This window comes from Musca autumnalis, unplaced genomic scaffold, assembly GCF_047663935.1.
Source record: "Musca autumnalis isolate F117 unplaced genomic scaffold, ASM4766393v1 scaffold_1, whole genome shotgun sequence".
NCBI classification, from domain to species: domain Eukaryota; kingdom Metazoa; phylum Arthropoda; class Insecta; order Diptera; family Muscidae; genus Musca; species Musca autumnalis.
Genome location: NW_027411644.1, coordinates 185,222,434 through 185,294,522, shown reverse-complemented (window position 1 = coordinate 185,294,522; position 72,089 = coordinate 185,222,434). Strand labels below are relative to the sequence as shown.

The window sequence follows — 72,089 nt, the reverse complement described above, 5'->3', positions numbered from 1 at the left end:
ATGCTTGCCGTTTTAGTTTATCTAGAACCTCTTCCGTTCCGGTACTCCTAGTCGGATATAACCAAACAAATTTGGAAAAAGCATCCACCACAACTAATATGTGGTTATATTTTTTCTTCGTAAGTTCCATAGGTCCCACGTGATCAATATGGTATGTTTTTAAAGGAAGATCCGCTTTATCGATAGGATTCAAATAGCCTTCTGATTTTCCTAATTTTCGTTCATTAACAAGACACTCTACACAATTTCGAACTACATTGTTAACTTTTTGAGAGATGTCAGGAATGTAAAATTCACGCTCGATTAACTCACGAGTCTTTTTTGCTGCGAAATGTCCTTCTCGATGTGCTATTTGAATTATTTCGTTTTCCATAGCTGCTGGAATAACTATGAGATCCCTGTTCGGATCTTTATATAGGAGATCATGTTTTATAAAATAGTCTTCATATATGTCTTTTTCAAGGACTTTCTTAATTGCTTTTACCCTATCATCGCTCATTTGTGCGTTCTTCAGTCGATATTTAACTGTATCCTCTACTATTAAACATGATACTCTGCTAAGGGCATCGACGTGTTTCATTTTATTACCTGGTCGGTGTTCGATTACGAAGTCAAATTCCTGCAAAAACATTGCCCATCTAGATACCCTTAGAGGAACATCTTGTTTTTTAATTGTCATAGCAAATGCATTACAATCCGTGACCAGCTTAAATTTCCTTCCTAATAGAAATACCCTCCATTTCTTTAAAGCCTCCACAATAGCAAGCACCTCTAGCTCGTACGAATGATATTTTTTTTCGGCTTCAGACGTTTTGCGACTCATGTACTCTATAGGATGTAGTTGTTGGTCATCAGAATTTTTTTGTAAGAGCATACCCCCATAACCGTACATACTCGCATCTGTGTGTACCTCAGTAAAAGCTTTTGGGTTAAACAAATTTAAAACAGGAAAATTCACTAACTTGGATTTCAACTGTTCAAATGCAAGCAACTCTGTCTCATTTAACTTAAAAGGTACATCCTTTTTCAATAGATCCGTTAACGGCTTAGCTACTAGCGCATAATTGCAGACAAATCTCCTAAAGTACGAAGTTAACCCTAAAAATCTCTCTAGTGATTTTCTGTCTCTTGGTAATGGAAAATTAGCTACTGCCGAAGTTTTCTCAACTGATGGTTTTATTGTGGAATTCTCAATTATATAGCCTAAAAAGTTTACACATTTACTCAAAATCTGACATTTTTCCCATTTTATCTTTAAATTATGGCTCTGTGCAACTTTAAGTACAATGCTCAATTTCTCTAAACCTTCTTCTTCTGTTAATGATGGTATGATGACATCGTCCATATACACAATTGCGATTCCTGCTTGAATCAGTTCCCTAAAGATGGAAAATATGAATCGTGAAAATATTGCCGGTGCATTGGAGATTCCAAATGGTACATATAAAAATTCATATTGACCATTGTGGGTAACAAACGATGTATATTTTCTCGAATTTTCCTCTACTGGTACATGAAAAAATCCGTTTTTTAAATCTAAGGTTGTATATATTTTAGCAGACTGTAGCTTGTGCAAGATATCATCAATGAGAGGCATAGGAAAGTTGTCTCGAATTATTTTTTCATTCAACCTACGGAAGTCGCAACATAGTCTTTTGCTACCATCCTTCTTGGGCACTAGAACAATAGGTGATGCATATTCAGAAAAACTTTGTTGAATTATTCCCTCATGCAACCATTTCTCTATTTGATCTTCTACAACACGTTGATCGACGTATGAAATTTTACGAGGTCTTTGAAAAACTGGCATTTCATCGGATAAAATTATCTTCATTTCAATGGGCGAAGGCTGAGATCTCTTTGGCTCATAAGAATTAATTATTTCGCTCACTTTATTCTTCATTTTCCCACTCAAATGTGTCAAATTAATATCTACCTCTTGAGACTTCACTGAAAAACATAGCGATTCGAATTCATCTCCAAATTCCGTCAAAACCCCATTATTCCCTTTCTCATACAATTTGTCTTTCTTCTTCAATGTTGCACCCTCTGACGTCATTACTAGATCAACATATTGTAGAATGTCATTACCCAGTGCTGCAGTATAAACAAAATTGTCAGCAACAAAAAATTGTATTCTAAGCTCAATATTGTCAACCATCACTTCCGCATAGAAATATCCCACCGTTACGAGTGTATAGTCACCTGCCGTAATAAACTTACGCTCTTCCTTTGTAAATTCTTCAATACCTAACTTCCCGAAAATATCTGAGCGAATGATTGAAATGTCGCTACCTGTATCGATAATCGCCGAAAAACTCATTTCGTTTATTTTTATTTCTTTAAAATTGCGGTTATGACTATGGGATTTAATTTTCTCAACGTCTTGAACACCTTGGATCATACACGAGTTTTCATTTTTGAATTTTGTTTCAAGTGGCTTCTGTTTCTTGCATAAATTTGCTTTGTGGTCTAAACCACCGCACTTGAAACATTTTATGCAGCTGGATTTGCAAGCATTTGCTAGATGGCCTACTTCATCACACTTGAAACATTTCCTCGGAATGCTGATGTCACTTGTAACATGTTCCTCCTTAGACTTTAGGCTAGGCTTAAAGGTTGATGCCTGATTTGCCGATCCCCTGATTTGTTCGTAAATTCGCATTTTCTCTTTTAGATCACTTATACTTTTAGCTTGGTACAGTATGCTTTTACCAAATTTAGAGTCCGGAATTCCCTCTATAAAATATTGTATAATGCTTTCATCATCGATGGAAATTGGTTTTCCTATTTCCAAAAGGGCATATAAATATTCGCGAAGACTCTCGCTACTTTTCTTTCTGCGGTTTTTCAAAAGCCTATGGACCTCAATGCTAGATAAAGTTATACCAAACTCTTCAGTCAATGCCTTTTTAAGTTGGACCCAATTCTTAATACCGGTCTGACAGCGGATAAACATTCTCGCGGCGCCTTTCAGAAGCTGTTTACCATAAATAAATTTCTGGAGATCATTCCAACCCATCGTTTCCGCATTTTCTTCAAATTCGTCTAGCCAATGACTTATATTAATACCATCTGTGCCGGTAAAAGATGAAAAAGAATCCTCAACATCTCTCAATGTAAACATACTTCTCTGAGGAACCTGAATAGGTAAATTAGCAGAAGCAGCATCGTCATAATCGGAGTCAGAATTACCAGCAGGAAGGTTGTAGTGTTCTATTACTCTTTTTTGCAAATCGGACTTTTGTCTCGTAGTGTCCAACCCTAATGTCTCTAATTTACTTTTCAAATCATTTACATTCATATCTAACACTTGTTTTAAATCCATTTTGTTTGTTTGTTAATCTTTGTCAAAAATGTTTAAAATTAAAATTGTATATGTAAGTATAAATATTACCCTTATCTTAAAAATCAAAAAATTCAATGCCTTTAAAACTATATATACATACGAACTGAAATTGTGCTTCTCAAAATTTTAGTTTAAAAATTTGGTTTTTGAATTTACTTTTTACAGTTTGGAAATCACTACAATAAACTTCAGATTTTAAAACTTTAGCGAATTTTTAAACCTAAAAGATTTGATCGTTATCTATTTTTTATATTTTAAATCTTTAAAAGCCTTGCAAAACTTGCTGTGCGCCCTCTATGATGAAACATTATAATTAAACACTTTAATTGTAGAGTTTAAGACTTTAGCGAAATGTAAAACTTAGAAGTTTGATCGTTAACTTTAAATTTCATATTTTAGAACTTAGAAAACTTGTTGAGAGCCCTCTATCATGAAAATTTATAATTAAAAACTTTAATTTAAAACTTTTAAAAGCTACACAAGTGCTAAAACTTTTTTTTAAAAGCTATTCAGTACAAAATGCTTTTTAATACAAGATAATTCACATCTAAAACTTTAAAAGCTATATACTGTTTGTATCAATAGATAAAAATATAAACTTATCTTATAATTCTCCAACTCGTCAAGTTATCTCGCTCTTGTTTCTTGGCACGCGGCTGTCTCCGTCTCTCGCTCGTTTCACCAAATGCTCATTCCTCTCATGGCAAATAAGGGTTGTTCTCACACACTTTGTTGTTATTTTGCGCTTGACAACAAGTATATTTTTTTGTAATTTTTATGTACGTGTTTATATGATCGTTAATTATCAACACTTGTTCTCGACTTAGTGGTCATTAGAACATTATGTATAGCGTCTTGTATTTCACCAAACATTAGTTTATTGAAGCTTTTTTAGTTATATAAAAGCTTTTGCTCGAAGCGTCTTTAGAAAAAGTCATCCAGCAACACTTTCAAAGCTTTAGTTTAAATTTTAACGACTCAAAGTTTAAAAGCTTTTTTACACACATACATGCACAATTAAATTTCACAATTCAGGTTATGTTAGATCTCTCGAATATTAGTTTTTCTTTCTTAAATTGTTTTTTTTCACACATGTAAGACTCTGTTTTTTCTAAGCAGTTTTTACATTTAGACACGTACAATCATTTTTTCTTTAAACATTTTCATACAGCTAAGTTCTTACTGCTGTTTTCTTCAACCACTCAGGTTTTTAACCACGCTGTTTCTCGCTAACACACAGATATTTAATGCATATTATTCTGGAATTTTCTCCATTCACAGTTTAGTTGCATTTTTGTACACTTCACTTTCACAATTCGTTTAGCTCCGGTTCGAGCCCCCAAAATGTAGGATTTTAACTAAAACACATTGAAACAATTTTGATGAATTGCTTAAATTAGGTTTTATTTAGTAGTAATCCTTAAAATTATTTTTGATCGGATGTTCCGTGATCTTAAAGCTAGTAAAATTGATGTTTTACACAGTTGGTGGTTGCTTAAAGACTAAAAGCTTTTTACAAACTATTTCACAATTCTTTTAGTATTTATGTTGGTCTCACTCTTCAATCATATAGATGTCCTTATTTTAGTACGTACATTGTTCTAATTTATACAGTATTGTATTTCTCATTGAATTTAATGCAGTGTTGTGTTTCTAGAAGGTAAGGCCACTACGGGTACTTCGCCTGTTATGCCCAGTTCCCACATATATATATATATATATATATATATATTTACGAGAATACGCCGCAATACCGAAAGTTCTACTCCAAAGAACACATGGACGATACCACAGACTACATCAAAAACATCACTTACTGACACAACATCTAATATTACATTTACATTTTTACTAATAATCTTAATTTACTTACAATTAGCCGTATTTTCCACTTAAAAAAATATATATAATATCAACAGATCAGCTTTTGGCGCCAAAATAACTAAATTGTTTAATTACGACTAAGTGCCATAAATAAACGGAATGAAAATAATGACATCTTTGACAGCTTGACATGTCGCCGTGGGCTTTTGCCAGATTGTAATTTTTTGGTTTCGAAGGTTTGAAAGTGTTGAGAATATAATTCCGTTATTATTTGATTTAAATCACTGACTTGAAAAAAACCTCTAATTGGCCCCATCGTATAATGAAGTGAGAGAAGGGAAGTCGTTCTACGTTGAGACGTCGCAGGCCATATTGCTTTGGATTTGCGTATGGAACCTGGCTCTAGGACACATATTACACAAGCCTTACTCACTTACTTAGCTGGCTCATTACAGAACATTTGTTCTATAAGCCGAACTAAGAACAAATCTTCAATTCTCGCTGTTTGTTGCTTCACTTTTGGAATACAGCGCCTTTACATCTCGTCATCCACTTGTTTGCTCCATCGAAGCCTTGGCTTGTCAATTCTGAGTGCACCGCCATATGACTCATATTTATATGCCTTTTTAGCGGGCTCATCATCCCCCATTCTTATGATATGGCCTAGCCAACGCAATCGTTGCATATCGATACGTTTATCTATACTGATGTCGTTGTATAGCAGATACAGCTCGTGGTTCAAACGACGTCGATATTCACCGTTAACGCAGATTGGTCCATACATCTTTCGAATAATTTTTCCCTCAAACACACCAAGCACTGCCTTGTCTGTTTGCGTAAGTACCCAGGCTTCTGAACCATACATCAGCGCGTGTAGTATCAGTGTAAAGCGTTATTTTTGTTTGACGAGATGTGGTTTTGTTCTTAAACTGCTTCTTTTTATTATACCCTACACCACTATGTGGGGAGGGTATTATAAGTTGGTTTTGGCCAAAAAGTTTGTATCGCATCGAAATAATGGTCGTAGACCCATACTTATATATACCAAAATGAATGTCTCGACGAGCTGAGTCGATCTGGCTGTGTGTCCGTCCGTCCGTCTGTCCGTCTGTGCATCTAAACCTTGTAATAACGCTACAGGTCGCAATTTTGATCGGATCGTCACGAAATTTTGGATGTTGATGGGTGTCCCTGGTTATGAAAGTAGAAGATCCCATCTTTACAATGATGTAAACTAGGTCGGCGTAAGTGACCAAATAACGGAGATATCGCAATAGTCGGTAATACATCCCATTTTTCCACTTTTTTGGAAATCACGCTACAGGTCGCATTTTTAAATGGATCGTCACGAAATTTTGGGTGTTATTGGGGGTCCCACAGAGGAAAAAACCTTTTGATTTTTGATAATGGTCGGATATTATTCAGGGGTTGGAATGTGACAAAAAAAAATATTTGGAAAAAAGACCAACGTTTTATTTCAAAGTTAATAACTCCCTTCTGTAGGAGGTATATCGAAAGCAAAACCTGGCAAGGAAAGTAGAAAATATCACCTTTACAACGATGTGAAGTAGGTTGTCATAGGTGGTCAAACAACAGCGATATCGCAATAGTCGGTAATGCATCCCTTTTTCCATTTTTGTGCAATCACACTACGAAATTTTGATTGGATCCTCACGAAATTTTGGGGGTTGATGGGGGTCTAACAGAGAAAGAAGCCTATTGGTGGTTGGCATACATCCCACTTTTCCATTTTTTATTTAGGTTGTACTGTCGATGCACTTAAATGCGTTTCAAAAAATTTACCTGTGTTAATGAAGACATTCAGAGCAAAGGCGCTAAGCTATCCCATTATAATATTTTGAATTTTATTAGTCAAAAGCTTATGAACAGGAGTAGTGTTGTAGGGTATCACATAGTTGGCCCCGACCCGACTATAGCCTTGGCTCATTTGTTTTGCTTTTCAAAATAGTCAGGCTTAATCCCATAGTATTTTATTAAAACAACTTTAATTTATTGGTGGGAAAAAATTGGCGATGTTTACCAAGGGGTAAGGCAGGGAATACTATAGTTTCAGATCTCGCCACAGATCTTTATCAGTTCCCTTATTTCTTGTTTTTCAACAAGATACTTTTTATACCCAAGTGTCAATTGCTAGCTCAAATAGATACGTGCGCAAAGAAACACTCTGATCGAGAATTTCTTTGGCACTACCTAAACTCTAGCAACTTCACTTGCAAACAAAACTAAATCTTTCCCACTGCTATGCGTTCGTCGATTCTCGACGAAAAAACACGTAACTAATTTGTTGGTATTGCATACTACAGCAATAAACAACATTTTGACGGTGCCCGGTGTCACAATTAGGAGGGTTGGCGTTTTTTGTTTGGGATGACGACTTCTATTTTGCTTTTCAAAATAGTCAGGCTTAATCCCATAGTCGTTGTTTAAATATTTTATTAAAACAACTTTAATTTATTAGTGGGAAAAAATTGGCGATGTTTACCAAGGGGTAAGGCAGGGAATACTATAGTTTCAGATCTGATGTTGTTTGTTGTGTTTAGGAACCAACTTCCACTGTTAGTCCGACCTCTATGGACGCATTGCGCGTCGACACCATCAAAGTTGTATTTTCGCCGTTTACCGCCAGACCCACTTTTGCTAATTCTCTTTCGACCTTCTTAAAGGTATCAGTTACTTCCTTTAGAGATCGTCCCATGATGTCAATGTCATCAGTATAACAAGTAACACATGGCTGTTGCTGAAAATTGTGCCATTTCTTTTGATTTTTGCATCTCGTATAACCTCTTCCAGCAGGATGTTGACATGTAACAGCATACTGTAATTTTCATGAAACACAAAAGGTGTAACCAACATTATTTGAAAATTAAACATTTGTACAAACAGGGTTTATTGATTATAGTGTATAATTTCCACGTGGGCAGATCTGGTTATCCGGGTATTTGACCCGAAAATCCAGGTTCAACACCGGTTCTACTGAACCGATTACAACAAAATGGGTAACGTATGAAAGCTTATGGAAATACCTATCACGTGGTGTAATTACTTTAACAGTTTTGTCTCTTACTCGGCTTATTTCTTCATATGTGTAATATGACGCATAGGTGACGATATCTCAAGAATGGTAGCTTTTTTCAAAAATCACAAAGACCATTCTTTTAGTTAATTTTTAAATCAACAACTTTTACTTTGGACGGTTTTAATGGTCTTATAGAAAAAAATCCATAATTGAAAGTATTGAGATGATGTCAGAAGACCTATGCCCTGATTTAAATAAACATCTAAAACGCACATATGGAAAACAATATGTTAACCAGACAAAAGGAAGTGGTTATTCGGAAGGCAATGCTAGACAAATGAAGCCCGGATGTAAAGCAGGTCGTCTCGATAATGCTCATATTTCCAAGAGAAAGAATGAACGGAAATATTCATAATATTAATATACACGACTTAAATACAACAATAAATATAATATTCCAGATTTAAATATCGTCTAATACAATTGAAATTATAAGTAATTGTATTGATGCTTGGAATAGACAGTTCACCTAATTGTGGTCCATTGAAATATCACCGTTAAGACTGGGAATTGAACCCAACACCTTCAGATTGCTAGTTTAAAGTTCACTTAACCGCGTATGCCAATAAGGCAGTACTAATTTGATTATAGTTTTTAACTTATACTAGTTTCTTTTAATGTATGCTCAATAAACTGTGGGTTACGTCTTTTGGCATTTCAGAAAAATGCAATACCAAAAGACGTAACCCACACAGCTTCTGAAATTCTGAAAAAAAATTTAATTTGTTTCCAAAAATATATTTCTTCTCTATCTTAAACATGATACTAAAAATTTTCGATGTTTTATAACACCGTTTTCATTTTATAACGTTCTTTGCTTCTTTGAAGGGTAATATAGTTGTATTCTTACATGACAATCCCTTGGTTTTTGATTGAGAAAATATTTTTACTACATCCCTAACAAATCCCTGAAGTTATATGAATGTAACATTTTTGATTAAATTTTTAAAGCATATTTAAAATTTTCATCAAAAATCGAAAATTACAAAAAAGTAGATTTTTTGAGTTGCTTGCGTTTAAGGCTGATTGCGTGGAAATGCATTGACCAAATGAAACCTTTTAAGCACGGAATGACAGATAACAGACAATACTATAACCAAATGCAAAAAAAAAAACACAAAAAATCCGAAAATACCCGAGTTTTACGTCAATTTTTGCAACCATTTTTGGTGGCGTTTAAACGGCCAGTGGCTTTAAGTGGGTTAATATGGCCGAATTATCATATTATTATTTTTTGTGTTGTACAGTGTAATCAACCCCCAGACGAAGCGGCTAAAGCTAAAAACTTGAAATTTTCGGAAAGACGAAGACGAAGCGGCTAAAGCTAAAAATTGAAATTTTCGGAAAGGTTCTCTCTTGGTCCGAAGGTATCAGATATGGCTGGGTTTTTGGAAATTCGAACTAAAACGGTACGAAAAGTACTAAAAGGTATCAAATGGTACCAAGCATCTAGAAATCTGAAATTTGAAATGAAAGTCACAGGAGGAACGTAGGATAGATGTACAAAATGGTTTTAAAAAATCGAACCGTAAGTGTACGAAAAGTATTAACATGTACTAAATTTGGTACCATTTGTTATTATGTGAACGGATAGAGCTAATAGCTTGAAATTTGGTATGAGAATGAAACTTGAGAAGTAGGGTTGCTATAAAGTGGTAGTTGTGGAAATGTGTACCCATGTACATATATGAAAAGCACTAAATAAATAAATTTGGTAAAATTTGGATTTAGGTGAATGAATAGAGCTGGAATCTTTAAATTTGGAATTATTTGTACTGTTAGAGTGTAGGGTACTTCAACCAGAGTGTTGGGTTGAATTGAGATTACTGTTGGAGTGCAGGATTAAGGTAGTTTTTTAAAATTCTTACTTACTGGTACTAAATTTGGTACAATTTGAATTTGGTTGGTCGGGTAGAGCTGGAATCCTGAAATTTGCAATTAAGATTATTTTTGGGTTATAGGATTTAGGTAGTTTTACAAATTCGTACTTATGGGTACGAAAAGTACTAAATGGTACTAAATTTGGTAAAATTTGTATTTGGGTGATCGGATAGAGATGGAATTTTGAAATTTGGAAATATGATTATAGTTGGGGTGTAGGATTGAGGCCGTTTTAGAAATTCGTTCTCATAGATACGAAAAGTACTAAATGGTGCCAAATTTTATAGAATTTGGATTCGGGTGGTCGGATAGAGCTGGAATCCTGAAATTTGGAATAAGGATTACTTTTGAAGTGTAGGATTGATATATGGAGGTAGTTTTGGAAATTCTTACTTATTTATGTGTGTGAAAAGCACTAAATGGTACTAAATTCGGTACAAATTGAATATGGTTGAACATATATAACTGGATTTCTGAAATTTGGAGTTAAGATTATCTAATAAGATTGTGATAGGTAGTTTTGGAAATTTGTACTTATGTGTACTAAATTGTACGGAATAAATGGAAATAAATTTGGAACCTTTTGGTATTTTCTAAAATATAGACTGGAATTCTGAATTTTGGGATTATGGTCATTGTTGATTATGGTGACTGTTGTAATAGAAGTACGAAAAGTAGTAAATGGTACTAAATTTTGTTTAGGAATAGAGCTATAAAAATTGGTATTGAGGTCAGTGTTGGTGTATAGGGTTGAGAAATTGATGTTATTTTGGATATACGTACTATGAAAATTACAAAATGGTTAAATACGAATTTGGTTCAAATTGTTATTGAGTTAAGTGGTTGAAATTCGCTGGTGAACGGATAAAACAACAAATCTGAAAATGCTGGTGGCTGTTGATGTATAGAAGTGAGATACGGCCGATTTTTTGGAAATTCGAACTAATGGGGTACAAACTTCACTTAAATGAAATTAAAAATCAATTAAAATAAGTATCAGTACAAACAATTTCAGTGTTAGGCATTTCCACTTTAAGTATTGTCGTAAGTACATTTTTAGAATTTTTTCTGTATTTAAGATTTTATTATAGTGTTAAAATCAGTATTCTCGCATTTGGGAGATAATTGGATGTCTTTGGACTTACATCATTTTCCTTGTACAGTTTTGTATTGTAGCTGGGACTTACGACATTTTCCTTCAGTTTATGGATTTTTTAAAATAAAATATTTGTACTTTACTCAAAAATTTTGAAAGGGTATTATAAGTTTCTTTTGGCCAATATTCATATAACATCTCGAAATATTCGCCGCAGACCACCCTTGTTATTTTCATATCTCGACGAGATGAAGCGATATAACTACGCGGTGCGAAATTTTAAGTTAGGTTTGTGTTTACGAAAGAGAAGAAGCTTGCATGATGATCAGATAATAATTAGCGGGTTTAATGAACCAAAACTTTTGGGCGAAAATTGGTAATTTTTTTGATATAATATAATGACTATATCTTTATTCCTGGAAGTTATATATGGAGAGAAATTCTTGGCCTTTCCATTGATGCCAAATCTTGCAGATAACATAGTTGCAGCCAAATATATACCGGGATCCACAGTTTTAATTGTTTGTAGTGTAACCATAATCACGCTAGAGGACGCATTTATAGTTCAAGATCGACAACGTTTCCCACGAAGGAAGATGCTAATAATTGTGGAAGATGACCGGGTAGTACTTGACGGGTGTTAAAAATAGCCAAGTTTAATTTTTGGTCCATATTTTTATTTATGCAAGACATATTTCGGTAAAGTAGCTTAAAAAATGTATGAAAAAGAACTTTTGACCTTTCCACTGGTGCAAATTAAAGTAGCGGTTAAATAACGGAATTTCCAAATATATATGTGGATAAGAACTCCAATTCAGTTATTTCGTTATTAAACCCTTCCACTGATCCGAAAAGTTCAGTTCAAACCATTGATCTCAGTTTGCCATGTGTTTAAAAGCGCACAGATCCGTCACCTTTGCATCATCGACCAGATCATATGGCTCGGGATTACGACGGACTTCTTTGCAAATGCCTATATAATCAGCGAAAATGTCAACCATTTTATTTTCCAAAGCACAAATGACGTATTGCATATGAGCACTATATATAGAATACTTAATGTTGTTAATAATGTTAAGTAAGACATACGATAAAAACAATAAAAAATTGGGATTCATTGGCATCAAAAAAAAAAGGAGTCACCCTTTCATAATCAGTGCGCTTATAAAGCAAAATAGCTGTCAAGTGTATATTTTCGTTGCAAAATAAATAATTAAATTTTAAAATGGAAATGATCAGATTTTAATGCAAAAGTTCGCTCCAATTGCTCCGCTAAATATCACCTTTTTGTACTCAAGTTTCTAAATTTTGTGGATTTACGACCTTTTCCGACTAGCGTAGATAATATAGACAAACGCAACATAATACCAATTTTTTGTCTTATACGGCGTGTTTTTACTTGTACTTTTATTCTGTAACAAAAACGAGGTTTTCATAAAAAGTGGACTTGATCAGGATAAAATTCTGAGTGTCTGTCCGTCTATTGTAATAACTCTAGCGTTCACAATAAACGCCAATCTAGGTATCACCGATTTTCAATATTTTGTGGAGTTTAGCTATATTTGTTGACCGAAGTATCTGTAATTTCAAATTTGGAATTCCCAGTGGTCAAAAAACTTCTCCACCAAAATTTGTCAATGGGAAATGTTGCCAATTCTTTTATATTCCATTTTCAAAAAAATTATTTTTTTCTTTTCGCGCTACATCAACGATTTTGTGTACATAGATTAAGAAAATTCCCTAGTACAAATCCGCTCGCGAGCTAATTTTTGGTTGTTACGGACAAAAGTTATCGCGGTTTTACTTCTGCTTTTAAGAATAAATTATTATGAAAACGCTAATTATTTTAATGAGCACAATTGTCACTAAAATGTTATCACGAAGCGACGTCAGTGAGTAGATTCCATAATATTTGTAAAATGTTACTCAGTATTCGCGGAATTTGCAAAAAAATTTACAAAAATTTAAATGTATCCCGCGTTTTAAAATGTGGATTTTCACGAGCAATGATTTATTAGGTCCGCGTAAAAATCTAAAATTTGCGATAAAGTACGAGTAAATCGAATGACAATTGTAAAAATTAGGACCGAAAAATATGATTTTTAGAAAATTGTTCTCACAAAATTTTCGTATTTGGATACAGGTTTCCGTGAAGCTGTGTAGGCTACATTCACGACACATATATCAAATAACTCAGAATCGCGAGTTCTACAATCCTATATAAGGCTTTTTGAAAAACCTGTTTGCGGAACGAAATTAGAAGAAAATTAAAAAAAAAACAAGAAAGCAAAGGCTATAGTCGGACAGGGCCGACCATACGATACCCTACACCACTACCCCGCGAGTTAGCTTTCAGGAAATCAAAGTTTCTTTTGGACAAATAAGCTCATTGTAAGAAATAAATTTTTGGAGTCTGCACTTATCACATTAAGTTCAAATAACAATATAATAATTGTTCCACAAACATCACAGAAGGGACAGGGCGTGCACCACGATTTATATTACAGCAACAGTATGGGGCCTACTGTTTATCGTCGAGTGCGAAAGGCATGTCTTAAAACACCACCTGTAGAGAAGTTGTACATGGTTGAAATACTCAGAAAATGTCGCCAACTTTACTGAGAGGTATTTTGCCATCGTTGGAAATTTGATGTTTGCTGGACGGGAATCGAACGCCCGACCTTCAGCGTGCAAGGCGGGTGTGCAAATAATTGTACCATGGTGGCATCAATAAGTAAGTTTAGAACGGACATTTAGTCTGGACCTAATATTTTGCATATTTTGACATTTTTGCTAAACCATATGCAAGACTTTGTATCCTAAATATCCCATCAAATTGGCTGAAAGTTTGTATTAAGTATTCGTTCATCACAATTGTCGACCTGAAATTTATCGGTATAGGTCCAGGTCTTCATATACATAGCTCCCAAAGAAGCATACCTCCCGATATCCGGTATTCTGAAGGTTGTGGCCTCAATATCAAACTGAAATGGCTGACATTTTGTATTCAGTTTTCGTTGGAGATAAAAAACTTTGTCGTTATATGGCCACGTCTTCATATAGCTCCCATAACCGGAACCTAGTCCCAGGTCACACTACAGTAATTTCACTGAAATTTTGATATGAAATTATGCGTCTCTAGATCGACGTCCATATTAGAGTAAAATCATAAAATTGCTGCAGTGGGGAATTCGATTTAAGAACACCTAATTTCATGAAATTTTTCAATGAAATTCACGCTAGTGTGGACCGGGACCTACCGATTTTCTGTACTTTGAAGGTTATGGTCTCAATATCCCTCCGAATTGGCTAAAATTTGGTATTAAGTCTTCATTGGGGGTATTAAACTTTCCATCTGAAATTTGTCGGTATAGGTCTAGGCGTTCATATAGCTCCCATACAACGAAAGCTCCCCATTTTCGACATTTTGAAGATTGTGGCTCTGGTTACAGATTTTTCTATTTTAGTGACTTGTCTGAAGTGAATTTCAAACAGAAAAATGTACACATAAACATTTTAGAAGATATTATTGAAATATATGTAGCATACGAAAATATGTGAAATACAGAAATTTTCCATACGCAAAAATAATATTTGCATATGCATAATTTATACATTTCGCATATGTGATATATTTCGATTAGAATTTAATTAGAAGCCAAAAATATGCAAATTTTACAAAAATAGGTGTTGCATAAAATTCCGCTGTTTGCATATCATTGCGCTGATATTAATCGGGGTGCTCTCATTGATATGAGAGAAGGCTCCCTTGTCCCTACTGCGGAACAATTATATACAGTACATTTTAAGAAATATTCTTAAATTTGAAAATTGGCGTTGTTTAGCAATTTCTGCAATTGGACAGGTAATATGATAAGGTTCCACGCAAATTGTAAGAACTGGGAATTTGTCTGTCATGATAGAGACAATTTGTAGCATGGGAGGAAGATGTGGTTCTCTTCACAAAACTCATTATATCTTAGGTAGTAGGTCCGTTACCAAGCACACATATTATTGCAATTTTCATCAGAGGAAAGATCGGTAGTTAATTTTTCATTTTCGACTTTGCCGGTATATGGCCTCCAGGGATTTAAATATGGACCAAAAATAAAATGTTTTTAGTTAGCAGACAAAAGTAATGGTCCATTGCACCCGCTAAATAATATCAGATCATCATCAAAAATTGTAGGCATCTTCTTCGACCTAAACCCCTACCTCGTGCAAAATTTCGTGACTATTGATCTATATTTGCGAAATGTGTGGCCCTGGAATAAAGATATTACCGGTATATTAAAAATTTTCACACAAAAGTTGTGGTCCATTTAACTCTTTAAACATCATCCGATCACCATCTCAAATTGCAAGCTTCTGGAGCGGCCTGGAGCGTGTTTACAATTTATAATGGACAGACGGACGGACGGACACACATCTCAAAATCGCTTTATCTCGTCGAGATATGAAGATTGGTATACCACATTGGGGGTCTCCGACGAATATTTCGCGATGTTACATGAATTTTTACCAAAACAAACTTATAATACCCTTTCCACATTGTGGTGTAGGGTATAAAAACAATGTCTGGCTTTAAAATGTCAGCATCATTTAATGGTAGAAGCAGATCAAATTTTGAAAAGTTATACATTGGTGAGGTTGTCCTTATTTAGTTGGCTTCTACTTTTACTTTGACAGGATTATCGTAAAAAAGTGTGATTTAATCACAAATCGAGGGCAAAAAAAAAGGAACGTTTGCTTCAACCCATTTTTAACATAAATATATCCACAGCTTCCACGCAAATTATCCTTCCAAGCAATATTTTTTGCCACGTCTAAAAACATTTCATTTTATCCAAAAATATTTAATTTGTATTATATACAATCACATGTCGGGTGTTCTAAAAGGGTAAACCTTGGCTTCAGCTATGTAAAATTTTCATAAATATTGGTGATATACTCGTAGATATACTTTGATTTAGAATGTCAGAATATAGTATAGGGTCACTTCTTGGGTTTGGGTATAATTTAGAGTTTTGATGCATTCTAGGGCCTATAGTAAAATTTTATGGCGAACAAATTTCTAGAATATTTTGATCTGATACGATGGCATTTTATAGGAGAAGGGACCATTTTTGGTATAGGTTCCATACATCTCGATTTTCGGTATTTTCATATTTAAGCTAAAATATTTAATCGAACTAGCAGTGATTTGCAATTTTAGGTTCAAAGTGGTCACACAATTTTTACACCACAAATTGTCAACATAGGTCTATGTTTTGGTATAGCTTTCATCTAAAGGTATCGTCCCGTTTTTGGTACTTTGAGGATTTTAACTAAAATTTCTAACCAAAAATTACAGTTAGAATTTGCCATTTAAGATTTCCATTGGTCACACAACTTCTCCACCAAAAATTGTCAACATAGTTCTATGTTTTGGTATAGAACTAATATAATGGTACCTTTGGATTTTAAGTTTTTTGAGGAGTTTGGCTTCATTTGTTGATCGAACTATATGTAATTTGACATTTGAGGTTCCAGTGGTCTCAAAACTTCTCCCCCAAAAATTGTCAACGTTGGTGCATGTATTGGTATAGCCCCCCATATAGGTACCATTACCGATTTTACGTATTTTGAGGATGTTAGCTACATTTGTTGACCGAACTATCTGTCATTTAATATTTATGATTCCCAGTGGACTTTTCCACCAAAAATTGTCTACATAGACCCATGCTTTCGGTTAGCTCCCATACGACGGTACCTCTCCTTTTAGGTGTTTTGAGGAGTTTGGCTACATTTGTTGATCGAATAATAAGTAATTTAACATTTGAGGTTACTAAAATTTATCCATTAAAAATTGTTCACATAGGTCCACGCTTTGATATAGAGCCCATATAAAGGTACTGACCTAATTTAGGCATTTGGGGTATCCGTGGTCATAATTATCTCTACCCAAAACAAAGAAAACAAAATATTCCAATTCAGTTTAGAATATTTAATGGTGGAGTGTATAAGAACAAGAGGTTCTCGCTGTCGTCATTTTCGTAAGGTCCTCAACAGTGATTTCTCCTATTCTTAAAGTCGGAATTTTACTGATAGCTATGCGAAGATAGTTCCGTCTATTCTATTTGAAGATGGTTCCGTCTTAGCTATGTGAAGATAGTTCATTTCGAACTTCCTCACAAACTTGAGTTTCGTTCTTATCTGCTGAAATTCCCTTTCGCATATGGTGTTTGGATCCGACTGCAGTATACATATATGTAACTGCCTTTCGAAACCCTTTCTTATCCATTGCTTCTATAGCTTTTGCATTTTTTGGAGGTCAGAGGATTCGGCTAATCATCCGTCAATTTGACTGTCGATGTTTCATTTCTAATTTCCTCCTCTAATGCTTTCTGCCTCAGAAATTATGACTTGTGGGATTTGTCCGACGCAAAAAATCCGGGCTAATGGATCACGTCCGCTAAGTAGCCCTTCAAACGGATTGGAGTGTAGTCGTGTCCGTAACTACATCCTATTCTGCCAAAAATAAATTATCCCAAATGTCGCCCGGGATGTTATCTTTCCTGAAACTTTTGGGGACTTTCTCCTCAATGAGATTGAGGCGCACTCTGCCTACGTATTGTGAATTTATAAAATTATATTTTATCCGCCGGGTGCCACCGTGGTGCAATGGTATGCACACCCGCCTTGCACGCTGTAGGTCGTGGGTTCGATTCCCCTGCCCGTCAACATCAAAATTTTCTACGGTGGCAAAATACCCCTCAGTAATGTTGGCGACATTTCCTGAGTATTTCAGCCATGTACAACTTCTCTACAAAGTGGTATCTTAGGACACGCCGTTCGGACTTGGCGATAAACAGTAGGTCCCATATCATTGAGCCAATATGAATCGGGGTGCACTCATTGATATGAGAGAAGTCTCCCTTGTCCCGTATGGGATGTTTGTGGAACATTTATTATATATTATTTTATCCGCCGAAAGTTAAAGTTCAAAAGTAGTGGTTAGTGTAACAAATTGTCGGTCTCCTCCAATTATTCTCCTCAATTATTGCGATTGGCATTCGATGGTATTTAGCGACACCTTAATGTATGTACAATGACATTAGATTTTCTTGATGGTAGCTTTATTTTCAAACTATTCTAAATCTAATTAAAATTACAAAATTTTTTTAAATATCTGAATAATTTTCAAACCAAAAATTTTCACAAAACCAAGGTAAAATCCATAGTTGAAATTGTTTTGTTTGTCCCTTAATACAAATGTTCTGTGCACATGCATACATAGTTAAATTTCATACAATTCCTTCTTGAGAATCACCATATGTGATATGATTTCATTCATTCCAAGAATCCCTACAATTGTCCTTACATTTGCTCATTCAAACATTTAGAGAAGAATGTGACAGATAAACATGTAGACGGACAAACACACATGCAACCGAGAAAGACATAAAAGGACAAGACAATATTTATGTAAACCATACCGGTATTCATTTTGTATTGCTCACTTGATTTCCAAAATGGATTGTTGTAAAAGAGAGAGTAAGAGAAGGGGAGAGGGCCAGGGAAGTTAACGAAAATTCCACCCTTTGGCGAAACCTTATCATAATGAATGTCGTTTTACATTTCCCCTTTCCTGAAATGTAAATTTTTCACATATTTCTCTGCAACATCTATCGCAACTTTCAACGTGAAATGATGATAGGTATCATCTCATTCGTTCAATTGTCCGCAATGGGGTTATTTAGGTGTGGAGGAAAACGTTCGGTGTACGAGAGCATTGCTTATCCTGGGCACGTGTATTTTGTCGCATTGATATGTGGTATCCTTTCAATGTGCCTAACTTCGCCCCGAATCCTTTTCGAAATTCTATAATCCAGCAACAATGTCTTCAGATGCCACCAAATGTGGACTTTCTTGATGGCATCTTCAAAGAGTTGTCGTCGGAATTATTTTACATAACGTTGACAGATTGAACAATGAAGAGAATTTCCATTGTGGGACCAATAATGAATGTGCTGCATCCTTATTAGCTGGATTAGATTTTAAGCAGTTTACAAAAGGCACAATGAATGAATTCTTTGCGAATATTGTCGCAGGCAATGTATGGAAGATAATGTTGTCGGATAATTGTGGTAACTCGAGAGGAATGTAATTTGGTATTTTAGTAGCGTAATAACAACTAAAATATTTCGTGTAAAATATTTAATCTTAGGAAAGAGAAACCACGTCGAATAAAAACAAGTAAAAAATCGTTAAGTTCGGACGGGCCGAATTTTTTATAGCTTTTACCATGAAATATTCTGAACTAAACTGGAATAATTAATTTTCTGTCCTGTTTACAGTTTTAGGTGGATTACCTTGGATACCTCAAAAGCCTAAATTAAGTCAGAAATATATCTCAAAATATTTTCAATCGGGCGGCACCTTTACATGGGGGCTATTAAGTGTGGACATATGTTGACAATTTGTGGTAGAGATGGTTTGTGACCACTGGGAACCTCAAATGTCAAATTACAGATAGCCAAACTCCTTAAAACAACTAAAATCGGATGTAACCGTTATACGGGAGCTATACCAAAACATTGACACGTGTTGACAATTTTTGATGTAGAATTTTTGTGACCACTGAGAACCTCAAATGTCAGGTAATGCTGTCAACCAAAGAATCTTAACTCCTCAAAATACGTAAAATCGAGAGGTACAGGTATGTATATGGGGCTATATGATTGCAACAGACGGACCGTTTTGTTTATAAAATTAAAATTTGTATTAGGAAAATGAAAAATTACCAATGGCATTATAACTTGGTTTCGGTGATTTTCACTGAACACGGTGACCCTGAACTAACTTTAAATGAAAGGTGGTTACACCTTTGAAGTTTTTGCGGATTCTGAAACTACAATGTTTGTAAATAAATCGCTATCAAATTTCACATTTTTAGAGTTTGGGTTTTCACGATTTTGCTTGGAAAACACAAGCAGTGAAAATTCTCTACAATATTAACGTTTACGGTATTTTCGTAGGTTTTACGGTTTTTTGAGATATAGCAGTTCAAATTGGGATAATGCACAGACTGTATCGCCTCCATATAAAACAATGTAATGCACGGTGCGCCTTAACAAACTTTTAATGTAAACCGCTTACACCTTTTTGTCGTAAACCCGAACCTTACATAAAATTTCGCTCTGATCAGACGGTTAATGCGGCCTACAGAGCCGCTACCAAATTGGATAAAAGTTTTGGTTTTGGTCCGTTACACGCGCTTAATATTTCGCGATCATCACCAAAAACCATAGGGTTATATTCTTGTCTGAACCCGATCTCCATAAAAAATTCATAAAGAATGGTCCATAACTGCGGCCTGTAATTTGATTAAATTTTTTTTCAAAATCGCTTTATTTTGTCGAGATGGTATATCGCATTGGGGGACTACAATGAATATTTCGCGGTGTTACATGTATTTTTGGAAAAACAAACTTATAATAAATACCCTTTCCACATTGTGGAAATGGATAGATCGTCTCAGAATGTTGCCCCGATCAAGAATATATAAACTTTATGGGATCGTAAATGATTATTTCGTTGAGTTACAAACAGAAAAACAAAATAAATATCTCCTCCATAGTGTTATGGACCATGATTTGTGAATCTGCGCCTGGAAGGGGAATAGCCGTGTATTGACTGGCGGGTGTACTTGGAAACTACAAAGCTGATGTTATCGCCTTAACTATTGCGAACTATATTATAGCTGCTATGAAACGATGTATAAGCTAATGTAGGTTTATGGTGAATCGGAGACTTAAAAACCTGGTCTCGACATTTACTTCGGTGGATTAGAGAATTACCACAAACCGTATAAAATCAATGTTCTCTAACATCAGTGTCAGGGTGCTAACGCCTCGACCGATGAGAAAGAGGAACGGATATACACTACGATTGCCTAGATTGTTCTAGGAGATTTTAATGCTAAAATTGAAAGGGAAAATATATTTGGCCCCACGGTAGTCATGTTCAGCCTTCAAGAGTTTACGTGGATGTCCCTAGATTGGAAAACGGGAAACCAGATTAATGAACGTTGTGATAGACGAAATACACTCTTCCAGTTTGTAAGATGTCTGATCGGTTTGAGGGATGAACATTGATTCGGCCTATTTCCTTGTATTATTCAATGTACGATCTCGTCTTAATGTTGCGACAACAGTTCAATCTAAAACAAAACAGGACGGAAGCTGGATGTAGAGAAACTGAAAATATAATATATAGCACAAGCCTGCTCCGCTCAACTTACTTAAATGCTGGATGACAGCACACAGCAAAGCGGAAGCGCAGTGGCAAAGAAATGCCCATTCTCTTTAAACTGTCTTTAAATCTATACTTGGATAAAAAAAACTACCACTTGAGTGTCGTAAGGCTACTGAAGAGAAGAAAGCTGCATATACGGCAACTCTGCAGTCAGTAGCAACAAGAAGTGTTACGTAAAAATATCGAAGAAAAAGAAAAACGTTATTTTAGCAGCAAAAAAGAGCAGGGGTTAGAATAAAGTCCGAGTCTTTTTTGCCCTGTATGCAGCTTTCTTCTCTTCAGTAGATGTCAGTACCAGATTAAATGATATGGAGCGTAGTTGAGCCAAAACTAATCTGGTTTGCCGTAGCCGCTGACGTTCTTTAGCAGCAATAGATGGGGGATTTTCTCCGAGATCCGCATTCTGGCATCTGCGACTGTATCTGTGTTGGTGTTATTTTAACCTGCTTCATAGGCTTTTTGATCTAGGGGTTCTCTTTTGTAACGTTGGACCTCTCTTTCCAGATCAAAAAGATACTTCCTGACATGTCTGGTTATTAGGATGGCTCTCACGGAAACACCCGAGCAATTACGGCAACGAAAGCATGTCATTTTATTGCTGTACTGGAAGATTATTTGTCTCCTCATGCAGATGGTCCACTGATGACATGCGGAGACACTCTGTTACAGTTACAGACATGCTGTCCAATGTGCATCTTAGATTCTAGTTGGTGGTCGGAAATTCGGGTACCATCGACCATGACATTGAACTCAGTGCTCACCTGTGCAGAGGTGAACAGAGTGGCCGTATATTTATTGGCGTATATCTGGTAAGATCAGTCAAATAGTAGTTCAGCCTTTCACAAATGATATAAGGAAGGTAACTGATGGCAAGATCATATTTCACTCTACGGGCTTTGATTTCTTGCTCCTGAATTCCACGTCGACTGTCGCCCGCATATGTGATTGATTATCCATCGTTTCAAACTTGGCTAAAGGCTTTTGATAACACTATGCAACACTGAAAATGCAAACAACTTCTAGTATGCATTTTTTGAAAGTACATATTTAGACTACATAAACCATAATAGGATTTTGTCCTGTCAGATTAAGTTCGGATTTAATGGCCTCATCTAAACCGGGCTAAATCTACACTTTTTTGCATTTATCAGGCCTTTATCTCAGAAACGAATAGGAATTTGGCCTTGCTGTCTTTAGCAATATTGTAGCCCTAAGCTATTAGAACTTATCTTTTGAAAAAACCACCAAACCATAAGAAAAACTCCATCTAGGGCATCAATATCAGTAAAATATAGAAAATTTTACATAATTGCTGAAATTCTGGTCAGTATCGGCTAAACTATTGGGAGTTGAACAAAGTAACCTGTTGCAAATATCTTCCAAATAAAGTTCTTAACAATTCTTTAGAACATTCTGAAACTCTAAAATGCTTACTTCATGTTGTTTCAGCGGTATTTTGCATCATATCTTTTACAACACGTATTTCAAACACAGTTCACACCAACAGTTTGTTCTCGCATTTCGGATTTCACTACATTATTGACATTTTGTTGAAAAATGTACTGAAAACAACAGGATAGAGGCATTTTACAACAATGATGTGTTCTGAAGAGTTGTGTATTAAATTCCAGGCAATATTTTTCTACGGTTTTGGAGATACGCACAGTGCGAAATATGAGCACTTTAGCGGAACTTTACTAATAACTCTTAAAGGAAAGGGCGTAGATTCCTAAAATTTTGCAGAAATGTATCTTATATTAGTGGCTAGTGTGGGCTCAAATTGGGCCACATAGGCCCGCGGTTTCCCGTAGCGTTCATGTAACGCCGGCTGCCGTTTTTACGTTTTACATTCATTTTAAAATCGATTTTGCTGCAAATTGGTATATTCAGTTTTCAGCGGATAGAAAGCTTATGTACAAAATATTATCAATATAGGTTCGCGTTTAGGTATAGCCCCCATTGAACGGTACCGGTAGATGGGACCTATTTTAAATGTTACAGACACATTTTCCAATGTATTTGGTTGTATTTTAGCATTTTATGTTCTTCGTAGATAGAAAACCACTGTGCGAAATATTAGCATCGTAGATACGCGTTTTTCGTATAGCCCCCATATGACGGGTTCCTTCATGTTAGGTATTTAAAATGTTGAAGACAAAAATTGCAACCGATTTTGATGCAAATGTGCATTTTAAGATATTAGCGAATAAACATCCTCCTCACATAAAATCTGTCAACATTGGTCCACTTCTGGGTGAAGCCCCACAACCCTACACATCTATTAAGGAGTAAAATGTCAATTTTTTGGTTTTGATTTGTATCTATAATGTTTATTGGTCCATTCAGCAGGTCTGTACCATTAATTTTGTTAATAATGTCTTTCAGATCAAGTTCAGGTCTGCACTGCATTACAATTTTAACGTATATTGGTATTTGCAACCGCAGCATCTAAAAATGTTGCACTATATGTAAATCACCAACATTTAGAAGTCATAACTATCAAAAATTGCGAGAGGTTTCTTAATTTTACAGAAATTATCACTGTTAGAATTAGTGAGTCCATTTCTTCAAAACACAGTCAACAATGGCGTTCATTGTCGCGTTTACCTTCCACTTTTGGAAAATGCAACAGAATAAAATTCCCGAAGTCGTTTTAGAAAATCTTGAATATCTCCAAAGACCGCGCGATACCGCACCAGTTTTATAGCTTTGCGAACAGAGGAGAATCCAATCTTTCAGATTATATATATCTTAACACGTGAATGTACGTAATTCACTTTTGAAATGACTACGGAAAATAAAAAATTACAATTTTGAAAACATCAAAAAATCACTTCTTTCCGACTAAAATTGCACGAAAACAATAAGGGTTTTTTGCATTTTTTTAAAGTGAAAAATATCATAATTGTTTTGTAAAATATTAAGAAAAATTAATCATGGCATACTGAATTACCATATGCTCGCGCCACGCTATTTTTTTAATGAATCCAAATTACATATATTTCTTAGAAAAACAATTATGAAACAAAAGTGCAACTTTAAGTGCATTTTTAAGTCGTTTCGCGGAGTAAATCTCAAAACTGAGTATGGATCATTTGCAGTGGAGTACTTAGCTAACGAATTCAATTAAAATTGAATTAATTTCATGTACTTCAAAATTCCTTAAAGTTCCACTAAACTTCCCATATTTCGCACTGTGATACGGTGCGAAAGGTATACAAATTGTGGCATTTTTGCATATATTTTGAAATTTGAGGCAATAAGTGTAGTTTTTTGAGTTCATTATTTCTCCAAATATTTTATTCTTGTCCTTATCTACCAATTTGCTTCAGAGGAAGATTCGCATTGGTTTCAGAGATATAGCCCCGAATTTCTTTAAAAACTCAATATTTCACCATGTTTATATGGGGCCATAAAATCCGAGCTGGATATGACACAACAAAACCCAACTAGGGTTTCTTGTCATTAGGGTCTGTACTTTCAAAAAATCCTCAGTTCGAATTGTTTGCACAAAATCACCTTAAAAATGTTGCACAGTGTAAGTCGAGCGACCCCAACGATGTTCTATTGCACGGCTTGTTCCGGTTGAGTCCTCGACAAATATGGGTGGAGGTTGCGTCCAGCTCTATTATTGTACTATGCTGGTTACTGAACACATGCTGTGGAGGAGTAAATCCTAAAGAGTTTATGCTACGGGGGACAAAAGCGATCCAGGTCTGTACCATTCACATTCACCTGGCTTCAGTAGCTGGATCACTCTGCCCATTTTTCAGACTTTAGGCACTATGTGGGTTGCTAGGGACGTGTTAAGAACATTGGTGAGATACTCGACTTTCGGTTCATCCAGCTGTTTAACGTGGATATTCCATCAGGGATGGCCCAACTCTAGCATTCCTTGTGATATTCGCAACATAATGCATTGTAAATTATGATGGTTCCTCTGCAGGAAGAGATCTAATGCGACATAGTACTCTTTTCATCGCCCTGTCACTGCAGAAGTGCACGCCAAGTCGTCGCCAACGTCACGAAACGTGACTGCGTTTCTATCTTCCTTCTTTGCAGGTTTCGAGAGTGACTTAATATTCTTCCGTCCCATAAAATCCACAATTTTCTCGATCTTACCTCAGAGTCCATTGAAATTAAACTGCAAAAAGGTGTTAAGTACTGCGAGTTCGGCAGTTGTTGGGGGACTGCGGGGGAGGCTATTTCGTATTCCCTCACATAGACGAGTCTAGAGCAACTCCTGAGATGCATCCTCTTCGGCATCTATTGCAGCTCACCGTAGTTTGAGCGTGGTGTATGCGAATATGACAAACCGATCTCATACATATTGGTCTGGGTTTTCCTCCGTCCCGGCACGCACCAAAACCATCCGGAGCAGCCATTCCGAAATATGCTGCTCCAAACGTAGAATAACAATACAAATACAAACATCTGTACACTGAGGTGACAGCCGCTGGCCGGAACGCACGTTTTTTCGCTCAGAAAATACACACAGAATTTGACTAACATTTTGTTTAGAGGATTTGCCCCGCAATATTTTCTGGTCAGAGATTGAACCGCAGACTAAAGGAGGCCGAGCAAATTTCGAACTGGGTTGCCCTTTTCTATTATATTCTTTTATCAGAAGCAAGCAAGGTAAGCAGGCGAGGCAGCTTATGTACTCAGGGCTTAAGGCGGATTTCCAAAAACTGATGAACAATTTCAAGATCATAGTTTTAGCTATTTTGTCTAGGAGTTGATAAATTGAATCCATATACAAAATTAATTTAATTGTTCTTTTTTATTGTTCCAACGATAAAAACAATATTGCATTCCAATGAAAAAAAAAACATTTCTTCTCATGTCAGACTTCTAAGTAAATAATTCTCTTTTAGCAATGTAACCGGATTAATTGTTGTTACGGCTTCGTAAAAATGCATTTTCTATTTTCTATAAAATGTTGTTTTTTCATTTTGTTTTTGTAGGGAAGCCATCAATAAATTCCTAAGTCCCAATTTACATTAGGCGAGTTTACTTGCGGCAATTGTCAGTTTGTAGGTGAGAGAGGGTGCTGAGAGGCAAAGGGTTACCATATGCCTCACCTCTCTCTCCTACAAAATGACAATTGCCGCAAGTAAACTCGCCCAATGTAAATTGGGACTTAGTACCACCGAAACTTGCTTAGTTTCCCACCCTTATGTTATTCACGTCAACACGTCAGTAATAGCAGTTTTATAGATCGATTTTCATGGTGTATTGCACTTTCGTGGGCCGACCGTTTTCAATTGAAAGGTTTAGGACGGTCAGCCAATAAGAATAAATTGTGTAACAATAGGTTAGACAGACATAAAAGTAACAACAATTTATGTTGACAGTAGAAGACAAAAGTGTGATTACACAAATATCATTTAAAAGACAGGTAACACTGTAGTTTCTGTCGCCATAGCTGCTCACAGTTTTTTTGTGAATACGCAGGTCAAAGTTATGTTTCAATAACTTCTTAAAATAAAAAAAACTTTTTATACCCAAAAATAAATATCCTCAATTGTGTTTTCTTAAATTGTGTTTTTCTTATTAGCAAAGTGGCCGCTACTTCGTATGCGGAAAGGATATAAAAAACAAATAAACAATATATAATATGGAAATGGCGAACACTGAAAATTATATTGTACTTATACCAATTTTAATTAATATTTATTGTTATTTTAGTACTGTTCGATTTTCAAAAAGATCAGCCGTATCTCACCCTTACATGTTAACAGCTAGACCAACATTGTACACCAATACTCACACTAAATCCAAAAATACAGATTCCAGCACTGTCCCTACACCCAATAGTACGATTTTCCAAAACTACCTTAATCCTTCACTTCACCAGTAACCTTAATTCCAAAACAAGGGTTCCAACGCTATCGGTGCACTCAAATTGTACCATTTGGCATATTTCGTGGCGATAAGTACGAATTTCAAAAACTACCTCCATGTCACAATCCTACACTCCAATCGTAGTCTTACCAAATTCCAGGATTCCAGCTCTATCCGTTCCCCCAAATACTTACTGTACCAAATTTAGTACTTTTCGTACCCATAAGTACGAATTTTCAAAACTACCTCAATCCTACACTACAACAGCAATCTCAATTCCAAATTTCAGGATCCCAGATTCCAAATCCCAATTGTACCAAATTTAATACTTTTCGTTCCCATACGAACGAAGTTCCAAAACTACCACAATCCTACACTCCAACAGAAATATCAATTCCACATTACAGGATTCTAGGTCTATACGATGACCCAAATCCAAATTATACCAAATTTAGTGCTTTTCGTATCCATAAGTACGAATTTCCAAACTACCTCAATCCTACACTTCAACGTTAATCTCAGTTACGAATTTAAGGTTTCCAGCTCTATTCGTTCACCCAAATCCAAACTGTACCAGATTTAGTATTTTTCTTACCGTAAGTAAGAATTTGCAAAACTAACTCCATCTTACATCCCAACAGCAAACTTAACGAATTTCCAAATTATCTCAATCCGATACTCTAACATCAATGTTAATTCGAAATTTCAGGGCTACAGCTCTATCCGTTCACACTAAATCTAAATTGTACCAAACTTAGTACCACTTAGTACTTTTCGTAACCTTAAGTACGAATTTTCTAAACAACTTCCATTCTACTCTCCAACAGTAGCCTTAGTACAAAATTTCAGGATTCCAGCTCTATCCTTTCGCCCAAATCGTAATTGTACCAAATTTAGTACCATTATTACTTTTCGTACCCATCAGTACGAATTTTCAAAACTACTTCCATTTTACTCTCCAACAGTAGCCTTAATTCAAAATTTCAGGATTACAGCTCTATCCGTTCAACCTTAATCCAAATTGTACCAAATTTAGTATCATTTAGTACTTTTCGTACCCATCAGTACGAATTTTCAAAACTGCTTCCAATTTACTCTTCAACAGTAGCCTTAATTCAAAATTTCAGGATTCCAGCTCTATCCCTTCGCCCAAATCATAATTGTACCAAATTTAGTACCATTATTACTTTTCGTACCCATCAGTACGAATTTTCAAAACTACTTCCATTTTACTCTCCAACAGTAGCCTTAATTCAAAATTTCAGGATTCCAGCTCTATCCGTTCAACCTAAATCCAAATTTTACCAAATTTAGTACCATTTAGTACTATTCGTACCCATCAGTACGAATTTTCAAAACTGCTTCCAATTTACTCTTCAACAGTAGCCTTAATTCAAAATTTCAGGATTCCAGCTCTATCCCTTCGCCCAAATCATAATTGTACCAAATTTAGTTCCATTTAGTACTTTTCGTACACATGTGTACACTTTTCCTAAACCACCTCCTTATGTCAACCGTACCTTTTAACCTTGATTCTCACACCAAATGTTAACCTTTAACCTTTATCCATTCACAAAATACGAATTGGTACCAAATTTAGTACACTTTAGTACTTTTCGTACACTTATAGTTTGAATTTCTAAAAACCCCTTAGCACATCTTTCCTACACTCCATCATTCCAAATTTCAAAGTTCTAGCTCTACCGGATCGCCAAATACAAACGGTACCATATGTAGTTCATTTTAGTACTTTTCGTACCCTTCCAGTTCGAATTTCCAAAAACCGAGCCCCTTCGGACCAAGAGTGATCCACACCCAAAATTTCAGGATTCTAGCTTCAGCCGTTTCGTCTGGGCGTTGATGAATCAATCAGTCGTCAGTCTGTCAGTCATTCACGTTACTCTTTTATTAATATAGATTTACTGGTCATTTAATTCTGAATTATGTTTTAATATTCACACTTTTAACGTTCACTGTCAATTACGAAATATTTCCTGTGAAGCCTATAAAGAACACAATAAATCTGAAAATTTCAAAACAATCATATGGAGAGACTTTTTTCTTTGTGATTGCAAAACTCTATTGTTTTACGCAACTATAGTCCAGCAATTTCATTTTTTTCTTTTGACATGTTTGTTCAATGGCAATGAAGCAACAATCACAAAAGCCCGTTTGGGTAGGCTTAGAATTTTTGTTTGGCATATTGTTACCACCCATGAAGGATAAAAGTAGCGGCGGCATATTCATGCAACCGAAAATTGGGTGTTTTCAAAACCCGTTATTCCAAATGTTGGTTATTCAAGCGTTAGAATCCGCTTAATTGAAAATGAATATTCAGGAAAGAGTGAAGCTACATGTAGAAGGTAAGGTATGCAGCCAACCAGACGTTCCGTGTATAGTAACATTCGATGGGAAAATATAATTCCCTACCATTTGTTGCATAAATGTCACAGTTGATTAATTCATGACATTGGACATGACCAAGAAGAAAGAGAGGGTAAGAGACAAAGTAAGGACAATGCCATGTCATTATGAAGTTGCCACGTCATTACGAAGTTAACACTATGAAATTACAAACGACAAAATCGCAAATGTTGATGTCTGCAAATGGTTCTGGTCCTGTTTAATTTAGCCTCTGTAACCCAGCTGCAATATGTGATGGCATTGAAGTTTGACGTTTCTGTTCATGCTTTGACCGACCGTCTGTTTGATGTTTATTTGCTTTTATGATGGATGCGACAATACAACGACAACATCTACACCACCTCATTCTACTTTCATGTCTAATTGTCAACTAAGTCATCTTCATCATCATCAAAAAGGGCAGGAGCAGCAGTAACATCATTGTTGTCATACCGACAACTGGTAGCTGATGTGTTGATGCCATGACCACCATTGTTGCTTGTGAAGTTCTGACACCGTCGAGGTGATGTGTGATAACATGTGAGGTTGGGTGTGTGTGAGCGTGCGGGGCGCGAGTTTACAGCAAATAGCATAGGGCACAGGTGTCAACATGATGATGTTGGATAACAATTGTCGCAGTCACGTTACAGGATCAAAGGACAATGTCCTCGTACCCTTAGCAAATGAATGTGTCAATGGTAAAATAAATAGTACAACAATACAAATAAACCATTTAGAAGGCACAGTGGTGGGGAAGAAACTTTATATTTTTAGACAATTTACTTTCTTTGCAAACCAAACTACAGAGGGCTAAGTTTCCACAGCATAAACATATGTACATAACGTCACCATAAATGCCCAAAGACGTAAGTAACAATCCCATAAGTTTAGAGGAGAAGCAAAAAAACGTTATAAAATAAAAACTTTTTTATAAAATATCGCAAAATTTTAGCATCATATTTTAAGACAGACAAGGAATACATTTCTTCAAAAAATTATTTTTTTTTTCAGAATTTCAGGCGCTGTGTAAGTTACGTCTTTTTGTATTGTTTTGTTTTCGTATATGCCAAAAGGCGTAAGTTACAATTTGTTGAGTATACATTCAAAGAAACTAGTATAAATGAACCAAATTTAATCAATTTACAACTGACTTACTGGTCTAAGCTATCTGAAGGTGTTGGGTTCAATTCCCAGGCTTAACGGTGATATTTCAGTGGACATTAATTAGGTGAACTGTCTGTTAAAACTACTACTCTAATATAATTTTAATTGTATAAGTAGCCCTGTCAAAATAGACATTGAAATAGCAAAAATTCCCACAGAGCTGAATTTTGGTGGAGAGCTAGGGTTTGCCATTAGAAGCAACGTCCTAAAAGTCCCCATCGATCCTATGTGTGCAAAAACAGTAATTCGGGGTCAAAGGTCAAATTTTAAGGGTTTTTTAGGTTTTCGGATTTATTTTTTGAAAACGGTTGATCTAATCAAAAAGTGACTAAATTAAATATTGTAGTCAGAAAAATTATCTGCAGGTGTGATCTTTATAATTTTTGCCTAGAAGGAACCATTCTTGAGATATGGTTGTTCTAAAAAACACATGATTTGTATGCACTTATAAGGGAAATATGCACATATTCAGACGAACCGGCTAAAATAAGCGATGTAACCGGGTCTGCCCACAAAAAATATATATTTTCTTGAAGAGCGAAATTATACCTGTCTTTTAAAAAATTCCAACAAAATCAGAGCGTGTTTAGCAGATTTATTTAATGTTAGAGTAATTTTATGCAAAAATAGCCCATTTAACCCACATGTGTAATCGAAAGCCCAACGGGAACGACCCCAACAAAAACTCTCAGAGTTTTTTTTTCAAGTTTTGTCTAAAAGTAGGGTTTGTTGCGCTGATTACGGATATGGGCAAATCCCAGAAACAGTCTACCAGCCAATTTTTTTTTATTTTATCCAAATTAATTTATTTTCTCACAGAAGATTAGACTGGATATTTAATTTTAGAAATATGTTAAAAACTTTTTTTCTATCATTATTAACACAAAAATTATTACAGAATTCTACCCTACCTCAGGTTTTTTAATTTTATACAAAAATTGTACATTTTTTACATATTCATATTATTAGTTTAGTGTTAACATAAGTGGTAAACTCGAAAGCCATATTGTTATTCACTCAATTCTTTTAGATTTTGACAGAAAATATAACCTTTTACTATTTTGGAAAAAGTGAAATTAGGTATGAAAAGACAGATCCAAGTGGTGTAGCGTTCGTCACAAAAAATTATGTTTTTTGTATACTGTGGGCAGAAATTTCTTTTTTTAAATTCATCTATAAATTTAAATTAAATTTATATCCTGCTTTTAAGGTAATAGAAAAAAAATCTACAATAATAAAAAAATTACGGTGCATTAATTTCTGTAGCGTTCGTCAGGATTTGAGTTCTCCCAAAAAATAAAACAAAATTGCCTTTTAATTCTGTTTTCACTTTCTCTTGTATTCTATTTTGGTTTTATTCTGTTTTCGTCACGATTTGAGTTCAGTTAATTGTTAAGAAACTTAAAAATCGAAATGATATTTCAAAGTTATATTTATTTTCTGATGGATGTGCAAGTCAATATAAAAACAAGTTCATTTTAAGTAGTATACCCTTTTTCAAAGAAAAATTTGAGTGGATTTTTTGCAACTGCTCACGGAAAGGGTGCAGTAGACGGAATCGGAGCTGTCGTAAAGAAAAAAAATTGGCAAGCTCATAATAATGTTCTTAATAGTGCCCATGATTTTTTTAATTGGCAAAAATGAATATAAATGGTATTTTCATTTTATATGTAAGCAGTAGTTATATACAAAAATCAGCTGGAATTCTTTCGGAGAGATGGGCTAACGTTAAGAGCATTCCCGGAATTAAAAGCAAACATTATTTTTCGTCATATAACGAAAATGCACTCGAAATCGCACTAACGTCAGATTCAGTAAAACATAAAATTTATTTATAAACATATACGCATTGATAAACTTATTTATGAACATAAAATATGACTTAAATAACGTTATTTACAAGAAATGTACATTGTTTCGTTAAAATTTATTTATTTACTATATACTGGAAAAAATGTAGCGTGCGTCACATTAGGTTCGCTGATTTTGAAAAAAAATAATACTAAAGTGTTTGCCTAAAAATTAATTGTTTTAGAATTCTCTTATATTCATCTTTCTTTCAAACTTTTCATTTTGTGTGCTTTATTATGCAAAATTTGCTAAAAATTATGAAAACATACCACAACGTCGGAAGCTACTTCCACTTTTTGTAGCGTGCGTCACAATAACTTATAATCAATTTTTTCCGCTAATTATACTTGTTAATTTTTTTTTTTATAGCATTCGAAAGTGCTCTCAATTTCTATTAAATACCATGTATAGATTCAATGCATCTATCTGGAAAGTTCAAGAAATTTTAATATTTATGCCCGAAAACGCGTACAAATGTAGCGTTCGTCACGCAGGATTTACCCATATGTATAATTTTCATGGGTGGCGGATCCGGTTCGCTGGTTATACGACCCGAAAGACCAAATTTAAAAACCGGGTTAGACCCGGTTCGACTGACCCGATTACTGCAAGGTGGATATTGTTGAAAAGCTTATGGAAGTACCTAACATATAGTGTCGTTACTTTAACCGTTTCGCCTCAAAATGTACTTACGCGGCTAATTTTGTATTTGACTTTTAGATCGCGATATCTCAAAAATGGTAAGTCTATTTTAAAAACAAGTATGCAAAGGCTATAGTCGGACGTGCCGACCATGTGATACCCTACACCACAACCTCTAGGAATTAGCTATGTGCAACCGCCTTGGACGCTGAAAGTCGGGGTTCGATTCCCAGGCCTGGTCACACCAAATTTTAAACAGTGGCAAAATACCCCTTTGTAATTTTGGCGATATTTTCTGAGTATTTCAGCCAAGAAAACCGTCTCTACAAGTGGCAACTTAGGACACGCCGTTCGGAATCGGCGATAAAAACTAGGTCACATATCAATAACTTAATTTGTAGCATTGGAGGAAATTGTGGTTCTCTATACAAAACCCATTATATATTAGGCAGTAGGCCCGTTACCTAGCAGACACATTATTGCAATTTGCATCAGGGGAAAGGTCAGTAGTTATTTTTCCATATGTAGGCTACTTTGCCGGCATATGCCCTCCAGGAATTAAAATATGTACCAAAAATAAAATTTGTATATTTTTCATACGAAAGTAATGGTCTATGTCACCCGCTAAATAATATCAGATCATCATGAAAAATTATAGACATTTTCTTTTACCTAAACTCTTACCTCGTGCAAAATTTCGTGACTATTGAGCTATAATTGCGACCTCTAGCTTCTTTATGATTACACTACAAGCAAAAAACTGGATATATTAGGCTGTAACTATGTTATCTGATCACGTACATCAACATAATTGACATCAATGGAAAGTTCAAGACATCGGCTTCCAAATATAACTCACGAGGGAGGATTGTGTCTTTCAGAAACAAAGATATAAGCTGTATATTAAAAATTTTCACAATTTTAACACAAAAGTTGTGGTCCACTTAACCCTCTAAATATTATCTGATCGCCATCTCAAATTGCAGGCATCTTCATTGTCATACACTCTTACCTTACATAAAATTTCGCGTTGATCGGACTATTATTGCGACCTACAGAGCCGCTACAAAATTGGATAAAAATTATGTTTTTGGTCCATTTCACCCGCTAAATATTTTGCGATCATCACCAATTAAAATAGCGATCTATTCTGATGTGAAGCCGACCTCCATACCAAATTTCGTGACGATCGGTCCATAATTGCGGCCTGGAGTTTGATTACAATTTATAATGGACAGACGGACACACGGACGGACGGACACACGTCTCAAAATCGCTTTATCTCGTCGAGATATGAAGATTGGTATACCACATTGGGGGTCTCCGACGAATATTTCGCGGTGTTACATGAATTTTTCCCAAAACAAACTTATAATACCCTTTCCACATAGTGGTGTAGGGTATAAAAATCATAAATGCCATTCTTGTTGACAATTATTAAATCTACAACTTTTGCTTCAGCCGGATTTTGCTAAGTCTTACCGTTTTTGAGAAAAATTAAAAAAACTGAACAATGCCTCCAAAAATTACCTTTGATCCCGAATAACTTGTTTTGCACACATGGGATCGATGGGGACTTTTAGGACGCTGCTTTTAATGGTGAACCCTAGCTCTCCACCAAAATTCAACTTTTTGGGAATTTTTGCTATTTCCCCCTTATACGCAAATCTATTTTGACTGGGCTAAAGTCGAGATTTAAGACATCTGATCTTGAATGTTATATTTATTGTAATATTTAAGTCAATTTATCGGTAAAATATACATAATATAAATTATGGGATGTGTAACATTTAAAATGCTCATAAGAAATGTTGTCATAAAAGTAGTAGTCTTGCTTGTGTTGAAATTTCTTTTTTGAAACTTTTAGCTTTTGTGTGTACATCTGAGTAGGATCCACTGCTTCAAAATCTCCGGAAATTGTCTGTGGTAGAGTATGGTAGTTGTCTTTTATATAAGCTTTAAAATATATTATACCGCTACGATCAAACGCCAAGCTTGCAGTTATTTCTTGTAATTTAACCCATGTAAACCAATACAGAAAAGTTACGGGTTTCTCTGGACCTGAGTACTATTAAAATCAGTTCAATTTATCTAATCACTAGCCATTATCTCTGTTATACCAAGGACTAACAAGAAAATTTTTCGGCAAACTTACACTCCAATAGAACTTTTCTTTAACAAATACATATTTGTATTATACCGACGAGAATTTTGAGCATATAGCGAATAACAAAATTCATTTACAATTCCATTTGAAAAAAATTAAAAATTTTTTTTACGAGCACATCTACGATTTTTGGTACAGAGGTAAAGGAAAAAAATCCGGTTTCAAATCTGCTCGCGTTCACGAAATTGGCCAATGCGCGCAAAATTTATAGCGGTTTTTATTCTCATATAAAGAAAAAATTTTTAAAAATATCTTTTTTGTTGTTATGAGAAAATGTATGCATAAATCGTTAACAGCAGTCCATATCTATTCGTAGATGTTTAAATAGTTATTAAATTTATTATTATTTTCGCGGAAAGTCAACAAATAATAAAAAAATTTTGAAGTAAATCCAAATTATCCTGTCCCAGAATCCGTACAAACCCTCAAAAAATAAATTAAAGAATATATGCGGAATCTAGACAATGCGTAGAAAAATTTATAGAGATTGGGTACATAAATTGCATATTATAGCAACAACAAAAGAGAAAAACTTATTATTGGAAAATATTGTTGCAAATATTTTTTTGGTTTGATTCTGTTTATGTGAGCGGGAAACGCTGCATTAGCAGCACCTAAATATAGCAATGGGTTCCACTCACATAAACGTCACTCTCTCCCGAGAGCTATGAACAACGAATTCGCCGTATCATACGTTGTTGTTCTCTTTTTGTTTTCCTTTTTTTGATGCTCGAACTTTCGTTCGCTTTTGTGTTTTGACTATCAACTAGAAAAGTAGAACTCCACGAGACAGTGCGAAAAGAAAAAAAGATAGAACTGTGAATTTAACTAAAACGAAATTAGTTGTCTGAATTGTCATTAAATTTTTAAGTTATTAAAAATCGGTCTAAAACCTCGAATTGTCATTAAATTGTTTTAGAAGTGAAATCATAATAAAACTTTTGTAATAGAAAACCCAAACGAAACCCAAGACTTTTTAGTGCTGTGTGAGAATTGAGATTTTCCCCAAGGGAAGAAAGGCGTGTGAATTGTTGGTGCCCTGAAACAGACGTGCGTCACAAGCAGCCGCAGGCTCGAATTGGTTCCATCCTAGAGGCAGCAACCAGGTAAAGGTTGGGTTGGTCAGGGATCGTCGTCCGTCGTGACCATCCCTTAGTGAGTTGTTTAGGCAGAACAACATCTGGTCCTTCGAGAACCGGCAAAACAGTAACAGCCAGAGAAATAGAGGAGTAGTGCACAAAGTAAGTACACGAAATTCCATCATCATTATATTTGCTCGACAACGTATTGGCCCTCGGTCGCAAATATTTTTTGGAAGTTGCCGTTACGTATTCTTTGCAAAATATTTGCAAGGTTTTTGACTCTTGTGTACCGTTAAAAATTATTCTTGTCCATTGCTCTTGCCTTGCCCTTTGGGTTGTCGTCTAGTACATACCAACATATGTATTTTGTTTGCCTGCCTTTCCCCTTACACTTGGCAAATTGTCTTATTTACCCAAACACACAAGTGGTTGTTAGGTCGCTGCTTGTGCGCCATCCGCGCTGCTTCGATGCAGTTGGTCTGCAGTTGCGCTGTCTCCCGGTTATCTCTTTCGATGCTAACAATCATTTTTTGCGTTTATGTACTCTTGCACTAAGAGATTGATCTGGCTCTCGTTGATGTGTGTGGAGTGTGTATACCAACCCTTATTGCGTCATATGCCTGAATGTGGTATTTCTTTTGTTGTTGGACTTGTGGTGGCTCTTAATATTAATAAATAAGAGAGAAAAAAAAACAAATGCAGAAAATTTAAGATATTGATCATATGTTTGAGGCAATACCAACTCAAAAAAAAAAAACAGAAAAGAAAGCACCTAATATTTTAAATAGACGTTTGGCTCGTTGATAGACGGGAATATAGCTCGCTGCTTAAAATATTTGTTTTGAGATAGAAAATAAAAAAGAATAAATAAAACAAAACCTATTGGCTCTTGGGGCAGGTTATGATTACAATATTTGGATACTAATGATATGGGAGTTTTCTTGTGTTTTTTGGCGACAGTGGCACAGAAATTTGCACTCATAAAGAACTTGTTAAAGAACAAAATATAATTTGTGTTTATGTGGGAGCGGCCAATCAAATCAAATACAAAATATAGGAACACAAACAAATTTACTCGTTGCTGAAAAGGGCATAAATTTAACAGTGCGTTGGAGGACAGATTGTGTGGCCTCTTATGGTAAACGTGGTAACTTGCTCAAAGCAGTTGTGTGTGCATTGGCAAGCTAATGAGGATTTGTTGATATTTCAAATTAGACATTTGGTTTTGGCACAGTGTGCCGATTTGAGTGATGCACATTGATATGAAGATTACAATAAAACACATTGGGGAATTGGTAGATTGCCTGTACATTTGTGGCAACTGAGAATTTGTTGATGAGTTGTTCAAAAGCCTGAAGTGTCGGAGTTTGGACAACAGCTTTCCCGTGGGAAGTGTTGTTTTAACAGATATCTGGTGTGTTGATGTAAAGACAGTCATTCTCGTGGAGACCTTGTTAAAAAATATGATAAAATTGTTGGGCGCTTTCTCATGGAGAATATGTTAGCAAATATTTGTTTTGTTTACAACAATTTTTTGTAGGAGAGCCTGTTTTGAAAATTTCTCAAACCATTTGTGGATGAGAACAGTTTCTCGTGGAGAAACGTTTGAATAATATTTGAGTCATTGAATGGAAGCACAGCTTTCTCGTGGAGAAGTTATTTTTGGAAATATTTATTGGCAAATGGTAAATTATTGGTGCTTGCTGTGCAACTTTCTCGGGGAATTTTCTTGGCCAATGTTTTGATTGTCAACGTTTGGGTGAATACTTTCTCGAGGATAAATTTCTGAATTGTGGTCGATTGAGTTCCAACTTTCTCGAGGAGAAGTGTGGAGCTTTTTCTTTTGTGAAGAACTTTTATTATCATCGAAATTGGTTAATATCTTTCTCGTGACGAAGCGGAGTTCTACCATTGTCTCGTGGAGACTTCTTTGTGTGGTCTAAAAGTAATCCAATACCCCTTTTAATTTTGAAGTGAAGGTTTATGGTACTTGCACATATTGACTGGAAGTTTGAATTGGTGGTGGATAGCTGTATAGTCGGTTTCGTACAGTGGGTGCGGAATACAGAAAGGGCTAGAAAATAAAATTAAAATATTTTGATGTGATTTCGTATTTTGGATACGAAATACCGATTGAGCCCAGGGGCTAAAAGCTTTCTCGTGGGGAAGTTGAATTATTTGGAGCATTTGGCTGTGCACAGTGGTGTGGAAACAGTAAATATCAGAATTGTTGAAATTGTTGATGACTATTAACTTTCTCAGGAATTTTGCGAGTTTTTCTTACTCATTAAAGGGCTGATGATTATTAGCTTTCTCGTGAATTTTGCGGATTTTTCTTACTCATTAAATGCCTGGTGATTATTAGCTTCCTCGTGAATTTTGCGAATTTTTTCTTACTCATTACATTGTGTATATTGTTAACTTTCTCGTGAGGGTTTCCTCTTGCTCCTTTACATTTTTAAATCCATTAACTTTCTCTTGAAGTTTTTCTTGCGGATGGGCGTAAGCTCCCACTAAGTGCTGATATAAATAACTTCCTCTTAGTATTTGGTGGTAAATTTTGTCTGTCTCCTTTACATAGAGGAACTTGCTCGTAAAGATTTACGTTTTGTCTTGAGATTTTATAATCGAGTGCGGGTTGGTCCGTAAAGTGTCGATATATTTCGCTTCGAGCATTTCCCTAAAAAACATGTCGACTTTCGAAGATTTTCTTGTCCAATGTGATGAAATTGTTTCATTCTTGGAGCGTGTAGAGGGGACGGATGCTTCCGCATACAACGAATCAGCGATTGAGGCTGAAAAGGCAGAGATTCTGAGTTCATGGGCGGACTGGAAAGAGAGCTACAAGAAATGTTTAGCGGATCCAGAGTGTAGTAAGAAAAATAAAGAGGTTATGAAAACGAAAAAGAATGTGGCCCATGGGGCCTATATTAAAATTGTGAGCTTGCTCGGGGAATGGAAAGAGAAAGTTAAGAGTGTTCCGTCGTCCTCTATTCAGAAACCCTCTTCCTCGGTCGCGGTACCCCCCTGCGATACCGAAATGTTTTATGGGGATTATGTCTCGTGGCCTAGCTTTCGTGATTTATTCACGGCTATTTACATGACAAATAAGAAGCTCAGTCCTGTAGAGAAGCTATACCACCTTTTTCAGAAAACAGGTGGTGAGGCGAGAGAAATAAATCGCCATATTCCCTTAACGGCAGAAGGTTTACCGGTTGCATGGGACAACCTGAAAAACCAATACGAAAATAAGAGGATTCTGATTAACTCTCAATTGAGAATTTTGTTTAATTTGGCCCATTGTGGGCAAGAGTCACCCAGCGGTCTCAAAAAGTTGCAGCGTGATATCACGAACTGCATTTCTGTCCTAGAGTCATTGAAGATAGACGTTAAATCGTGGGATCCGGTTTTTGTTTACCAATGTTCCACAAAGATGCCGAAACTAACTTTGTCTCTTTGGGAACAGTCCTTGAGTAACAAGACTGAAATGCCTCATTGGGATGATTTAAATAAGTTTTTAACGGAAAGATATCAGGCCCTAGAAAGTGTGTCGGACATTACTGGACCCAGTACTGCGCAGTCGAATCAAAACTCTCGCGCCAAGTTTACCCAGTTTGACAAATCAAAGCAGTTTAAGGTCCATCATACCAAGGTCAATGAAGATAAATGCAAATTGTGCAAAGGGGCTCATGTGATAAAATCTTGTCCGAAGTTTCTCAGCATGGAATTTAGGAGCAGGCTCAATGTGATTAGAAGAGAGAATCGGTGTATAAATTGTTTGGCTCTTGGTCATAGAGCGACTGATTGTAGGTCGCAGGGTTGTCCTAAATGCTCATTGAAACATCATGTGCTTCTTCATAAGAACAAAGTTCCTCAAAATGATTCCAGGGGTTCCAAAAATGCTTCCTCGTGTAATCCACCCTTATCTACGAATATAAGTGTGGCGTCGGATGGTCCGTCGACTTCTGCTAATGCTCGGACATTTCATACTACGGTGGCAAATAGGACAATGCTTGCCACCGCTTGGGTGAATATTGTAAAAGATGGAGTTTCTTATAGGGTCCGTGCCTTGATAGACCCTTGCTCGGACGATACGTTCATTGCCTCGAGGGTTCAAAAACAATTAAGGTTACCAACAAGTTCTGTCTCGGCGGATATTTCTGGTTTGGGTGGAGAACATTTAACGAAATGTTCTAAAGTGGCTACAATAACAGTTGGTTCGATCAAAAATACCTCTTTCTCAATGGACTTGGAGGCTTTTGTGGTCCCGGAAATTACGGGGGATATTCCTACGCAGCCTTTACAGACAATTTGTGCTGAAGAGCTTCCGGATCTAGACTTTGCAGATCCGAAGTTTTATCAAAGTGGTCCTGTGGACATATTGCTCGGGGGCAACGTTTATCCCATAATATTGCTCAATGGGGTGAGAAAGAATATTCTAGGCTCTTTGTTAGCGCAAGAGACAGTTTTTGGCTGGATTTTGACGGGTCCTGCTACCAATTCAGCCGAGCAACATAGAGTGAGCGTGTCCCACTATACCAAAGTGTCTGTAAGGGATCAACTGGCGAAGTTTTGGGAAATTGAGGAGGTGCGTAGGGTACCCACTGTCTCAGTGGATGATCGAAGATGTGAGGAGATCTTCCAGTCTACGACAATTAGATGCTCGGACGGAAGGTATATGGTAGACTTACCCTTTAGAACTGATTTGACTTTTGAGTTGTCGTCAAAATCCAGCAGATTTATCGCTCTTACTCAGTTTTTACGCAACGAAACATCGTTAATGAGGAAGCCTGACCGGAAAACTGATTATGATGCTGTGTTGCTTGAGTACTTGTCCCTGGGGCACATGGAAAAGATTGAGGGTTTCATTAACTATCAAGATGGGTTTTATTTGCCACATCACGGGGTTTTCAAACCTGATAGTGCCACCACGAAGTTGAGGGTGGTTTTTAATGCCTCATGCCCCTCAGTAGGCGGGAAAAGTTTGAATGACGCTTTGTATGTTGGCCCTACGCTTCAAAGAGACATTGTGTCTTTGGTTCTGAATTGGCGCATGTTCAGATATGTCTTCAATGCGGATATTTCTAAAATGTACCGCCAAATTTGGATCAATCCGAAGCATGCTAAGTTTCAACGCATATTGTTTCGTACTTGCTCAGAGGATGAAGTATCAGATTACCAACTTAAGACGGTTACCTTTGGAGTTAACTGTGCTCCTTATTTGGCCCTTAGGACTCTCTTAAAACTAGCGGATGATGAGGAATATCGCTATCCAATTGGCTCAAAGATTTTGAGGAATAGCATGTATGTGGACGATGCCCTGGTGGGAAGTCATAGTGTATCTGAGGGGTTGAAAGCCAGAGCAGAATTGGTGGCAATCTTAGGATCTGCTGGCTTCGAATTGCGAAAGTGGACGTCTAATGCGAAAGAACTTTTAGAAGGACTTGCTCGTGGGCATTTATTGCATGAAGAATTTTTGGAGTTTGGGGACAAAAGTTCGGCAAAGACACTTGGCATTCGTTGGAATGCGGTGTCAGATAGTTTCTTCTTTATGATGGAAAAGTTAGAAGAGAAAAGTTCGTACACCAAGAGACAGGTGTTATCAATAATTGCCCGGATTTTTGACCCTTTGGGATGGCTTTCTCCGATTATAGTCAAGGCAAAGATTTTAATGCAGCAACTTTGGCTCGATGATATAGGATGGGACGATCCCCTAAAGCCTTTTACTCTTTTGAATTGGAAAAATTTTGTCTCCAGCTCCAGGGAGATCGAAAAGATAAGCATTCCCCGATGGGTAAATTTCTCACCAGATTGTGTGATTGAGCTGCATGGGTTTTGTGACTCGTCGGAGTCGGCATATGCTGCAGTTTTGTATTTGAGAGTAGAGGTGGGTGATTCAGTTTACTCGAATTTGCTGGTAGCAAAATCCAAGGTTGCTCCTTTGAAAAAGGTATCGTTGCCTCATTTGGAGCTATGTGGGGCTCTTCTCCTGGCGGAGTTGGTGGACTCCGTAGTGCCACAGTTAAATCTTCCAAAAGCTCCGTTGGTAGCGTGGTCGGACTCAACAATAGTCCTTTCTTGGCTGAAGAAGCCCGCTTACACATGGACGACCTTTGTCTCAAATAGGGTAGCAGTCATTCAGGAGAAAATTGGAGGTAATTGGCGCCATGTGCCAACGTTTGATAACCCGGCGGATCTAGCAACCCGGGGGCGGACTCCTTTGGAAGTAAAGGAGTGTAGTCTGTGGTGGCACGGACCAGACTGGCTCAAGCTGGAGAAGCAGAAATGGCCCTCCAGTGTGTTGATACCGGAAACCACCCTTGAGTGCAAACCGGTTAAGGTCAATCTTGCTCGATCGGCCGTGGAAGAAGATGTCTTAGAAAGATTTTCCCGTCTCTCTACAGCTACAAATGTCATCTCGTATATCTTCCGATTCTTCCGACGGAGCCACCCCAAGACTAAGAAGACTGTCTCTTTCGGTAGTATAAAATTGTCCCCGGAGGAAATCAGATTTACTCGGCACCGGTTGATGTCACTGTCTCAAAGGATTCACTTTCCCTCGGAATTCGATTGCCTCCTCAAGGGGCGGAAGCTAGAGTCGGGTAGCCCTCTTCTGTCTTTGAACCCATTCCTCGATGATAACTTGCTCATTCGGGCTAACGGACGTTTGAGTTCCACCCTTTCTCTGCCGTATCAGGAAAGATACCCGATCATTTTGGCCTACCAAAGTAGATTCGCTTCCCTCTACGTCGACCAGGTGCACCGGCAGACGAACCATGGTGGTGTCCAGTTGACTCTCGCCACTACTCGGCTCGAATGTTGGATCCTCAGGGGTAGGAACTTGGTGAGGGCGCGATACCGGAAGTGCACAAGATGCGTTTTGGCTCAAAAAAAGCGACAAGGTCAACTAATGGCTGCGCTTCCTCCGGAGAGGACTACGATTGGAAGGCCTTTCTCCACCTCTGGTGTCGATTTTGCTGGCCCCGTGGACATAAAAACCTTTAACGGACGGGGTTGTCGTATCTCAAAGGGTTATATATGTCTTTTCGTTTGTTTTGTCACGAAAGCCATACATCTGGAGCCGGTAAGTGACCTGTCTACCCCAGCTTTCGTGGGCGCTTTGGCTCGATTTGTCGCCAGGCGTGGCTGCCCCCTCCACATCTATTCCGACAACGGAAAAAACTTTGTGGGCGCTGATCGGGAGCTTCGGTCAAACTTTGGGAAGGTTGTCTCCGAATTGAAAGACGACTCAGTGGCTCGTTACGGGTTCCAGAAGCTGGAGTGGCATTTTATACCTGCCTCGGCGCCTCACATGGGAGGGCTTTGGGAGGCCGGCGTCAAGAGCTGCAAAAGCCACTTGAGGAAGATGTCCGGCCAGATCAGACACACGTTCGAGGAGCTGGCGACTATTCTGGCTAATATAGAATCGTGCCTGAACTCAAGGCCTCTAACCCCCTTGTCCGACAACATCGATGATCTCAACGTACTTACTCCTGGGCACTTTCTCATCGGGGGGTCTTTACTTGCTCCCGCGGAACCTGAGGAGGTCGAAAGTAGGACGTCCATGCAGAATCGTTGGCGGCGTGTGAAATTGGCCTCGCAAGAATTCTGCAGGCGCTGGAAGATGGAGTACCTCCGAGAGCTCCACAAGCGAACTAAGTGGAAGCAACCCCAGGAGGACTTGCAACTCAACGATATGGTGGTATTACACAAGGAGGCAATGGCTCCGAACGAATGGCGACTCGGCCGGGTCGTCAAAATGTATAAAGGGCCCGATGGGCGCGTAAGAGTGGTGGATCTGAGGACGCAAAATGGTGTCATCTCTCGACCGGTCCATAAGCTCGTCCTTCTTCCCAGAAATTAAACCTTCTTGCTCCACAGGCCAGCCAAACGTTGTCTTTCCCACTATTTTTTGTATGGAATTCTTACCCCCTAACTAATTTTTGTTCCTTTCCAGATGAGCTACAACGAGCAGTACAAGTGCCCCATGTGCGACACCCGCCATGCCTTGCAGCACTGCCGGGCTTTCTTACAGATGTCCCCGCAGTCGAAGTCGACTTTCGTCCGAGTGTCCCTCTACTGCGTTAACTGTTTGGGAATGGGACACGTCGTACTTCATTGCCCCGCGAAGAAGGGGTGCCGTACCTGTACCTTGCCCCACCACACGTTAATGCACCCCCTCGACACCAACTACAACTATTGGCTAAAGATGTCAGCCCAGGTCAAGCTTCGTATCCCTGGTGTACTCGAGCCCTGGGTGGAAGTTAAGGTGCTGCTTGACCCCCGCCATCCAGACAGCACCATAATGCTCGGTAGCTCCGTGGGTGAGGACGAGACCAAGCTCAAGCCCTTGAACAAGGCGGTGCTGACGGCCAACAACAACGGGGTTCGCACGTATACTACGTACCTACGGAAGAGCACCCGTCGTTTAGTCGAGCCGAGAGAGCCCATTGATCCCCGGCAGATACGCCAGACTTACCGAAAGGCCGAGGTTGCTGACCCGGAACTCCAACACCCTGGAGTAGTCAACGTGGTTTTAGGTGCGGATGCCGCGAAAGGCGTATTTCTTGGCCTCCCCATTGCCCTGTCGGGCCGGCTTTATGCCCAAAACACCATCTTTGGATGGGCATTTTTTGGTGCGGTCCCTCTAAGAGCCTAACTTCCTCGCTACGTCTCAATGATGCCATTCCTTGCTCTTGACTGGCTCTGGGGCGATATACACGATTCCTCGCAATGTCTCAGGGATGTCAACATTCGCTACTGGCTGGCTCTGGGGCAACATAAGTATTATAAACATGGATTAATTTATTTATTTTATTATTTTTATTTACTATTACTGCCCTAAGAAGTAAAATGTATTATTTTTGGTTTAATTGGGACCTAGTCCCAATGGGGGGGAGTATGTTTATGTGAGCGGGAAACGCTGCATTAGCAGCACCTAAATATAGCAATGGGTTCCACTCACATAAACGTCACTCTCTCCCGAGAGCTATGAACAACGAATTCGCCGTATCATACGTTGTTGTTCTCTTTTTGTTTTCCTTTTTTTGATGCTCGAACTTTCGTTCGCTTTTGTGTTTTGACTATCAACTAGAAAAGTAGAACTCCACGAGACAGTGCGAAAAGAAAAAAAGATAGAACTGTGAATTTAACTAAAACGAAATTAGTTGTCTGAATTGTCATTAAATTTTTAAGTTATTAAAAATCGGTCTAAAACCTCGAATTGTCATTAAATTGTTTTAGAAGTGAAATCATAATAAAACTTTTGTAATAGAAAACCCAAACGAAACCCAAGACTTTTTAGTGCTGTGTGAGAATTGAGATTTTCCCCAAGGGAAGAAAGGCGTGTGAATTGTTGGTGCCCTGAAACAGACGTGCGTCACAAGCAGCCGCAGGCTCGAATTGGTTCCATCCTAGAGGCAGCAACCAGGTAAAGGTTGGGTTGGTCAGGGATCGTCGTCCGTCGTGACCATCCCTTAGTGAGTTGTTTAGGCAGAACAACAGATTCTAAAAATTAGAAAAAAATATTTGGGAGTTCTCCAACTATTTTGCTAAAATCCCATAGAATAATGAATGTATACAGTTAAAACTTCATCAAAACATATGGTTTACCATCACGAGAGTTTAACTGATTACTGTGATAACTTATAAGGGTAGGAAATTAAGAGTAATATTGAAATTACAATCATTCAATTAATATTATAATTAAAAAGCCTGTTATTCGCGAATTAGTTAAAGTCGGTTGATGCGCATCCGTTTTTGGATACAGCGAATCAATCTCTGTCAAAATTTATGCATATTTCGATGTTTAACTCAGGGGCCATTGTGTGCCACCAGTTGCATCATACACTGCAAAAAACCTTAAAGTTGGTAAAAGTCACGCAATGTGCATACGATTTTGATGCGCATCCGGTTTCGTCAGCGCCTATCAAAAATACGTCTAAATATACCAATTTTAATTAGATTCTTCAAGAACCGCGGATGTGCCTCCACATTCTATTTTTGGTGAAAAACCCATATTACACGCGAATCTCTGTAATTTATGTCACGCGTTTTCGCAAATATTATAATCGCGTATAAAGGATTCCATTTACGTAAAAAAATTTCAAGAAAATCGCGGTTTAGTACGCGGATTTGTCGAAATAATTTTTTGCTGCTTTTCCTATTTTCAGGGTATCTATATCCGCGGTTTTAGTGGATGGATTCGATCGCGGAAGGTCTTATTAGATCCATCGCGTAAAAAAACTAAATTCACGCGGGTTACAAAGGAAATTGAATGGCACTTGTAAATTTTAAACGCAAAAAATAGTTTTTTAAAAAAATCACGCATCAAATATTGGCCTTTAGACTCCAATTACTAGGATGCTGTAAGGAGCACACTCATGAGATATGCATTAAACGACGTAGAATCACGAGTTTTATAATCCTAATGTGAGTTTTGAATATTATCTTGTTGCGCGTCCGAATTATTAAAACAATTCAAAAAACCCCGAAATTCCGGCTTCAAAATGTCAGCATCAATTTTAGGTGGATGCGGTGGATATATCGAAAAATGATACACTAGTATTATATTGTATTCTTTGAGTCTTTCTTTGGGCATATGTCTATAAAATGTAAGGTTAAGCCTAAAATCGGAAGGGAGCATAAAAAAACTTGTTGGCTTCAACCCATTTTTACCTATTTTTCTACATTGATGCCAACACAGCTTCCACGTAAATTAATTTTAATGGTCGACCTTATGGGATTCCTCCTAAAACACTTCAGTTTAAAGAATGTATATCATACTATATAGAATATGTTAACAGTTCGCGAATTCTGAAAGGGTGAAACTCGGATTCATCGATTGTAAAAAATTTTTGTTTTTCGCCATATGTATATGATAAATTTCAAATTTCCTTTACAATTCCATTGCAAAAAAATATATATATTTTTTTTCGAGCACATGCCCTCTTTTTGGTACATGGGCTACGGAAAAAAAAATCGTGGTTTCAAATCTGTTCGCGTTCACAATATTGGATGCTGCGCTCAAAATTTATGTGGCGCTTTATTCTCTTATAAAGAAAAATATTTAATAATTTCCTTTGTGTTGTAATTAGAAAATGTATATATAAATCGTTAACAGAATTTGATATCTATACGTAGATGCTAAAATATTTGCTAAATTTATTTTTATTTTCGTGGAAAATAAAAAAAAAAAAATGAAAAAATCTTGGATTAAATTTTATTTATTCTAACTCAGAGTCCATAAAAATCTCTAAAAAATAAATTAAAAATACGTACAGAATCTAGAGAACGCATAGACAAATGTGAGGCCAAAATCATAAAGACTGCAGCAACAACAAAAGACGAAAACTTTTTGTTGGAAATTATTTTAAACATATATTTTTTGGTTTAATACGAAAAATTGGGCAAAAATTTTTGGGATTATTATACTATTTCGCTAATTTTTACATACAAAAACTTAAGTTTTTTGCTAAAACTTCTACAAGGAAAATAGTTTGTCATCGTGAAAGTATATTTGCTTTCCGTGATAAGCAACAGAAATGAGTAGTGCGGAGTAATAATGAAATTTCAACCAAGGAAAAAACACAAAAGTCGAGGCGCATGCGATTTTTGGATACAGCAAGTGCATCTCTATCGATATGTATGCATTTATCTATGTTTCATTCAGTGGCTAAAATGTGCGGTCAGTCGTATCTCACCATTCAAAAAACCTTTAAATGGGTAAAAATTTCGCGATGTGCATATGCTTGTAAGGCGCATCCGATTTCAGTGACCGCCTGATAAAAATACGTCAACATAACAAATTATAAACAGATAAACCAAGAACCGGGGATGTGCCATCACTAGGGTTATGACTTTTTGACATTTTTTCTCAAAAACGACTTTCTGTAGTGAGAATAAATGAACTTTTTCCTACTAATGCGAGCGAGTTCCGTGAGGAAAACTGTTTACAGAGGTACACCGCACGGAGGCGTTCTCACACCTCTATTCTGGCTTCTGGTGATAAATGAAATTATGTGTGTTTTCGACCAGCTGAAAACAAAGGTAGTACATGGTGCGCCTGAACTAACTTTAAATGAAAGGTGCTTACACCTGGGAAGTTTTTGCGGATTCTGAAAGTACAATGTTCATAGATGAGAAATATTAAAAAAAATAAAAAAACAAATAATAAATCACGGTCAAAGTTCAGATTTTTATGGTGTTTTTAGGTTTTCACGATTTTGCTTGAAAACCGATCTTGATTCACGGAGTCTAAAAACCGTTCTTTCCGCTGGAAACTTATGCTAAGTTTACATTTACGAAATCCACTCGATTTCAACTGTCAATTCCATAGCTCAAACGTCAAATGAAATCTCATCTGGATTTCATTTGACGTTTAACCTATGGATTTGACAGTTGAAATCGAGTGGATTTCGTAAATGTAAACCAAGCATTAATTAGGATGTCCAGAGGTTGCATATCCAAAATAATGTTTAAAGCGATGTGAGGAGTGCTTTTAATTGAGCCGGTGATCAGTGATGAACCCTGTCAAGCGTTGGTCCAGGATAGTAACGAAACGCTACCGTAGAAAGTTCCAATGCAACCCCGTCCAAGACTGGAGGCTGGAAATCGGGAATTTTGCGTTTCCTTGTGAATAGTACAAGTTCCGTCTTCTCCGGGTAAACTCCAACATCATTGTCATGGGGCCAGCTTGAACCAAAGCACTTTCCAAGAGATCAGACAGGGTAACTTAAAAGTTCCATCAGCGTAACTCGAAAGTTCCACTTAGTTTTCCTGATTTCACTCTTGTACTTATTGAAATTAACCTTGTAGGCATTCCAATCCGTACTCAGTTTCAGGATAGGTGATTGATCGGTTACCGTGTTATGTGAAGTTGCATAAGATTAATAGACGGTCGTATTTCTACTTTGAAGTTGCCCATTTTGTTGTATGTCCCAGAAGCATGATTACTTATGAGAGAAACTAAGAAACAAATTCATCAAATTTCATAGTTTAGATTAGTCGAGGTGTGATCTACAAACTTAAATGAAAGGGTCACACAATTAAGAAAAGATTCACATTAAGTTAGGAATGACAACTCGAAACCTCGCGTTAGAAGTTAGAGTAGCGTCGAAGACCTAGTCGCTTGGTTATCTATCGTATTTTTGGCTGCCTGAACAAATGTTTTGTTATAACCACATTCCCTAATAACGTTATCCAAACCGTTGATAATACCAAGTTTACGAAGTTAGAGGTGTTTTGTAAACGTGTCGTGTCATCGTCAGAACAAATGTCATTCCAGTCAAATGAAATTTGCAAACTAAATAGACAACAAACGTGGAGCATAAAGTAAAACAAACAGAAGTTAAACACAAAATTGTCCATGGAGAGTTAGTTGTTCCCATCTGCAATTTTACTCAAGCTGAGTGTTGAAAACAAAACGTAATTGTGATGATATGTTGCTGCATTCGTCTAAATAGTACTTGAAGTGCATTTTAAAATTGAAGAAGGTTACTTTGCCTTGTAAATCAAGGTATCGTGTAAGGATCTCTACCTTACTTAGTAATAGCAGGCTCCTTGGTTTATCCATTTCTAATCCACTTTAATTTTTTAATTAATTTAATAATAACTACCCTATCCCACTTCATGCAACATTTTCAAACAACCCTATTTAAATTATATTATTCCAGGAATCACTTATATTGCCCCAGAACCCTTACAACACTCACTTTTATATCTTTCAAGTAGGTGAGTGAATAGGCGTTCTTATCGTCCCTACCACCCACGTTTTTCCACTCCATTTACCAATTTTTGGGAAATTTGTTCCTGTTTTTTCTTTTTCTCTTGAGGCCAATAAACTGCATCCTGCACATTTTCCATAAGTACCCTTCAAGAGTAAACCGGCAAGTTGTGGCAAGTTAAAAAATTCGTTGAAATTTACATACCCACATGGAAAGTAAATAAACTTTAACGTTTTTGTGTTTTCTTTGTGTCCGTGTGTTTCTGTGCACTCTTTCTCTCTCCCTGGGAATATTGTAGCCCACCCTAGGTAAACTGCTTAACGTGTGCATTGTAGTAGGGCCGAAAAAAACTTTCTGCATAAGTAGATATGATTTTTTACTTATGGAAATTGGCCATAACTGGTTGTATTGTAACCCAGCATCAGCCCTCATGGTGATGGCCATTGATAATGTATGGCCATGTATAAATGTAGGTGGCATTTTTATTTCTGTTGCTATCGTTTCCAGTCGCTTGCGTTATTGATATGAATTCCCACCACTCTTCATTGGCTAAATAGCTGCAAAATACCCAAAAGTATCTGAAAATGCGAATAAATATTCAATGTGTCAGGATGTGAAAATTTATGCCAAGTGGAAGAACAAAACAAATGAAGTGTTGAAGGATTGACCGGCCATAGTCGAACATGCATGACAAGGATGATAGCCCAAGCAAAAATGCGTTGAAAAATACAAAAATGTTTAAGTCAACAATTAATGAAATAAAAAAACCTATCGTCGAGTATCCAAAAATTGAATAAGGACACAAAGTGATTTTAAGGCAATTATTCGAACATATTGCAAGTAGTTATGTTTACACAGTGAAAATAAATAAATAAAATTAAAAACATTAATGAACAAGTAAGAACGGCGTTAAGTTCGGCTGGGCCGAACTTGTTATACCCTCCACCACAAGTTGTATTGAAGTAAAATGGAATAATTAGTTTCCTTTCGTGTATGAAGAAGACTTAATACTAAAATTCAGCAATTTCGGTAAAACAATGGGGGCTATTTCAAAACGTCGATCTATACCGACAAATTTCTGACGGAAAGTTTTTATGCTCAAAGAAGACAAAATACCAAATTTCCTATATATCGGTGAGAGAATGTGGCTAAAACTTAAAAAATACCGAAAATCAAGAAGTACGCTTCTATGGGGATATAGGAAGACGTGGACCTATACTTATAATACTCTTCTGGAATATTTTATAACTCTTGGAAGACGAAATAAAGAATTTCAGCCATTTCGGTTGGATATTGACGTCACAATCTTCAGTATTACGAAAATCGGGAGGTACCGTTCTATGGAGGCTTTATCGAAACGTGGACCTATACCGACGAATTTTAGTCAGAAATGGGGCAATATGAAAGCGTGGACCTGCACAGACATATTTCTGGCGAACAGTTTTTTATCACATTGAAGACTAAATACCAAATTTCAGCCACTTTGGTGGAATATTGAAGACACAACCTTCAAAATACGAAAAATCGGTAGGTATCTTTCCATGGGGGCTATATGAAGGCGTGGACCTATACCGACAAATTTAAAGGGGAAGTTTGAGTACCCCCAACGAAGTCTAAATACCACATTTTAGCCATTTCGGTGGAATATTGAGGCCACAACGTTCAAAATACCGAAAATCGGGAGGTACCGTTCTATGGGGGCTATTTGAAGGCATGGACCGATACCGACAACTTTCTGGGGGAAAGTTTTATACCACCAACGTAGACTAAGTACCAAATTTCAGCCATTTCGATGTCATAATGAAACTAAAACCTTTAAAATACCGGAAATCGGGAGGTACCGTTCTATGGGGGCTATATGAAGGTGTGGACCGATACCGACAAAATTGTGGGGGAAAGTTTTATATCCCTAAAGAAGACTATGTACCAAATTTCAGCCATTTTGGTAGGATAATGAAGCTAAAACCTTAAAAATACCGAAAATCGGGAGGTACCGTTCTATGGGGGCTATATAAAAACGTGGGCCGATATATCCCATTTTCAATACCAACCATCCTGCAAGTAATAAAAACTTCTGTACCAAATTTGGACTCTCTATCTTTAAAATTGCGAGCTGTATCTTGATTTCAACAGACAGACAGACGGACGGACGGACAGACGGACATGGTCAAATCGACATAAAATTTTATGCTGATCAAGAATATATATATGTGTTACAAACGGAATGACAAATTTAATTATACCCTCCATATGGTGGAGGGTATAAAAATAAAGCATAAGGTAATATTTAATTGGTATTAAACTGTGCAAAAATTTAAGCTTTTTTGGTGTAAACACCTTTAAGTTTAAAATTAAATACTCTTTACCGTATCTCCCCAATAACACTGTGTGTAATTTTTTGAGTCATGTTTTATTAATAATATTCAGACTCCACAGTGTGAGAGAACACCAAAAATGAGAAGACACGTGTCCCGCTGTTTTTCCCTATCTTATCAACTTTCGCGGTTATAGGCCTCCAAAGGTTTGAGGCTTTGATGTAAAAAGGGTCATTTAGTCAAGACTATATCTTCCAAACCGTTAGAAAATTTGAATTTATCTTGGCGGCAAAGTTGTAGCTCTTGTCTTAAAGAACAAAAAATGTGAACACATATTACCTATCAAACTTCATCTGCAACGTCAAAATCGCCATGGTCAAATTTCTTTTAAAATTTTTATCAAGTTTTGTTATACAGCTATCAAACCGATCAAATTTGAAGCAAACAACCAACTACAAAAATGTACCTCAGATCTCAATAAACATCTTTCTAGAACATACGAACCCTGAAGGAACAGGTCTTAATGGTCAAAATAGCAAAACAATTGCGATTTTTATCCTCTTTTCTCGGCTTCTACTCCATAGATATTAAACCGTTAAAAATTCAAGAAAACAATCAACTACAATAGCGTAGCAAAGCCATCAATAAATAACTTTCTGGAATATGCGAAATGTGTATGAACGGTTCTTAATGGTAAAAATAGCAAAAGTCCTTTGAAAATATCCAATTTTTATACTTTTTTCTCCGACTCTGGTCCAAAGATACGCAACCGCCCAAAAATCAAGGATACAGTCAACTACAAAAATGTAACTTAGATTTCAACAACTTGCCGAAAAAATATATATTTGTATTAAAGCTCAAAAGTGTTACGGTGGAAGCACTTGAAGGAGCACATCAGCATAGTCCACTTTCATACACTACACCACCTTGTGGTAAGGAGTATTATATCTTTGTGCATTATTTTGTAGCACGCAAAAGAAAACGAGATAGACCCATAGTTCCTTTTAGGGATATACATTGAATCACTTTCTGAGTCGATTTACGCATGTCTGTCCATGTATTTTTGTAAACAAAGTATAGGTCGCATTTATTGCCCGATTCGCAGGAAAATTGGGAAGATAGTTTTTTTGGCCAAAGGACGAACGCTATTTAAGGCATTTGGGGCACGAAACACGCTATATATGTCCGATTTCAATGAAATTTGGAATGTGCCACGGAATTTAGTCTAGAAATAAGTGTTGCAAATTATATAGAAATCGGTTCAGATTTGGATATAGCCCCCATATACATATATATTTTCGCCCGATTTAAGGCATTTGGTGCACGAAACACGCTATATATGTCCGATTTCAATTAAATTTGGAATGTGCGACGGTGTTTAGTCTAGAAATAAGTGTGCCAAATTATATAGAAATCGGTTCAAATTTTGATATAGCTTCCATATATATTCTCGGCCGATTTTAGGTATTTGATGCACGAAACGCGCTATATATGTCCGATTTCAATAAAATTTGGAATGTTTGCCGGGATTTGGCCTAGAATTAAGTGTGCCAAATTATATCGAAATCGGTTCAGATTTGGATATAGCTTCCATACATATTTTCGACGGATATGAGGTATTTGATGCACGAAACACGCTATATATGTCAAATTTTGATGAATTTTGGCTATGTGACGGAATTTGGTCTACAAATAAATGTGAAAAATTATATCGAAATCTGTTCTGATTTGGATTTAGCACCCATATATATTTTACATATTCACAGTGGTGTAGGGTATTATATAGTCGGCCCCGCCCGACTTTGATCCTTTCCTTACTGATTTAAGTGGATTTTGTTTGAGAGTTGTTTCATTTCGATAGATTGCATGCTCTCCAGCCATTTCAGTTGGTCAGCGCATAACTTTGGACACTATGTCATGCAGGATTGGCTTATCCACGAAAAACATTCCAGCTAAATTTGGGAGTCACATGAGCCAATATAGTATAAGGACTATAATTGGCTTCGCTCATAGACAGCGATGATGACGACGTGAAATGTTAAGATATGGGATCTCCATACTGGGTCTCAGTGAAGTACGTTGGAACAGTTCAGGGGAATATGACTCCCTCAAAGGTAACAACAATTTCCTATATTCTGGGAAACCTATTGGCAGTAACCATGTATCGGGTGTGGGGCGGCTATTAACAAGAGAGGCTCGAAAAAGTCTAATGTCATGGACACAGTTTTCAAACAGAATTATGAGCGCCTGCTTTAAATCTAAAATGAGAAACGTTACCAGCGTTCAGTTCTATGCCCCAACCGAGTGCGCTTCCAAAGAAGCGAATGACCTCTTCTGCAGCCAACTAAATGTAACAACAAAAACATGGTTCCACAACATCCCATCCGGGACAAGGGAGACTTCTCTCATATCAATGAGTGCACCCCGATTCATATTTAGCTCAATGATATGTGACCTACTGTTTATCGCCGAGTCCGAAAAGCGTGTCTTAAGACACCCTTTGTGGAGAAGTTTTTCAAGGCTGAAATACTCAGGAAATGTCGCCAACACTACTGAGGGGTATTTTGCCACCGTTGAGAATTTTTGATGTTGCCTGGGCGGGGAATCGAACCCGCGACCTTCTTCGTGCAAGGCGGGCGTGCATACCATTGCACCACGGTGGCACACGCCAACTAAATGTAGTCCATGATAAAATTTCTCGTGAAGATATAATATGCACCATGGATGATTTAAATGCAAAGTTTGGCTCCGACAATATCGCACTACACCATCTAATGGGCAATCACGGCCTGGCAAATCGAAATGATAATGGAGAACGATTCGTGGACTTTTACAACGCACGAAGAATGGTTATCGGTGGTATCATCTTCGAACGTAAAGACTGCCACAAGACTACTTGGACCTCTCATGATCGGTATAATACCGCAATAAGTTTATTTTTATTTTTTTTTTTATTTATTTTATTTCTTTATTAGTCTATGGATATTTTCCTTACAGACTATAAAATTAAAAATGTTGTACTTAATTTTCTGAATTTAAATATATTACAATTTTACTTTTCAGAGTATTAGGATTCATAGAAAAATCAATAAGATTATATAATTCATTAAAATCTTTAGACATTCTTGTTAAGGGATCAGCATTTGCATAATTCATTCTAGAAAATTGAATAGCTAGTGGTATATAATTGCGAGTAGCTCTTTGGGGAATATTAAAGCGAATATTGTTGATTAGAAATCCAGCATTAACGTCACCCATTATCACATTAAAAAGGAATGATACATTTAACATTTTTCTTCGGCTTTTTAAAGTTGGCAGCTTGATGAGGGAAAGTCTACCTTCGTATGATGGAAGATTATGGAACGAAAAGTTTAAGCTCCGTAAACAGAAAAGTAAGAATTGCTTTTGATCGGACTCGATGCTATCGCTGTGGGTATTATATATAGGATCCCATATGATCGACGAATATTCTAGTATAGGGCGAACAAAGCGTTGTGTATAAATTTTTTGTGACATAAGGATCCATGAACTCCTTACTCCACCGTTTAACAAATCCGAGCACTGACTTGGCTTTGTTTATTGTTACTGAAATGTGTGACTTAAAATTCAGTTTACGATCCAAAAGAACTCCGAGATCCACAAACGTGTTAACTTTCTCCAGAGAGTAGTCGTTGAGAATATAACCAGTATCCATTAACCTCTTTCTCGTAAATCTCATGAGTTTGCATTTCGAGTAATTTATTTCCATAAGGTTAATATTACACCAATTAGCAAAAGAATTCAGATCATCTTGCAGCTGATGATTAAATGACATATCTGTAAAACTGAGAAATATTTTCACATCGTCGGCGTACATCAAGATATTTGAAAACTTTATTGTTTGAGGCAAGTCGTTTATAAATAAGGAAAACAGGAGTGGTCCTAGATGGCTACCTTGTGGTACTCCAGAGGAAACTACAATACTTCTCGATATGGTATTGTTATGTTTTAGGTATGAATAAATCCAGTTGACACTCCTGTTAGTAAATCCTAAGCACTCAAGTTTTATTCGTAAAAGCTTGTGATTTACTTTATCGAATGCTTTGCTGAAGTCCGTGTAAACAGCATCAGTTTGCTTTCCTTGAAGATAACCCCGATTGATTGTTGTGGAAAAGTGAAGTAGGTTAGTTGCTGTAGAGCACTTTTTCTGAAAACCGTGCTGATAGGGAGAAATGAGAGAACTAACATGGTGGTAAATGTTATCCGTGATGATTTTTTCAAAGAGCTTTGGAATCACACTTAATTTTGCAATTCCACGATAATTAGCAATATCGGATTTATTTCCACTTTTAAAGAGTGGTATGATATACGACGTTTTCCAGACGTCAGGAAAAACGGCTTGATTAATCGAAGCGTTAAACAGCATAGTTAAAGGTAAAGCAAAAGCTTCTGCACATTTTATCAAAATGCAACTTGGGATCTTATCAGGTCCAAAATCATAGCCATATTTTAAATGTTTAATTTCTTTTAAAACCATTGTACTGTCCAATAGTGTAATTGATATTGATTGGTTAGAGTTGAGTTGAAAAGGGTATATGTTGTTAGAATAGGTTTTAGTTGAATATGTTGTTGTGAAAAAATCTGCGAATAAGTTGCTTATAACAGTGTTGTCGGATGATTCTGTGTTTCCGTACCTTAAAGTTGCAGGAAAACCGCTGGCTTTACGTTTCGAATTGACAAATTTGTAAAAAGATTTCGGGTTTTGTTTAAAGTTGTGTTTGCGTTTTGAAATATATTTTGAATAGCAAATATTATTCAAGTTGGTATATTCTGAGCGTGCAACTGAATATCTTCCGAAGTCGATAGCAGAACCAGTACGCTTGTATTTTTTGAACTGTTTATTTTTGTTATTCTTAGATATTGCTAATGCTTTAGTGTTCCATGGTGGTCCTGACAGCTTTTTATAAAAATCTTTCGGCACGCAGACATCAATGTACTCATATATCTTTTTGTAAAATATGTTTATGGCACAATTCAGATCATAAGTGCAGGATAAGAGGTCACACCAGTCGGTGTTCTGTAACAATTCACATAACTGTAGATAATTTGTTTTCGGAAAACATAAGGATTTTTCGATACGAATGTTATGTTCAACATTGTTGATAGCTGGAAAGGCGACCTTCATTTCTATTGTCGGATGGTATTGATCTTCTGGACATGTTATTGGATCAGTTCGTTTAATGTAACATTCATCGACTTGATTTACAAAGATAAGGTCTAGTAACTTATGGCTGGAGTTACGGATAGAATTTACTTGAAAAAGACCAAAATCGAATAGGGTATCGAAGAATTCTTCATTGGATTTGTGTATATTTCCAGGCATTAAGTATTTATCTTCGGGTAGGAAATTCCACGAAATACTTGGTACATTAAAATCACCTAAAACAAGAATTAAATCCTCTGGTTTAGCTTTTTGCAGAACAGCTTTAAAAGCTTGGCTGTGCTTTTCATATGTTATTTGGGGAGACGAAGGTGGAATATAGGAACATAATATTAGCATTTTCTTAGAATTATATTTGACTTGAACGGCAACAAACTCAATGTTAAGTGTAGAATCAGTATCCAACAATTCACATGTAAAAATATTAGATACAGCTATTAGTACACCACCACCATTGCTACCTCGGTCACGTCTAAAGATATTGTATTTATTTGATAGAATTTCTGAGTTCATAATTGTCTCATTTAACCATGTCTCTGTCATTACTACGATATGATAATCAAAGGTAAAGCTTTCCAGATACAATTTTGATATTTTGGTTCGAATACCACGCACATTCTGATAGGCAATGGAAATAGCATCGTTATTACCAGTACTTAGTTTTTTGAAACATTTTCGTTATTTTGAGGTATAAAGCCAATATTAACGGGTCTTTGTCTTTCCCTGTATATATATTCACGAACAACTGTATATTCTGGCCAAAAATCAGGATCAATAAGCCGATTATAAATGTTATCAGAGACAGTAACTTTAAATGATGAAATAGAACGTTGTTGAATGGAGTTAAATTTGTGTATTAAAATATCAGTAGTTTGACCAAGTTTAGATTTAATGAAAAGGTCAATAGATTCAACTGTAGTTTCAGCTGCGAGTCTCGTAACAAAAACACTTTTTTTCGGTGGAATGGCTCTAAGAGTAATAATACCAGGTAGTTCATCATTCAGAAGGGGAGCAGGAGGATTGTTGACTGTTCCTGCGTAAGTTATTGGTAGATTTTCAGACATCATGTTTGATAAATCATTTGTAGACTGGCAGTTTAAAGGCATGGCATTATTTGAAATATATGAGTTCTTTGAAATTGGTGATGACATGTTAGATGTTGAAGTAGAGGAGCGATTTGAAGACGACGGAGCATTGATCTCATTGTTCTCATTTTCATCACGTTTCTCTTTGTTTACATTTCTGGCTGACTTACGTCGTTTCGGAGATGATTGCGGCGATTTTAGGTTATCCAGCAACTTATAATTTTCAAATAATTTCCCGAAGTCATCTATTCGATTCGTTAGTTTAGCCATTTCATCTTGAATCTCCAGATACATTTTCTTTTTCGATTGGAAAAATCGGTAAAAACTTACACCAATTTTTCTGCAATCTGCGCAGCACCAATGAACTCCCTTGTTGTTCGAAATGGCATCAGCAACAAGACCAGTAATGTCACTACATTTAATGTGGGAATTTTCGTGACATAGCCAACAAGTTATCATTCTTTCTGTATCAGATTTTATTATGCAATTTTTATTCAAACAAGACATTTTAATTCGATTGTATGTATTGTTGATGAAGTCAATTACAAAATAGTAATGTTTATTTTCGAACACTGATTAAGTTAAAGAGTTGACAGGGTGATTTGAAACAACAGGAAACGGATTCACAACAGGGTGATTCAATCAAATTATCCAATTCAGGAACCAACGTTGATCATTAATAAAGGAAGTTTCAGCCTGTGAACATGTGACTTGTGGAAAGTGCAAAAAACGGAATGATGTATGCAGAAAGCGCCAAGGGAAAGAGAATGCGAGATGACGTATTGTACGTATTGTTTGTTAACAAGTACAACGGCTGATCGGATGATGAGGGTGATCACAAAGAATTGTTATTGTAACAATGGTATCATAATTTGTTGTTGCGAATTGGGTAAACGATTTGTTGTTGCAAAAACTATGCACAAAGCAAAGCACAAGATACATATCAAAGTTTTTCTTTATTTTTTGTTTTGCTCAATATGAAACACAGACACTATAATGTATGATTATTCGAATGTTTTCGATATGTGAACACTATGCTATGTTGGTTATTGCGTTAATATAACGTTTAGCTAATACAGGAAGGTGAATAATTGAGTTTTAACGAGGAGCGATTGAAAACACGTCCGTATTGCAAGAGAGAACTTTTAGCATATATATACAAGTTTTCAAACTCAGCCTTTGTCTAGTACCACATCTAATATGCCTGATGAGCTGAATTAAACCACCAGCGAAACGATCGTAGCATATTGGTTGGATGTGTGTGGACTTCGTTAGATATCAATTTTTCAGAAAGAAAGATGATCAGTTGAAACGTCCGCAGAAGCTTGTAGGGTACCGATTTAACATTAACGTGAGTCCCGCAATATTAGCCCAGTACTAGTTGAAATATCGATCCCTCCATAAAGAAGTACAGCGCTCAATCAGAAGAGACAAACCCAGTCATATTGATAAATTGGTGAATGAAGCTGAAAAGGCAGCAAACATTGTTGACTCCTGTACAGTATTTAGGGTCACCAAAGAATTGTTAACCGCAATATACCTCTTCAACACCCCATAAAATATAAGGCAGGAAATCTTCTCAATACCGACGAAGATCAACTTTCTCGCTGGAGGCAACAATTTTTAAGCCTTTTGAACGTGGAAATATATTCTGAATAACATTATATCGATTTTGATCCCACCATCTGTGATGTAAATTCAAAGAAACGAGCAACAAGTTCCAGTGAAGTCGCCGCTGCCATCAAGCAACTACCTATTGGAAAAGCAGCCGGTATTGATGGTATACGCGCCGAATTATACAAAGCCGATATAAATCTTAGTGCTGAAATCCTTCTCGCTTTAATATCTGAAGTCTGGGAGCAAACGACCAAAGGGATATTCAAAGAAATGTGAAAATTGACGTGGTATTTGTGTGCTACCGACAATGGCAAACATAATTGCCAAAATTATCCTCAAACGAATCAAAGATCACCTTAAGGATTCCATAAACTCAGCCCAAGCCGGATTCCGAAGTGGATGATCATGCGCTGACCATAAAAAAACCATCCGTTTAATTATTGAGCAAAGTGTTGAATTTAATTCAGAACTGCATTTACTTTTCATCGATTTTGAAAAGGCGACAGCACTAACCGCGTCTGCATTTGGAATTCACTGCAGAGAAGAGGTATCCCGCCTAAGCTTATAAACTACATAAAAGAAAGCTACAATGGCGCAAACTGCTGCCTTTTGCATAAAGGGAAATTGTCTCCACATTTTCAAGTTGTGAGTGGAGTAATACAAGGTTGCATTCTCTCGCCTATCTTATATCTGCTTGTCATTGAAGACGTATTATCTGCAACTCCGTTTGATCGGAAAGTTATAAAATGTCGAATTGATGGCACATTTTTAAATTATTTGGCATATGCAGATGACATATGCCTACTGTCAAACTGAGCCTAACATGATATGTCACAAACTTCCAAGATAACCTGAGAGGCACAGGCCTACAGATATATTCAACAAAAACCAAATACATGGGTATTAAGATAAACAACGAACAACAGTTACACGCTGGAGGTCAAAGCTACGAGTATGCCTCAGTAGACCAATTCTGTTATTTGGCAAGCTTGGTGGACCCGGATGGTGGCACTGAAGTAGATGTAGAAGCAAAGATTAGTAAAGCTAAATCAGCATTTGGAAAAACAATTTGGCAAAACAACAGCTTAAGCCTATGAACAAAACTCCGTATATTCTAATCCATTGTCAAATCTGTCTTGCTGTATGGATGTACGTCACCAACGGTCACCAACGGCATTACAAAACGACTACAAGTTTTTATTAATTTATTTCTATTTATCCTATTTTGAACGGACTTGCGGTTTTCAAGCAAAATCGGGAAAACCTAAAAAAGCTTCCCAGGGTAAGCACCTCCCATTTAAAGTTGGTTCAAGAGCACCGTGTACCAGAAAAAGTCATTTAAAAATAATTGATTTTTTTTAACTTTAGAATACGAATTGTGAATAAGTTTTTTTTTGTAAAATCATTGTCAATGCTATCAACTATAATCGTCATTCTGGAAAGTTTATGTTTACCTCTTAAATTTTATAAATTTTTTCACTCATAAACTGCTAATGCTTTGCGGGTATATTTTGAATTTTTAAGGCACCTGACTTAACTTGGCCTATTATCGCTGTAGATAGATAAAAGATACTGGATTTTACAAATTTGATGTGTTTAAACAATATTTATTTAAATTACAATCAAATTTATCGCCATAAATTTTTCTATTTTTGTCCACGGGCGGAATCACTGTGCAATGGTCAAAAATTTTCTCCACCAAAAATTGTCAATATAGGTTTGTGTTTTGGTATAGCCCCCATATAATGGTGCCGCCCGATTGAAGACATTTTTAGATAAATTTTCTTGCCGAATTTGGGCATTTAGGTTTTCCTTGCTGATAAAATCTGCATCTCAAACTGTGGACATGTAAGAAAATTGATTATTTCATTTTAGTTCAAACTATTTTATGGTGGAAGGTATAAAAAGTCGATTTTTATACCCTACACCACTATGTGGAAAGACACCGCGAAATATTCGTCGGAGACCCCCAATGTGGTATACCAATCTTTATATCTCGACGAGATAAAGCAATTTTGAGATGTGTGTCCGTCTGTCTTTCCGTCCGTCTGTCCATTATAAATTGTAATCAAACTCCAGGCCGCTATTATGGAACGATCGTCACAAAATTTTGCATGGAGGTCGGGTTCAGAGCAGAATAGATCCCCATTTTTCTTCGAGATGATCGTGAAATATTTAGCGGGTGAAATGTACCAAAAACATAATTTTTATCCAATTTTGTAGCGGCTCTGTAGGTCGCAATAATAGTCCGATCAACGAAACGAAATTCTGGTAACAGTATATGACAAAGAAGTAGCTTGCAATTTGAGATGTCGATCAGATAATATTTAGAGGGTTAAATGGACCAGAATTTTGTGTGAGAGTTGTGAAAATTTTTAATATACAGCTTATATCTTTGTTCCTGAAAGACACATTCTTCCCTCGTGAGTTATATTTGTAAGGCGATCTCTTGACCTTTGCACTGATGTCGATAACGTTGGTGTACGTGATCAGATAACAGATCTACAGCCTAATATATCCAGGTTTTTGTTTGTAGTGTAGTAATTAACACTCTAGAGGTCGCAATTATAGCTCAATAGCCACGAAATTTCGAGGTAAGAGTTTAGGTAGAAGAAAATGCATATAATTTTGCGTCATTATCTGATATTACTTAGCGGGTGACATAGACCATTACTTTTGTATGAAAAATATACAAATTTTATTTTTGGTCCATATTTTAATTCCTGGAGGGCATATACCGGCAAAGTAGCCTACACATGGAATAATAACTACTGACCTCTCCCCTGATGCAAATTGCAATAATGTGTATGCTAGATAACGGACCTACTGCCTAATATATAATGGGTTTTGTGTAGAGAACCACAATTTCCTCCCATGCTACAAATTGTCTCCATCATGACAGAGAAATTATCAGTTCAGTTGTCAAATTGCATTTTTTATACAAATATTGCAACAAGGGGTCGCCTCGCCACCTATTTTATACCGTAGGATTTAGGATAGAGTTAGGAAAGGATTTATAGGATAGGACGTAGGATTTATACCAACAAAATACGACCAAAGATGTGTCTCATCGAAATATTGGTTTTAGACCCTTCGAGTACCTCACACACAAAATTTGGGAAAAGTGTAGTTTGCGGACCCGTAACGAATCTATTTGATTATTATTTTTTTTGAAGAAGGTTATTTTCACGGTCCCTATTTTGGTCCCTGGTCCTGAGATAATAGTCCAGAAGTTCCAAAAACCCCTGCCGGCTCCAACTAATATTACAAATCTGAAAAAAATAATTCTCAAACTTTTCTAAAACTCAAAAGTTAACTTACTTAAATGGATTTGGTATAGCCCCATATTACGATACCTACAGATTCCACGTATTTTGGAGCAAACTCGTGGTACAAAATAAATATATTTTTATACGGCAGAGGCTGAGGGTATATCACCGTTAGCGCAGCCGACTCATACTATCTTCTTTGGTGTGTAATTGAATATGAATAATTTTGGAATTTATAAATTTGTTTGCATGCAAAATTTTTGAATTTATATTCATTATACCCTCAGCATTTATGCTACCGAGGGTATATACACTTTCATACGGGCAAAATGTGCCTCATCGAAATAATGGTTTGGACGAAATGTGTTTCAGACAATTTGGAGTCGATTTAGCAATGTCCGTCCGTCTGTCTGTCTGGCTGGTGCGCACGATAACTCACGAACGGATGAACCGATTTAGTCCGAAATTTGGCCTTCCCCCACAAAAGTTCGAAAATGTTCGGAAAATTTGTGCGCACGATAACTCTTGAAGGTAGTAACAAATTTGATCCATACTTTGCACAACGTAAAATTTCTACAAGGCTTAGATGAGGTTCCAATATGGACTCAATCGGTTCACTCCTTCGGGTATCTCCCACACAAAATTTCGGAAAAGTTCAGTTTAGGACCTGCTCTCGAATCACTTTGATTTTTTCGTGATGAGAGCGACCGATTTGGTCCACAGTTTACACATCCTAATAAATCTACCAGGTATAGATGAGTTTCGAATATGGACTATATTTGCTTCGGGTACCTCCCACACAAAATGTTGGATAAATTCACTTTAAGAACTGCTCTCGAATCACTTTGATTTTTGTTTCAGCAACTTGTATTCGTTGCTTCAATTACGATAGTAAAACTTTTTTAGGGGCAAGTCCATACTTCTTGAGAAAATAGCCCGAAAGTTGTAAAAAACCCCTATGGTACCATACGTAGTGGCTGGAGAGCTCGAACCGAATACTGCGTTCATCCACACTTTGGATATTGTAATAATTCTCTGAATATTAGATGAAATTCGAAGATGGTGCTAGTAGGTCTACTCCTTCCTGTACCTCCCCCACAAAAGTTCGAAAATATTAGCTAAAATGGTACGCACGATGTCTCATAGACTTTGCTACCGATTAGGTCCAATCTTTTGATCTCTAAATATTGTCAAAACTTAGTTTACGTTCAAATTTGGGCCCTATCTGTCCAATCCTTGTGGTACCACCCACACAAATGTTCAACATTTTTGTGTGGTTAAGGTTCTGTTCAAGGATCCTTTGGACATTTTTACCAAAGGTTATCATAGTGGCCCTGTCACAAAAAAAACCCTATCTATCGATATCCCCGCAAATGTTTGAGCTTTAATCCTATTTATACTTTTGTCGGTACATACACTCCACGTCAGTAGAATAGAACACCTACATTTTTGTTAATGTTAGCTTATTTATCCCAAACGAATGAATCTGCGTTTTTAATCTTATGGGGATTTAAAGTCAATGATGTTCCGTATCAAACACAGAAAAAGTTAAGTTTCTAGTTCTTCGCGAAATGATTTTTTGATCATTTTTCCGATAGTACTATGAAAAATAGGCATTTATTTTTGGTCATCAGGATAGAACATTCATTTTATTTTCCCGAATTTTTGAGATATTAACGCCGAATTTCCTTTCAGTCGATAAAACAAGGCTTTCTAATCATTTTTCATCAAAGAAAGCCTATAAGTAATTCCGCGAACACCGAAATAACAGCGTTAAGGGGTTTAAATTGACAGATATTTGAAACATCTCGGAATATCAATAAGAGGAGCGCAGTTATGTCATATTTCTTCACAATAAGATAGAACATGACATAGACATAGAAGATGGAACATTTTTAAAATAATTATGAAAAACGTCAAAATTTCTTATAAAACCCATGATGTTTTGTTCAATAAAATGGTTTTTCCGCGAACAAGTCTGCCGTTTAAAGGTTTGGAAATATGCTCCACATTTACGAAAAATAATATGATATTAAAACAACCGCTATTTTAATACACTGAGGGAAATTTTAGCACATTTTCAAATTGAACACACCCTTTAGACTTTGAATTTTATATGTGTTCTTATTTCGGTGTCCGCGACTGTTCTCAACTGTGTTATGCCCCAATATAAATGGATCAGGTTATGCTCTCCATACCGGATTTTACGAATTAGTGGTTTTTTTACCTGAACTTGCAAATGTAAAAGCCCCGCTTTCGCGGAAAAACACAGTCATAGAAATTGAGGTTTTAGGTTTCGTATGTTATTTTAAAAAGTACTAAAATTTCTCTCAGTGTATTAAAATAACGGTTGTTTTCGTATCAGATTATCTTCCTCCAAATCTGGAGCATATTTCCAAACCGTTGAACGGCAGACTTGTTCGCGGAAAACCCGTTTTATTGAACATAACATCAGGGTTTTTACAAGAAATTTTGACGTTTTTCATAATTATTTTGAAAATGTTCCATCTTATCAGCATCCGAAGCACTCGATTGTATCCGTCGAGGATGTCTGTGTCATATTCTATCTTATTGTGAAGAAATATTACATAGCTGCGCGACTCTTATTGATATTCCGAGATGTTTCTATTATCTGTCAATTTAAACCCCTTAACGCTGTTATTTCGGTGTTCGCGGAATTACTTATAGGCTTTCTGTGATGAAAAATGATTAGAAAGCCTTGTTTTATCGACTGAAAGGAAATTCGGCGTTAATATCTCAAAAATTCGGGAAAATAAAATGAATGTTCTATCCTGATGACCAAAAATAAATGCCTATTTTTCATAGTACTATCGGAAAAATTATCAGAAAATCATTTCGAGAAGAACTAGAAACTTAACTTTTTCTGTGTTTGATACGGAACATCATTGACTTTAAATCCCCATAAGATTAAAAACGCAGATTCATTCGTTTTGGGGTAAATAAGCTAACATTAACAAAAATTTAGGTGTTCTATTCTACTGACGTGGAGTGTAAGTATTTTGGAAAAAATACTTCAATCTACACTTTTACTTGTTGTTAGTGAGGTACAAGTGCACAATTTTTGGACGATAGATCTTCAATAAACTCGCAATTTTCCCAATTATCAAATATACCAAATTGCATGGTATATATATTTATTTTTTTTAGGTGGATTCCAAAAAGGAACCTAATATTCAAAGACAATTTGAAGATGTGAATTTTCCAATTTAATTTATATATTTTTCCACAAACATTCCAGTAAAGACAAGGGAGGCTTCTCTTATAACAATGGATTCATATTAAGTTATTGATATGTGACATAGTTTTTATCGCTGAGTCCGAACGGCGTGTCTTAAGTTGCTACTTGTAGAGACGTTTTTCATGGCTGAAATACTCAGGAAATATTGCCAACATTACTAAGGGGTATTTTGCCACCGTTGACAATTTGGTGGAAATCGAACCCGGACATTCAGCGTGCAAGGCGGTTGCACATAGCTAATTCATACAGGTTGTGGTGTAGGGTATCACATGGTCGGCCCCGTCCGACTATAGCCATTGCTTACTTGTTTTCCACTGCAAAAGGACTAATATCCTATAAAGAATATCTACAAATTGAACACTAAAAGGTTTTATATTAGCTGTCATTACATTCATAATAACTTCGATTAGAAAACCATAAAGTATGGGAAAATTGCATTCCATGTACATAAATATTTGTGTAGAAGCGATTTCGAAAACAGTTTACAAGCGACCGACAAATTATTGTTTTAACAATGAATTCCAAAAATGTTAAATTATTGGCTTTGTTGCTGCTATTGACGAAGACAATCAATTCATCAAATCAACTTCTGGAAAATTTACAAGAGGACCAATCCGCAAAATATGCATTAAAACAACAACTAAAAGACTTATTTCAAAAAGTCGATCGAGAACAAGGATTTGAGAGTTGTATTGTTATTGGTGGATATGAGAAAAACATAAAACACAATTCGGTTGCTGAAGTTCTGCAAGAAGACTTGGGAAAAGTGCTAATAATTTACAGTTATCAACCCTTGATGTGTCGCGCTTGCCCAAAATTAAAGAAAAACTTTTTGGTATTTATATTTTGGAATTATGGAGACGAGGAAAAATTTGCAAGCTATTTGGCTTTAACACTGGATTATAGAAGACAAAATCGAATTATTTTATGGGCTCCAGATGATTTATTAGAAGTCTTCGCTGGCATTGTGATGCGTCATGTGTTTGAGGCTTGCATGAAAAGAAAACTAATAAATGTAATAATTTTGTTGGGAAATTTCCATGAGACAAAGATTTTCTATGCATTTGAAATGTTCCCACGCTTCGAAATGGTAAATAGAAGTATTGATGCCAGAACGACTGAATTTTTTCCCAATAAATTATCAAATTTGTATGGACATGCAATACGTACTTATCCCGATCAAATGTTACCTCGTTCGGCTATATATCGTGACGATAGTGGTCGCATTCAAATGAAAGGCTATGTGGTGAGTTTTTTGGAAACTTTTGCAAAATCTCTGAATGCCACATTGTCATGTCCGCAGTATCTTTCGGAGGATAAACCGGTTTTCTATCAAAATATATTCGATATGGCTAAATGGGATGGTTTTGATGTACCGGCATCATTGGTACCAGCCTTATATGCCAATACTTCAAAAATTATGTCCAACTCCTATGAGGTGAGAGCCTGGTGTATAATGGTACCCGTTGAACAACCTAAGAGTTATGAGCAATTTATTTTTCGTTCTCTAAATTTAATGTTCTTTTTACGGATTTCATTTTCCATGGTGGTGCTGTCTCTTCTCCTAGAACTGGCTACGAAAATCACGTATTTACGAAGAAATCAAAAATATACCATAACTCTTGACAAGTTGTTGCTGAATACTAAAATATTTAGAGGTGAATTTGGTTTTTCTTTCAAATTAAAACCGAACTCTACGAAAAGTTTGAAAATTTTATATACGGTGCTTTTTGTGAGAGGTCTTCTCGTTACAGTGCAATTTTCGGCGATTTTACAATCTTTTCTAACTCATCCTCTAATCATTCCCCTCAATAGTTTCAAGGATCTTCAATCTAATAATTTGAAAATTGTGCTTTTTAAAAATGATTTCGATTTCATTAAACAGAGTCGTGGTTTCAGTTATAAACGTTTTCTCCCAGGTCTTGAAGTTTTCGATGACTACAACAAATACCGGCGCCTACATTCATCATTTAACACTTCGTATGCTTATCCGGTACACTATTCCCAGTGGTATATGTACAGTGCCCAGCAAAGAGCTCTGACGCAGCCACTGTTTCGCCTAAGCGGCATGTGTCTACAAAATATGGGACTTGTAGGGTTTGTATTGCCACAGAATTCGTATTATTTGAAACCATTGAATAAATTCATACTGCGTGTTAATGAATTGGGGTTTCCGCAGCACTGGTTACTCATGAGTTATATCGAATTGAAAAACATTGGCAAAATCAAAGACATACCAAATCCTAAACAGCCAATTCCTTATCGGACAATGGGCTCTGAGGAATTCACATTTATTTTTCAAATAATGTTGAGAGTTTATGTTTGTGCATTTATTTTGTTTGTGATTGAAATAGTTCATTCGAAAATTCATTGTAAAATTAAATGTGGATTTAAGTAAATGTTTTAAATTGTATCTAAATGTTTTATTATAAATGTTGCTTCTTAAATAAAAAAACTAATGTATGAATGGCAAATTGTTTTTACTTTCGAATTTTCTCTTGATCGACTTACGTATGTGAAGAAAGGTAATAAGTTAAGGTCATGGCTAACATAATCATGACAAGCTTTAGAATTTATTTCTATTCCTCGTTGATGGTTTTTATGCAATATATACGATGACGAGGGTGACATAGGGGATGAAAGTTACCAAGGAACGGCTTTAAACTAGAGTTGTGCCAAAGGAACTATATGGAACTATCTCGTTCACTTTGCAGTTCCAATGGACCATATTTTTCCTTTGAACAAACTGCGTATACTTAACATCACACGTTATATTTCATGATGTTACTCATACGTTTTGGAACTAGTACAAGGAACTAGGAACTAGATTACCCAACTCTACTTTAAACATGACAAAGCCAAGGATGTATCTTGGTCCCTCTTTCATCCCATCCTATCCGTGATGTCACCTGGGAAACTGCCTGTAACACCCGTTAAAGGTAGTGAGCTAACATGTTCCGTGCGTTCATCCATAAGGACATTAAACACTTGGGTTTGGGCGTCGGGTTTGTAACCCTCCCCTTAAAAAAGTAGCGTACTATAAAAAAACGAAAAAATGAAAACAAACCCCCCCCCCCAAAAGTTTTAAAGACCATTATCTGCGAATCTGCACCTGGAATGTTCGCACTCTTTATAGAGAAGGTGCAGTTTATACGCTGGCAGATGTACTTGAAAAGTACAAGGCCGATATAATTGCCGTACAGGAAATACCACGGATTGGGAAAGACGTCACAAGTACACCTAAAAGTTACGCACTGTATTATAGCTGTAATGACACAAAGCATAAGTTCGGTTGTGGATTTGTAGTTGGTCGGAGGTTAAAACATCTGGTCTCCAGCTTTACTCCACAGAATGAAAGACTTGCTACAATACGGATAAAAGCAAAATTCGTCAACATTAGATTTATCGGCGCTCATGCTCCAGCCGAAGACAAGGACTAATAGACCAAAGATATATTCTGCGAGCACTTAGAAGAAACATACGACCGTTGTCCTGCCCATGACATTAAAATTATTCTAGAAGATTTCAATGCCAAAATTGGAAAGGCGAATATCTGTGGCCCAACAGTCGGGAAACTCAGTCTCCTCAATGAACCATCTGACATCGATGTGAGGGTGATAGACTTTGCCGCGGCTGAAAAAGTATTTAGCAGCACCAGATTTAAGCATCTCGACATTCATGACCAGGAGTGTCGCTACCGAAGAGAAAAATGTGGCATATACGGCTACTCTACAATCAGTAGCAACAGGTAGCGCACGAGAGAGTTATAGGGTGAAAAGGAGAGAGGAGGAACGTCTTTCCGCATGGAAAAGAGAGAAATGGGAAAGCGGGAGTGTGAAAAAATCGAGATGTACAGGATCCAGAATGAAGTCCGAAAGTTCTACCAAAGAGTGAAACATCAAACTGATGGCTTTGGGACAGGCACATCCTCCTGTAGAGACCAGCAAGGTAATTTGGTAACTGATACAGATAGTGTGCTTATGATATGGAAAGAACATTTTTCCAAACTGTTGGTATCCAATAGTAGAGAAGACTACGAAGATACCACAGATTCAAGATGAGGTAAAGACAGTAATAAAGAATAATAAGGCAGCAGGAGACGACCTGTTCAAGGTAAGGTGTATGCATCAGCTAGTTAGCACCAGCTGGCAGGAAGAACGTGTACCCGACGACGAACATGAGTATCCCACAAGAAAGGAGATAAGACTGTATGTTTTAACTAGAGGGGTATAAGTCTTATCCCCATTGCCTACAAGATATTGTCAGGGATATTATGCGAACGACTAAAGCCTATGGTCAATGAAATAATTGGACCATACCTGGAAAGTCCACCATTGACCAGATATTTACCCTGCTGCAAATCCTAGAGGAGACTCAAGAAATGCAGATTGACTCATACCACCTTTTTGTCGATTATAAAACAGCCTTCGAAAGCCCCCCTCTAATGCTGTTTACATTGACATCATCCCCGCCAGCATTTGGAAGTGAGTTTCTCATTCCCTCGCCTAAAACGTCACTCCGGAAACACGCCAAGAAAGATCGTTGTCCTGCCCATGACATTAAAATTATTCTAGAAGATTTCAATGCCAAAATTGGAAAGGCGAATATCTGTGGTCCAACAGTCGGGAAACTCAGTCTCCTCAATGAACCATCTGACATCGATGTGAGGGTGATAGACTTTGCCGCGGCAGAAAAAGTATTTAGCAGCACCAGATTTAAGCATCTCGACATTCATGACCAGGAGTGTCGCTACCGAAGAGAAAAATGCGGCATATACGGCTACTCTACAATCAGTAGCAACAGGTAGCGCACGAGAGAGTTATAGGGTGAAAAGGAGAGAGGAGAAACGTCTTTCCGCATGGAAAAGAGAGAAATGGGAAAGCGGGAGTGTGAAAAAATCGAGATGTACAGGATCCAG

At 36.7% G+C, this 72,089-nt stretch overlaps 2 protein-coding genes across 2 annotated transcripts; both read left to right on the top strand.

Annotated features, from left to right (window-relative positions):
• The first annotated feature begins 36,835 nt into the window (after positions 1-36,835).
• On the top strand, positions 36,836-45,452 carry LOC141390984 (uncharacterized). The gene is made up of 2 exons (XM_073963900.1): positions 36,836-36,861; positions 44,660-45,452. Exon 2 carries the CDS (start codon positions 44,660-44,662, stop codon positions 45,359-45,361), a length of 702 nt encoding a protein of 233 aa, XP_073820001.1. The 5' UTR covers positions 36,836-36,861; the 3' UTR covers positions 45,362-45,452.
• On the top strand, positions 39,392-44,638 carry LOC141389572 (uncharacterized). Its single transcript, XM_073961284.1, has 2 exons — positions 39,392-43,122; positions 44,584-44,638. The coding sequence occupies exons 1-2, from the start codon at positions 39,392-39,394 to the stop codon at positions 44,636-44,638; spliced, it is 3,786 nt and encodes a 1,261-aa protein (XP_073817385.1).
• Positions 45,453-72,089: the final 26,637 nt, after the last annotated feature.

Excerpts from the sequence above, each read along its gene's own strand:
- LOC141389572 (XM_073961284.1), top strand. The coding sequence starts at position 39,392 with ATGTCGACTTTCGAAGATTTTCTTGTCCAATGTGATGAAATTGTTTCA. Across the intron at positions 43,123-44,583 it reads ACAGCTACAAATGTCATCTC|GCCAGCCAAACGTTGTCTTT; the intron begins GTATATCTTCCG and ends CTTGCTCCACAG.
- LOC141390984 (XM_073963900.1), top strand. The coding sequence starts at position 44,660 with ATGAGCTACAACGAGCAGTACAAGTGCCCCATGTGCGACACCCGCCAT.